The sequence below is a fragment of the Desmodus rotundus genome, chromosome 7 (assembly GCF_022682495.2).
Source record: "Desmodus rotundus isolate HL8 chromosome 7, HLdesRot8A.1, whole genome shotgun sequence".
NCBI lineage: Eukaryota > Metazoa > Chordata > Mammalia > Chiroptera > Phyllostomidae > Desmodus > Desmodus rotundus.
The window spans coordinates 82636218-82708306 of record NC_071393.1 but is presented as its reverse complement, the minus strand read 5'-3'; the positions used below and the strand labels follow the sequence as shown (position 1 = coordinate 82708306).

Sequence of the window (72089 nt, the reverse complement as noted above, 5' to 3'; positions counted from 1 at the left end):
AGAAAGGTCATGTGGAATATACTCTGTTGTATAATGAATGACATCTTAGAAGCTTGAAAGTATCTTGTGCGTGAAAAAGTATCTGATTACATTTACTTGCTGTGGGTGACAGTTTATTAACCTGGAGGCTCCTGTAAGTCAGCAACTTTGGTTTTTCAAAGCCAAGAGAATGTTGAGAATATCATGCTAAGTGAATAAGTTAGACAGAAACAGTGAAGATCCCAGAGTAGTCTCAACATGCCAATGGATAATACTGTAGCTCAGAGTTGTGGGGTGGCACGTGACTAAAGGTGATAAACCACTATTCTGCCTCTGGTCACTTTCTCTTAGGAAATCTTTGTAAGCTCTCAGCAGGGGAACTTCTTGAATACAAAGCCATGTGAGCTTTAATAATAATGTCTTATAAACTATCATTATTACTATTTTAAAGTTCACATTTACAGCTATGATAAGTACTTTGTAAGCATTAGCTAATGTAATTCATTTAAAGCAATTTTATGAGATAAATTATTCCCATTTGCAGGTGAAAAGATTTAAAGGTCAAATTATGCCTATGAAATCTCCCAGCAAGATATGGAGCAGGAATTTAAATCTTGTCAGATAGGATTCTGGGAAGATGGCAGACTGGGAAGCCCTAGAAATCCGCCAATGGAATTTCTGTTTGTATCATTGTAGGTGCTCAATAAATATTTCTTAAGAAAATTTGGCAACAATTAAAAAGCCAGTTCTGCAATTTTGCATATTTTTTTGTTTGATCAAATTACCTCTAAAGTGTCTTCTAAAGCTTAAACAAATCTAGTCTTTTGAGGAATAGCTGGATCTAATTTTTCAAACAAAATCAGTTCTTTGGGTTTTGATTTGTCTAGAAAATCTGAGTCTTCTCACTGGTAACAAGGAGGAAGAAATTTAAGTTGAAGATTCAATATTAAAATCATTTCTTTTGGCCATAAGAATCATTAAACTCCAGAAATATTTTTTAAAGTTATGCAACTTTTAAACTGTTTAAATTGACCAAGTGAATCCCTGATAATAGCATGATTTTTTTTTCCTTCCAGGACATATTTCCACACTAAAAATGAACAAGATAACCTGAAACATACACATGAAAACCTTAAAGACAGATTTTATATATATGTGTGTTTGTGTGTTTATATATAGATATCTATCTATATCTATATATCTAATTATATGTATCTCCTTTGTATGAATGAATGACTTTATAGTAAAATTTCTAAAAGAGATAACCTATTGTAAACTAGAGTTATATTGTTCTTGCTGTCGAGGCCTCCCAAGAAGTGCTATTTTCTGTATAACTTAGTGTGACGTGAGGAGCAGTGATTGATTTTAGATGTACCTGGGAAAGGCAAAGCCCAGCTCATTGTCAAGCTTCCCAGGCGTCGCAGATTGACTCACACGTTACTAAAACCTCCCTCTGGCTCCAGATGAATTAATTAATTTATATGGTTTTCTTGCTTGAGCTACAATGATACAAACGGAAATTCCATTGGCGGATTTCTAGTGCTTCCCAGTCTGCCATCTTTCCAGAATCCTATCTGACAAGGTTTAAATTCCTGCTCCATATCTTGCTGGGAGATTTCATAGGCATAATTTGACCTTTAAATCTTCTCACCTGCAAATGGGAATACTAATTTATCTCATAAAATTGCTTTAAATGAATTACATTAGCTAATGCTTACAAAGTACTTATCATAGCTGTAAATGTGAACTTTAAAATAGTAATAATGATAGTTTATAAGACATTATTATTAAAGCTCACATGGCTTTGTATTCAAGAAGTTCCCCTGCTGAGAGCTTACAAAGATTTCCTAAGAGAAAGTGACCAGAGGCAGAATAGTGGTTTATCACCTTTAGTCACGTGCCACCCCACAACTCTGAGCTTCATGAAATTCTTTTTCCTAATATTTCCATCTGAATACTTCTTTTCTCCATGCGAAGATTCAAGTTAATGTTTAAATTCACCTCTTATGTAGGAAGTGTCTACTATGGTTCATTGATTTACAAAATTCCAACAGAGAGACAGGTCTGTCAAGCACAGTAATAAATGAATATGTTGAACAGGTAAAGGGAAGATCTAGTAATGAAATCATAGCTGACAGCTCACCTCTGCTACTAGTCACCTCTTGTGAACCAGGAAGCACTCGAGTCACATGTTCTGCTCAAGGAGAAATGCCTCATAAACAGGAATTAGGGGAGGAAAGCTGGGTAGTTGCTACAGAAAAACAAAACTAGGAAGTTCTAAGCAGCTTTTTATTCTTTGGACAAGATAATTACTGAGACTGAAATAGTAACACTGATTATTCCCATTAAAAAAGTGATAAGCACGAGAAATCACTCAAAATGGATTACAGTCTTAAACACAAGACCTAAAACTGGAAAACTTTTAGAATAAAACATAGGGGAAAAGCCGTATGACATTAATCTTGATAATGATTTCATAGATAGGACACCAAAAGCACAGGCAACAAAACAAACCAGTGGGACTACATCAAATGGAAAAGTTTCTGCACAGCAAAGGAAACAATTACCAAGGTGAAAAGCAGCCAGTGGATTGGATGAGTTTATTTGCAAACCATATATCTGATAACGGGTTAATTTCCAAAATATATAAGGAACTTCTACAAATCAACAGTTTAAAAAATAACCCAATTTTAAAGTGAGTAAAGAACTGGAACAAAAAACATCTCTCCAAAGAAGACATATAGATAGCTCATAGGTATATGAAAAGAAACTCAACATCATTAATCATCAAAGAAATACAAATCAAAACCATAATGGGTAATTACATCACATTTGTTAGGATGGCCATTATCAAGAAAACCCGGAACATAAGAAGTGTTGGCAAGGGTGTGGAGAGATTGGAACCCTTGTGCATTGTTAGTAGGACTGTAAAATGGTGCAGCCCTTATGAGAAATAGTGTGGAGTTTCCTCAAGAGATGAAAAATAGCCCTGGCTGCGTGGCCCAGTTGGTTGGGGCGTGGTTCTGGCCACTGAGGTGTTGCCAGTTGGGTTCTGGTCAGGGCACATGCCTGGGTTGCAACTTCGATGCCTGGTTGGGGTGTGCAAGAGAGCAACCGACTGATGTTTCTCTTTCATGTCCCTCTCTCTCCCCCCTCTCCCTCCCCTGTCTTGTCTCTCTAAAATCAATAAACACATCCTCAAGGGAGGATTTAAAAAAATTAAAAACAGAACTACCATCTGATCTAGCAATCCCACTTCAGGGTATATATCCGCAAGTGAAATCAAGATCTCAGAGAGAGATCTGCACCCCCATATTTATTGCAGCACTATTTCCAATAGCCAAGACACAGAAGGAAGCCAAATGTCTGTCCATGGATGAATGGATAAAAACAATGGTACATATTTAATGGACTATTATTTAATCTGAAAAAGGGAGGAAATCTTGCCATTTGCAAAAATATGAATGAACCTGGAAGACAGTATGCTAAGTGAAATAAGTCAGATGCAGAAACACAAATACTGCTTGATCTCACTTCCATGTGATTCTAAATAGTCAACTCATAGAAGCAGAGAACAGAATGGTGGCTGCCAGGGGCTGGGGTGCAGGGGGACATGGAGTGATGTTGGGCAAAGGGTACAGAATTTCAGCTATGCAAAAGTGAGTAAGTTTTTGAGGTTTCATGTACTGCATGGGGACTATAGTTAACGATAGTGTGTTATATACTTGAAATGTGCTAAGAGTATACAGATCTTAAGTCTTCTCACCACACACGCACACACAGAAGAAAATGGTATCTATGTGGAAATGATGGGTATATTCTTTAGCTTGATTGTGGTGATCATTTCACAACGGATATGTATGAAAGTATCAATTCGCACCTTAAACATATACAATGCTTATATGTCAATTTTACCGTCATAGAACTGTTTTTAAAAAAATAGTGATAAGCACATTGTCTCCTAAAATTTGTGTTAAAGATAGATACCAACACATGTACTCAACCCCAACAAACACAACCATGAAACGAGAACTGGTGGGATACTTTTTTTAATTTGTAGAGAAGGGAAGAAAGACGAGTAAGACCTGGCATCTGGCCTATGGCGTCCTTGACTGGAAACACCTAGAAATTCTTGCATTTACTAGTTATAAGAAGTTGATTTATCTGTACCAGTCTTTCCCAGACCTGGCTGCACAGTAGAGTCACTGAGGGAACTTTCAAAATATACTGAAGTCTGGGCCTGCTCCAGACCATCAATCAGAGTTTCTTGGTGATGAGGTTTGGGCATAGAGTCATTTGGGCTACCATTTGTTGTTTTATTTTTTTCTACAGTTGTATCACAGTATAACTGGCTACAATACACTGCATTTAATGTGTATGAGTTGATGAGGTTTGATCTAAGTATGCATTGGTGAAACCATCACCACAATCAAGACAACAAATATTTCTATAATCTCCCCAAATATTCTTATGTACCCTAGTATCCCATTCCTTCTCCACCCACACCCTCCCCAGCGGAGAACTGATCTGTTTTTGGTGACTATAGGTAAGATTATATTTTCTAGGATATCACAGAAATAGATCATACACTATATACTCTTTTTTTTTTATCTAGATTTTTTACTCAGATTCATGATGTTGAGATTAATCTGCATTGTTAGGGGCACCAATGGTTCATTCCCCTTTATTGCAGAGTAGTGTTTCTTATATGTTTTATCACATTTTGTTTATTAATCCACTTGGTAGATATCTGGGTTGTTTATTGTTTTGAACTATTACAAATAGAATGCTTTAAATAATCATGTACAAGTTTTTACACAGACATGTGCTTTCTTTTTTATTTTATTTTATTTATTTATTTTTAGAGAAAGGGGAAGGGAGGGAGAAAGAGAGGGAGAGAAAGATCTATGTGAGACAGAAACATCAATTGGCTATCTCTCATATTCCCCGACTGGGAATCAAACCTGCAACCTGGGCCTGTGCGCTGACCAGGAATCAGACTGGTGACCTTTCGCTTTGTAGGATGACACCCAGCCACCTGAGCCACACCAGTCAGGGTGCAGACATACGCTCCCATCTCTTGGATAAATACCTAGGAATGAAATGGATGGGTATAAATGGATGGGTAAGTGCACGCATAGCTTTATAAGGCTTTGTCAGTGTACCAAAGCAATTGTATTATTTCACATTCCCACCAGCAGTGTATGAGAGTTCTGGTTCCTCCATTCCATTGCCAACGCTTTTCTCAGTTTAGCCATTCTAGTAGGTATCTAATGTTTTTAATTTGCTTTTCTTTGATGACTAATGATTTTGAGCATATTTTCATGCACCTATTTGCTCTCTCTCCATATACACTCACACATATATCCCCCTTAGGTGAATATTTATTCAAATATTTTCTTCATTTTAATTGGGTATTTAGTTTTCTTTTTTTTAATTTTTACATTTTCCTTTTTTATTATTCTTGCTTATTCTGTTACAGTTGTACCAATTTGTCACCCTTTGCCCTCCTCCACCCAGCCTCACCCCGCTCCCACAGTCAATCCCCAGGCCATTGCCCAAGTCCATGGGTCATTCACACTTGGTCTTCGACTAATCCCTTCCTCTTCTTTCCACCGTTCTCCCTTCCCCCCTCCCCTCAGGGAGCTGTCAGCCTGTTCCATGTTTCCCCGTCTCTCGTTCTGTTTAGCATGTCAGTTTATTTTGTTCATTAGATTCATCTTATAAATGAGATCATATGGTATTTGTATTTCACTTAGCATAATAGTCTCTAGTTCCAACCATGCAGTCACAAAAAGTAGGAATTCCTTCTTTCTTCCTGCTGCATAATATTCCATTGGTAAATGTATCACAGTTTTTGATCTATTGATGGGCACTCGAGCTGTTTCTAACACTTGGCTGTTGAAATTGCACAGCTATGAATATAAGGGCACATAATTCTTTTGAATTGGTGATTTGGGATTCTTAGGGTATATTCCCAGGAGTGGAATCACTGGGTCAAAGGCAGTTCCATTTTTAGTTTTTTGAGGAAATTCCATACTGTTTTCCACAGTGGCTGCACCAGACTGCATTCCCACCAACAGTGTACTCAGGTTCCCTTTTCTCCACATCCTCATCAGCACTTGTTGTTTGTTGATTTATTTTGGATAGCCGTTCTGACTGGTGTGAAGTGGTATCTTACTGTGGTTTTAATTTATATCTCCCTGATGGCTAGTGATGTTGAGCCTTTTTCATACATGTATGTATATGGGCCCTCTGTTTGTCCTCCTTGGAAGTGTCTAGTCCTTTGCCCATTTTTTAATTGGGTTGTTTGTCTTCCTGGTGTTGAGTCATATGGGTTCTTTTTATGTTTTGGAGATTAAACCCTTGTCCGATGTATCATTGGAAAATATGTTCTCCCATACAGTTGTTTTCCTTTTCAATTGATGATGGTTTCTTTGGCAGAGCAGAAGCTTTTTAACTTGATGTAGTTCCATTTGTTTATTGTTTCCTTTATTTCCTTTGCCCTAGGAGATATATCAGCAAAAATATTGATATATGGGACATCTGAAATTTTACTGCCTATAATTTCCTCTAGGACTTTTATGGTGTCATGACTGATAGTTAAGTCTTTTATCCATTTTGAGTTTATTCTGATGTATAGTGTAAGTTGGTGGTCTAGTTTCATTTTTTTTTGCATGTAACTGTCTGGTTCTCCCATCACCATTTATTAAAGAGGCTATTTTTACTCCATTGTATGCTCCTGCCCCCTTTGTCAAATATTAATTGACCATAGAGACATGGGTTTATTTCTGGGCTCTCTAATCTGTTCCATTGATCTATGTGTCTCCTCTTATGCTGGTTCCAGACTTAATTATAGACTTTAATTATAGTGGTCGTGTAGTATAGTTCAATATCAGGTATTGTGATCCCTCCAACTTTGTTCTTTTTTCTCAAGATTGCTGAGGCTATTTGGGATCTTTTTTGTTCTGTATACATTTTTGAAATATTTGTTGTAGATCTGTGAAATATGCCATTGGTATTTTAATAAAAATTGTGTTGAATTTATAGATTGCCTTGGGTAGTATGGACATTTTAATGATCTCAATTCCTCCTATCCATGAACATGGTATATACTTCCATTTATTTGTCTCTTCCTCGATTTCTTTCTTGTGTTTTATTGTTTTCCAAGTACAGGTCTTTTACCTCCTTGGTTAAGTTTATTCCTAGGTACTTTATTTTTCTTATTGCCATAGAAAATGGGATGTTTTTCTTAGTTTCTCTTTCTGACAGTCCATTGTTGGTGTACAGAAATCCCATTGATTTCTGACTATTGCCTTTGTATCCTGTTGTTTTGCTAAATTCTCTTATTAGCTCGAGTAGTTTTTTTGTGGAAACAATAGGGTTTTCTATGTACACTATCATGCCATCTGCAAATAATGACAGTTTTACTTCCTCTTTTCCAATTTGGATGCCTTTTATTTCTTTTTATTGTCTGATCGCTGAGGCTAGAACTTCTTATTATTGAATTGTAAGTGTTCCTTAAATAGTGTGGATAAAAGTTCTTTGTTGAATATGTGCTTTACAAACATTTTCTCTCAGTCTGTGGTTAGATTTTTCTTAACAGTACCTTTCAATGAGCAGAAGTTTTTCATTTTGATGATGTCCAAATAACGATTTTTATTCTTTTAAAGATTCTGGTGTTGTGTGTGTGTGTGTGTGTGTGTGTGTGTTATTTAAGAAATCCTTGTCTAACAAAAAGTTACAGAGATTTCCTCCTGGAAATTTTTTGGTTTTAGCCTTTATTTCTAGGTCTATATATCTATTTCAAATTAAGTTTAACATATGTCATGGGGTAAAAATTGTGTTTCATTTGAGGGGAAGTTTCATTTTTGGAACATGGACACCTGCTTATTCCAGCCCCAGTTGTTTGTGGAAAAAAAATTAGTCCTTCCTCAGGGTATTGTCTTGGCATTTGTGGGAAATCAATCGGCTATGCATGAGTAGATCTAATTATAGACTCTATGTTTCATTGATCTAGGTCTCTATATACGTCACTATCACACTCAATGACTGAAGTTTACAAAGGTCTTGAAATCGGGTAAAGTCCTCAACTTATTTTTTAAAAATTATTTTGGCTATTCTAGCACCTTTAAATTTCCATATAAATTTGTAACAGGCATCCTAGTTTCTACCACCCCACCCCACTGTCATTTTTATTGGAATTGCATTATTTCTAACAGTCAATTTAGAAAGAAGTGAACATTGACTTCCCCAATCTATGAACATAGTATATCTACCCATTTATTTAGATTTCCCTTTAATATTTCACAGCAATATTTTGTAGTTTTCAATGTTTGTCTTGTACATCTTATGTCATATTTATCCCTAAGTATTTGATAGTTTTTGATGTTATGATAAATGGTATTTTCTATTTCAATTTCTAATTGTTTGTTGCTAGTATAGAGAAATACAGTTAATTTTTAAGTATTGACCTTGTAGCATTAATGTGGTGAGTGACGTTAATTAATTTACAAATGTCGAACCAATCTTACATATTTTGGATGAATCCTAATTAGAATTAATGTATCATTATTTTTATATCTTACTGAATTCAATTTGCTAAAATTATACTGAGGATTTTTGTATCTATGTTCATGAAGGATATTGGTCTGTAGTCTTTTTTTTCACCTATCCCTTCGACACCCTCCTCTTTGGCAACCATTGGATTGTTCTCTGAATCTATGGGCTTATGTCTGTTTTGTTTTGTTTGTTCATTTGTTGTGGTTTTTTTTTTTTTAGATTAAACATATAAGTGAAAGCATATGCTATTTGTCTTTCTTTCTCTGACTTACTTCATTTAGTATAATATCTTCCAGATCCACTCATGTTGTCACAAATGGTAAGATTTCATTCTTTTTTATGGCTGAGTAATATTCCATTGTATACATGTACCATATCTTTTTTTATCCATCCATCTGTTGATGAACATCTAGGTTGCTTACATTTCTTGGCTATTGTACAATAATGCTGCAGTGAACACAGGGGTACATATATGTTTTCAGATTAGTGTTTTTGTTTTCTTCAGATAAATACCCAGAAGTGGTATTGCTAAGTGAATGGCAGCTCTACTTTTAGTTTTTTGAAGAGTCTCCATACTGTTTTCCATAGTGGCCGCACTAACTTACAATCCCACCAAGAGGACTCCCTTTCCTTTACTTCCTCACCAGCACTCATTACTTGTTGATTTTTTGATGATGGCCATTCTGACACGTATGAGGTGGTATCTCGTCGTGGTTTGGATTTATAATTCCCTGATGATTAGTGATGCTGAGCATCTTTTCAGTGTTTGCTAACCATCTGTCTTCTTTGGCAAAATGTCTATTCAGGTCCTCTGCCCATATTTTAATTGGATGGTTTGGGGGTTTTTTTGGGGGGGGTTGTTAAACTGTATGATTTCCCATTGTATGATGTATCATTTGCAAATCTTTTCCCATTTGGTAGGTTCCCTTTTCATTTTGTTGATTGTTGCCTGCTCTGTGGTCTGTAGTTTTCTTTCGACACCTGTCTGCTTTTGGTAGCAGGGTTGATGGATTCATAATATGAGCTGGGAAGTATTATCCCCTCTTTAAGTTTTGAAAATATTTGTTTATATTGATATTACTTCTTTAGACGTTTGGTAAAATTCACCATTGAAGCTATTGTGAGCCTGAAATTTCTTTTTGAGTAACTTGTCTTTCAAGAAATTTCTCATGTGCTTAAGTTATCAATTTTATTGGCATAAAGTTGTTTATAATATTTACTTGCTATTCTTTTAATGTCTTGAAGACCTTTAGTAATATTTCTTCTCTTGCTCCTAATATTGGTAATTTGTATTTTCTCACTTTTTCCTTTAATCAGTTTCGCTACAGTTTCCCAATTCTATTAATCTTCTTAAAAAGCCAGTCTTTGGGCATCACTGATTTTCCTTATTGCTTTTTTGTTTTCTATTTATTAATTTCTGCTCAGATACTTTCATTTCCTTTCTTCTGCTCGCTTTTGGATTTAATTGGCTTTTTTCTGGCTCCTTAAGATAGAACACTCAGGTCATTTATTTTAAATGTTTATACCTTCTTATTATAAGTGCTACATATTCCCTTAAGACACTTAAAAAAAAAACTTTATCTGTATCCTACAACATTTGATATGTCACATTTGTGTTTTCCTTGAATTCAAAATACTTTCTTAATTCTCTGTGATTCCTTCTTTGCTCCATGGGTTATTTAGAAATGTGTTTAGTTTCTAATTATTTGAGGACCTTCAAGATATTTTTCAGTTACTGATTTCTAATTTACTTCTGGTGTGGTCAAAGAACATACTTTGTATGATTTGAAACCTTTAACTGTATTGAGACTTGTTTTATGGCCAAATGGTTTATTTGGCAAAGCTCCTGTGTGCGCGTGAAGATGGTACGTATTATGCAGTTGTCAGGTGGAGTGTCCTATGAATGCCAGTTAGGGGGAGTGGCTGATGGCACTGGTCAAGACTTCTGTATCCTTACTAATGTTCTGACTACTTGCTCTTTCAACTATTGAGGGAGAAGTGTTGAAATCTTCAACTATAATTATGGATTCAGCTATTTTTCCTTTCAGTTTGGTTATTATTGGAGCATAGGGTTTGTTTTTCATTTTAACTTTGCACACAGAGTTAAGGAATGTTGCTCTAAACCAATAACTCTAAAACTCTACCATGCATCAGAATTTTGGGGGGCTTATGAAAACCCGGATTACTGGGCCCCATTGCCAGGTTTTCTAATTCACTGGGTCTGGAAGGATTTGCATTCCTCACAGTTCCCAGGTGATGCTGATGCTGATGCTGCTTAGTGCAGAAACCACACTTTAAGATCACTGACTAGAAAGACAAATACCTTATGATTTCACTTATGTGTGAAGTCTAAAAAACAAAATAAACAAACAAAACAGAAACAAACTCATAGGTACAGGGAACAAATTGATGGATGCCAGATGGGAAGGAAGTGGGAACGACAGATGAAAAAGGAGAAGGGATTGAGATATACAAATTGCCAGTTATAAAAAAAGTCACAAGGATGTACAGTGCAGCATAAGGGATGTTGTCAATAATACTGTAATGACTGTGTGTGGTGTCGGATGGGTACTAGATGTATCAGAGTGATCACTGCATAAAGTACATAAACATCTAATCACCATGTTGTACACCTGAAACTAATATAATTTTAATTGGAAAATAAAAATTATTTGAAAAAGAATCACTGACTCAGCCAAAGTTTCTCAACCTTGGTTGCATACTAGAATTACCTGAGGAGCTTTAAAAACTATAGCACACAGGTTACAACCAGACCAATGAAATTTAGGATCTGCACGGGGGAAGGGGGAGTAGCGGGACCCAGGCATCTGTATCCTTTAAAGCTCTTCTATGTGATTCTAATAAATAATCAAGATTGAGAATCACTGCTCTATACTAAAGGAATTCTCTGGAGTGCCCAAGAAGGTCTTTGGGGCTCATTACCAATGCTTCCTCAGTGACCCCTGAGTTAAAAAATGCCACGCAGCAGCAGCAGCACACAGAGGCTGTTTGGATGACCTAGGGTGCTGGGTTGGGGACTGGGTTTTACTTCTTCCCCTTCTGCTGTCAACCTAGACGCTTCCTCTTTTGTAAAACGGAGCCAATATTTCCTGGTCACTTCCTACAATTACAAAGGTTCTGACAACAATAACATCTATCTTTTAACATTGGTAAAAAAAAATCCATTAACTAAATGTATTTGGAAATTAAAACAATCTTTAATGATACTTATTTTCCATAATTGGATTTTATAAGTAGTTTATTTAGATAAGAAATATATTGACTAAAAATTATCCAGGTACCCTTTATCCTACCTAATACTGGTAGGGAAATTCATGTGTAACACAGATATATTCCAAATAAACTTTAACAGCTCTTCCATTAGTGAACTCATTAATCATGAATCTTTTAATCTCCATTAACCCTCCTATTTTCCTTCACTTTATTTTGCACAGGGACTTTGACCAAGGAGAAACCATTCTGGCAGAAGCATTATGACAAACAGCGCTGACACTTTGGACTATAGCAATAACACAGCCTTCTGTTTTTCTTCTCTTTTTCCTTTCCATCCTCCCCCTGCCTCCTCCTTTAAAATTTTCTAAAAAAAAATTTCAGAGTAATTTAACCTAAACTACAGGTTATGTAATTTTTAGGCAGAACAGGTTATGTAATTTTTAACCACGTAAGGCAGGCAGAACAGGCATTGCTGTCCACATTTTTCAGCTGAGACAACTAAAGCAGACAAAGAAATTGCACAAGGAACTGGAGTATAACACAGGTTCTTTGTCTCCAGGTACAAAACTTTCTCGAACTGAGGGGAAGGGAAAATGTGCCTAAATGTAGAAAGAGAAAACAGATTTCAGACATCTTCAGGAGCCACCTTGGAGATTCACTAGGCAGAGGGCTACTATGGGCAGAACAGAATATTTAGAGTTAAAGTCATCTAAGCATTTTACAAAAGGAGAACCTGGCTTGCCCTAGGCAACTAGAAAGTGTGAAAAGAGTGTAGGATTGACAGGCAGGACATCGGAGTGCTGGCCCCATTGTGCCAGTAAGCTTTGGATCAATCCAGGTACCCAGCAACCTACAGACAATTTACATTTGGATGTCCCACAAGCATTCCAGACTCCTGCCCAAAAGTAGTTCCCATTCTACCACCACCCTCACCTGTTGTGATCAACTCAATCAATGGCTGGAAGACAATATCCTGGGACTCATCCCTCCTCTCCAGCTCCATGTCCTTCCTCTCAACTACAAAAATCCTGCTGCAAATCTTTCAGACCCACTGTCTCAGTTCAGGCCCTCACAATCCCTGGCCTGGGTTAGGTTACCGCAGTTGTGTAACAGATCTCCCGGCTTCCTTCTCCTTTGTTCTGTTTCAGAACTTCTGCCACCTCACCTGCCACCACAGAGAGCTTTGTAAAACTGAAATTGTCCGCCATGCTCTGCTTATCATTCATTTGCTCTCCACCACCAACTGGGCGACCTCTAAAGTCCCAAGCAAACCATCCAATCTATTTCTGATTTGGTCTCTGCCTTCTTCTCTCACTTCGTCTTTCACCACTCATAACTTCAGTCAAGCTCAAGTTTTGCAGTTCCTCCACTGTCACCTTTGGCTTTGACACTAATGGTTCACTCTTCCTGGAACTCTCCCCCTTCCCCTGCCCATTGTCTGGCTAAAATTAACTCACCCTTCTAGACTCAGCTTAGGTTGGAATTTTTCCTGGCATCCCTTTTACATATCCCTCTGATACTCTCAAGGCATCTCGTGCAGAGTCCCTATTCATTCATCCCCAGCCGTTTGCTCACACATCTGGCTGAGGGCAGCGGCTGCTGCAGCCCCATCAGTCTAAACTGAGTGTCCCTCACTAAACTGACCTGTGGGGTGGCAGGGAGAGCAACCTATTCAGTGTTTGGTATTGGATATTCATCCAAAAAATATATGAGGACTCACTTTATGCCATATGTTGTAGGTGTAAGAGGTATAGCAGTGAAGAACGCAAAGTTACTCCTTGCTATCAAGTGGGAGGTGACATAATAAATAAATAAATGAGAAGATAAATAAGAGAATATGAAAGTACTACGTAGAGAATTAAAATAAGTCATATGATATGAAAGTGGGCAGCAGGCTATGTTAGAATGGGGATGTCAGGAAGTTCCCTCTGGGGAAGTGACAGCAGCTGACAAGTGAATGCCAATGCGCCAGGTATTCAGAGAAGAGCTTTGCAGCAGGGAGGACTACAGTATGAAGGACAAAGGGCCCAAGGCATCCCAGGGGCAAGGTGGGGAAGTGGTGAAGATGGGGTCAGAGAAGAAGACAAGGACCCTATTTTGTACACTTTGTAAGCCAGACCAGAACTTTAATTTCGTCCCAAGTGTGACGGGGAGTGACATGAGCAGATTTATACTTTTAAAAAGATCTCTCTAGGCTGTCAGGAGTGACAAGAGAGGCCAGTGTGGAGGAGAATGTGCTCGGACTTGGAATATCTATGCGATAGTGGGCAGGACCAGCTGGCGAGCCGACAGAGTCAGTCTCGGAGCACCGGGGTAGTTACTGGGGACAGAGCAGTGCTCGGCGACTTCTCAGAGGAGGATCTAGAAAGAGTCCCCGGCCTCCCGGGACTCGGGAACGAAGACGCGGCAGGCACCTGGAAAGAGACACACCCAGCCCCGCCGGCGGGCCGGGACGGACAGGGCCGCGCCCGCGGGGCGTGCGGACGCGGGGCTCCACGTGCTCCGCGCGGGGGTTTCCGCGTCCTCCGGGCGTGGCCGGAAAAGGAAGTCGGCGCGGCAGCGGCCTCCCCGGCAACAGCGGCGGCACCGGCCACCCGCCCCGTCCGGCTGGGCCACGGAGGCAGCGCTGCGGCCGGACCCGGAATCTCCCCCCGCCGAGCAGCGCCGCGCCGCCGGGCGCCCAGCAGTGCGATGGGGCCGCGGCGACCGCTGGCCCCCGCCGCGGCCGCCCTGCTCTGGGGCTTCCTGCTCCCGCTGGTAAGGGGGATGAGCGGGCGCTCGGTCCTCCCCGGGGCGGGGCGGAGGCTGGGGCTCCCTTCCCCGGCCGCTCCCTCCCCTCCCGCCCGACCTCCGCGCCCGCGTCGACGCGGCCCGCTGGCGCTGTTCCTCCTCATTCCCCTCCCCTTCCCCCGCGCTCGCTCTCCTTCGAGCCTCCTCCGCCTTCCCCGCGCCGGTCCTGCGGCGCCCCCGCGGTACCTACCCCGAGAGGGCTCTCTGCGGAGCCCCTCAGGCAGCGTTGACCTTGGAGCAGCTCCTCTATAGTTTTCTGAACATTTCTAAATGACCTCTGAGATTTATCCTCTAGCCTTGTTTATAGCTTCTTAACCTCTTTCCTCCTCGGGAAGAAAGGGAAAAAAAAGGTACAGGGTCCCAGGAAGGTCAGCCGTCGTTCAAGTACTGCCCTTTAGTTTAATTGCTCTAATAGAGATTTTTCCCCTTCCTCTGTAGTTCCTGCTGCTCCTTAGAGCTCCTTTGATTCCATTCTAGGGGGGTTTCGTAATAGTAATAATTTCAAATAACTTTCAAAAGAACACAAAAGTAATGCCTTTAGTGGTTTCTAGTAGTTCCTGCCTACTTTAAAGAGGAAAGGAGTAACAGAACGCGTTCACAAGTTTGTTTTCATAATTACAGAAAATTCATCCTCACACCACTGGAGCTTCCGTGGGCGTTCGGGAGCCCGTGTCCAGTGTCCAGTGGTTCCGTTTTTGTTTCTTGTAAATTTCACTGGGGAGTTTCAGGTTGGAAACTTTTAGGAGCTTTATTTACACAAAATTTGTGGGATATATGCCTGTTTAGTTCTTACCATTAGGATGTGTAACTTCTCTGAAAGTATTTTTGCACATTCTCCAGTTTAAAGGATTATTATCAGTGAGTATATTCAGTATGAAAGTGCCTGTAACATTTGTTAAGAAACCAAGATCAAAGCCTAAAGTGGATAAGTGCCTTTGGTGTATTCATAATTTGCTAGGCAACATTAGGAACTTGAATGAGGTAATGAACTTAAAAATTGCTTGTGGGGGAGTACAATATAAAGAAAATACAGTAGCGGTGTTACACTGAGTCTTTGAGGTGTTACATAACCAGCTCTGTCCAAAAGATTACAATTCAGATATTATGTAAATACACATAAAACTATACCTACATTTAAGTTGTCTGAATGTTTTTGCACTCTTTTTCATTTGAGCTTAAGGTAATTGTAGGAATGGATCTTCTATACTACATTCCTATTAATCCTTTCTCAACACAAATTGATAATTCATTTAACAATACATTAGTTGCTTGTAAACTCACATTGAAATTCTTATAAAAGCTCTGAACCCTCTCAATAGAAAAATGTAAGCAGAATTTTCATATACTTTCAAGGGCTTAACAAATCTAAAGGTTGTCCTTGTTCTAAGTTGTAGCTAGCCTGTCACTCCCGCATTCTAGATTTTACTTTCTATATTATTGCACATGTGTGTGTTTTGTGATATCTTACTGTGTTAATCTTGGGTTCTGTACTCCTCAGTCCCAGGGTTGTGGGGACTGTAGAAGGAAGAAACTTAATATGTCTTCAAGGTTCTTCTGGCTGGTCTAATAATCAAAGAAGCATATTAGCAAGAGGAAATAACCAAATTTAATAGATACATATGTGTGGGAACCCACGTGCATGAGAAGTTCAGAGACAGAAAAGGAAAATGGGCATATAGGACATTCCCAGCTAGGGATCAGGTATGGTTACTTGGGGCTTCAAAGAGTCATTGCAGGATGGTAAGAACTGGTGTTTAGCGAATAGAAGGTTTTCCTACCCTACAGACAGGTCAAAAGAGGTTATCTGTGATATCTTCCATTATGGACAAAGCCCCTAATTCAAGTTCTTCCAGGTAGCCAAGGGTGGAGTGGAAGTTTATCCTGGCCCACCAGTAAAATTGCCCTTAGCTCAAAACAATACTGGTACCACACAGGCACATCTTGGGACGACTAGCTCTGAACCCCCACAGGACTTAGTTCTTCCCTTCCTCCCTTACTCGGTGATATGTTTATTGATTTCAGGGTGAGGAAGGTAAGGCAGGGAGACAGAGGGGGAGGGGAAGAGAGAGAGAGAGACGTCAATGAGAGAGAGACATTTGTCAGTTGCCTCTCCTACATGCCCTGACCAGGGATTGAACCTGCAACCTGGATATGTGCCCTGACCAGGAATCAAACCCACAACATTTGGTGTATGGGACAACGCTTCAACCAACTGAGCCACCTGGCGGGTACATTCTTTCACTCCACAAATATTTAGTGTCTTATCTGTTATATGTCAGACACTATGCTGGTGACTGACTAAACTGACAAGATCTTTTTCAAATTGTGAAGATCTTTTTCAGTGCTAACTAGTATTACTGATTTTCTATTTCTTGTTGCTTTCTCAGTGGTTTTCCTCTTGTCTCTTCCTTCCTTTAATTTCCTGAAATGATCTATTTCTCAAACCTTTACTTTTCTGGAGAATTCAAATAAATCTGGTGTCCTTTTCCGCAGCAGGAGCTCTCTCCCTTCAGCTTACTTACTGGATGCCTACTTCCTCGCCTACAACACTGTCTGGTGGTAGTGGGTTTGTTGTTTTGTTTTTTTACCATTTTCTCCCCGAAGCCCCTGCTTATTCCTCTTCCCGAAAAATACAGCTCTAGGTGTCTCTCTGAGTTCATTTGAATTAATTATGTCAGCTTAATCGTTTCATTTCTCCTTTTTGGGCTCTTGCAGCTGGCACTGCCAGGCATCTTTCCCCTTAGTCAGTCACGTAAGAACAGGGCCAGCGTCCTCATCCAGAGGCAGTGCTCAGTCTCCAGGAAACTGCCACATTCTTGCCGAACAGGCAGAGACTTCAGTGTTGGAAAGGCCCTTCGTGCCCTGTGGCCTACCCTCCTGGTCTTGTCTCCCTCACATCAGTAACCTCCCTGTGTATATCGAAATCAAGCTACTGCACTCCTGGCCATTTTAGTGAATTCTAAACCCATTAAACATTCAGTCTAGATTTAAAAAGAGTGCCTGGCAGGCAGTTAATTCTCTGTCACACTCATCTTTCCCCAGCGCAACCCCCACCTCCTCGCCCCAGCTGTTAGACCTTTATTTCACAGTGTTTTTGGACACAGTCACAGAGTTCTGTTTCGAAGAGAATGAATGAAATTTAGTCTGAATCTGTTTCCTAAAATTGCTTCAAAGTTCTCTGAAGGATCCTGAGTCTTTTTCATAATGTTTTTACAAAAGTTCCGTACATTTTTTCATAACTTGAAAGAATTTGAAGTGTTATATAGCCACATCTTGAACTTATTACAATGAAATGATAGTCAGGATCCCCAGCAGAAAAATCTCTTGCTGAAATTTGCATTCCTTTGGTAGATTACACCAACTCAAAGAATCTTCTTGAATTCCTTCTCTTCTGCCCTCCTTTCCCAACCTCTTGGGGAAACCAGGTTCGTGCTGCTGCCCAGGCTTTCTGAGCTGCTGTGCTCTGGACTGAATTGTGCCCTCCTCCCCAATTCATGTTAAAGCTCAGGACTGCAAGTGATCCTATTTGGAGATGGGGCCTTTTGGAGATAATTAGATTAAGATGAGGTCAGAGGGTAGGTTCCTCGTGATGGGATTGGTGACCTGATAAGAAAAGACGAAAGCTTGCTATTTGCTCCTCTTCCCTCCCTTCTTCCCCCAACCACGTGAAGACACAGTGAGCAGGTCGTGATCTGTAGGCCAGAAGGAAAGCTCTCAACAGAAACCAACCCTGCGGGCACCTATTTATGTTGGACCTGTCGTCTCTAGAACTTTGAGAAAATGAATTTCTGTTTAAGCTACCCACTCTTTGGTATTTTGTGATGGCAGCCCAGGCTAAGACAGATTTTGGTATCAGGAGTGGGCTGCTGGTGTAATAAATACCTAAACATGTGGAAGCAGCTTTGTAACTGGGGAATGGGTGGAGGCTAGAAGATGTTTGAGTTAGAAATATAGACATGAAGGGTAATTCTGGTGAGGTGTGAAGCAGAAATGAGGAACATGTCACTGGAAACTGTAGGAAAGACAATCCTTGTTATAAAACGGCAAAGAACTTGGCTGAGCTGTGTTCTCATGTTTTGTGGAAAGAATTTGATCAGTGAAATTGGATATTAGCTGAGGAGATTTCTAAGCAAAGTGTTTGTGGAGCAGCTTGGTTCCTCCTGACTGCAGAAGGAGCTAGAGGAATTGAAGAAGGAATTGTTAAGCAAAAACAAACCAGAAATTGAAAATTTGAAAATTCTCAGCTTTTCCTTATTGCAAAATATGAGAAAGCTTCTTCTGAAAAGAACACTAAGGGTGTGGCTGGGCAAGCATTTGATTACAAGTTTGTGGGATTGTATGAGCAGAAACACTGCCAGTTTGAACTGAAGGGGACAGAGATGGGGCAAAATGAAGAACGGTTGTTGGACGAGTTGGATTTGACAGGATGGGATATGGAGCTGTGTGGCTGTGAACATGCATTATTCTTCAAGAACAGGGAGAAATGACCCCAAAGGTGATTCAGAGGTCATCCGGGCCACTGCCTCAGTTTCAACAAGCCTTAGGCACCTGCTGGGAGCCTTTGGGGATGGGATTCCACAGAACCTAAGGGGTAGGGGCCACCCCACAGACTCTTAGAGCCATGGGGGTGATGCTGCCACCCCATTGGGCCCCGAAGGTGGGACACTGAGCCAAAAAAGGGTTATTCTTGAACCTTAAGATCTAAAGGAATTGGTATTGCTAGGTTTTAGACTTGCCTGTGTCCCATCACCCATTTCCTCCTTCCGGTTTCTCCCTTTGTGATGGGAATGTCTATCCAGTGCCTGATCACCACTGTATTTTGAAAGCACATAACTTGTCTGGTTTCCCAGGTTCACAGCCAGAGAAGAGTTTTGCCTCAAAATAAATTATAGCTTGAGTCTCACCCATACCTGATTTAGATGGTATTTAGATCAGACTTTGGAATTAGAGTTGATACTGGATGGAATGAGTTAGGACTTTGGGCGCTGTTGGGGTAGAATGAATGTATTTTGTGTGTGAGAAGGATATGAATTTGGGGGCCCAGAGGCAGAATGGTGTGGACTGCTTTGTGTGTTCCCAAATTCTTATGTCGAAGCCTTAACCCCCAATGTGGTGGTATTTGGAGATAGGGCCTTTGGAATGAGGTCACCTGGGTGGGGCCCTTATCTTGAGATTGTTGCCCTGCTCCCTCCCTCTCTCCCCACCCTGTGAGGGCACAATGAAGGCCACCCTCTACAAGCCAAGAAGAGAGCTCTTTCCAGAAATCAACCAGGCTAGCCCCTTGATCTCGGATTTTTAGGCTCCAGGCTGTGAGCCAATAAATTTCTGTTGATTAAGCCACCCAGTTAATAGTATTATTATGGTAGCATAAGAATTAGACATGCTGGTTTTGTCATGTCCCTCCTTTAATTTTGAGATTCTTTGCAATTTTTCTTTTACCTTCTTTCTTCTGAGCTGTCTTTGTGGTATCTGCATCTCATCATGAGCTTTATAAGTTACTGATAGGTGTGTATCTTCCCAAAATGCAACTTCTACATATATATATCTTCTTTGAAACCCAAAATAATTCTGAGAACGTTCAGAAAGATTATGATGTCCTATATCATAGAGGAAGTCGAGAATGAGAACTGGAACCCAGGGATTCTAGAAGTTTCTTGATATTTTTTCAGTAAATCAATAATTATTTTTGTGTGTGTGTGAATGAAAAATAGACAAGACTGGATAAATTTGTGAATTTATTCATAAGGAAAGGTTTTAAAGATAGGAGAAGTCATGTTTATTTTTTATATATATATTTTTAAATCCTCATGTGAGGATATGTTTACTGATTTTTTTCTTTTTGAGAGGGGAAGGGAGAGAGAGAGATGTTTCTCTCTCACCTTGATGGGAGAGAGAAACATCAATCGGTTGCCTCCCGTATGCTCCCTGGGAATTGAACCCACAACCTAGGTATGTGCCTTGACCAGGGATCGAATCCACAACCTTTTGGTGTATGGGACGATGCTCCAATCAGCCGAGCCACCCAGCCAGGGTGTGTTTATTATACATTTGATAAATTTTTTGTTTAAAAAAACCACCTGAAATTGGGTCTGTTTACAAAAATCTAGACCATAAAGTCTCCAGGTATAAGACTTTAACCCAAGATAGCTAATTTTTTTAAAAAATTGGATTACCTTAGGCCAGAATTTGCCAAATTTTATCATGCTATGTGATCTTCTTTTTTTTTTCCAGATTATTTCTTTTTTTTTTTAAATTTATTGATTATGCTATTACACTTGTCCCATTTCCCCCCTCCACTCCACTCCATTCTGCCCACCCCCTCCCTCCCGCATTCCCCCCCTATAGTTCATGTCCATGGGTCATACTTACAAGTTCTTTGGCTTCTACATTTCCTACACTATTCTTACCCTCCCCCTGTCTATTTTCCACCTATCATCTATGCTACTTATTCTCTTGACAACCCTCCATGTGATCTCCATCTCTATGGTTCTGTTCCTGTTCTAGTTGTTTGCCTGGTTGGCTCTTGTTTTTGTTTTAGGTGTGGTCATTAATAACTGAGTTTGCTGTCATTTTTACTGATCATATTTTTTATCTTTTTCTTAGGTAACTCCCTTTAACATTTCATATAATAAGGGCTTGGTAATGATGAACTTCTTGAACTTGACCTTATCTGAGAAGCACTTTATCTTCCCTTCCATTCTAAATGATGGCTTTGCTGGATACAGTAATCTTGGATGTAGGTCCTTGCGTTTAATCTTAGGTAATGTAATTATGATGTGCCTTGGTGTGTTCCTCCTTGGGTCCAGCTTCTTTGGGACTCTCTGAGCTTCCTGGAAGTCTATTTCCTTCGCCAGATGAGGGAAGTTCTCCTTTGTTATTTGTTCAAATAAGTTTTCAATTTTTTGTTCTTCCTCTTCTCCTTCTGGCACCCCTGTAATTCGGATGTTGGAACGTTTCAAGATGTCCTGGAGGTTCCTACGCCTCTCCTCCTTTTTCCGAATTCTTGTTTCTTCATTCTTTTCTGGTTGAATGTTTGTTTCTTCCTTCTGGTCCACACCGTTGATTTGAGTCCCAGTTTCCTTCACATCACTATTGGTTCCCTGTACATTTTCCTTTGTTTCTCTTAGGATAGGCTTCATTTTTTCATCTGGTTTTCGAACAGATTCAACCAATTCTGTGAGCATCTTGATAACCAGTGTTTTGAACTGTGCATCTGATAGGTTGGCTATCTCTTCCTCACTTAGTTGTATTTTTTCTGGAGCTTTGAAGTGTTCTGTCATTTGGGCCTTTTTTTTTTTTTTTTGTCCTGGCAGGTCTGTTACTTTAAGGGGCGGAGCCTTAGGTGTTCCCCAGGGCGGGGTAACGCTGGTAGCTGTGCTGTGACACTGTACGTGGGGGAGGGGCCGAGAGGGAGCAATGGCGCCCGCTTCACTCTCCTCCGGATTTCAACCTTTCACTCCGCTACCCACAATCAAACTGGGCCCCTCTGGTCCTGGTTCCCGAGTGGGTGGGCTTGTGCACACTCTAGGCCCCTATGGGTCTCCCCAACAACCTCTCCTGTGAAGCTGGGAGTCTCTCCTGCTGCCGCCCCAACCCCCAGGGGCGCTTTCAATCAGAGGTCTCAGGCTTTATTTACCGGAGTTGGAGCCCTGGGTTGCTCGGTCTGCTTCGCTCCCCTCCGTTTGTCTGGTTTATCTGTGTGCGAATGTGGGGCCGCAGGGTGCTACCCACCGCTCTGCCTGCCCCATTCTCCGCCACTCTGAGTCTGGCCCTCTCGGTTTATCTGTGCACAGGGCCGCAGGGTCTGCTAGTGCTCGGACTGCCTGTGCTGCTGGTCCCACACTCCGCCAGTCTAGGTCCCGCCACGGCCACACGAGTCCTCTCCACCCCGGTGCCCATCTCTGCCCCTCCTACCGGTCTGGATGAATGTTTATTTTTTATTTCCTTGGTGTTGGACTTCCTTGCAGTTCAATTTTCTGTCAGTTCTGGTTGTGCGAGGAGGCGCAGTGTGTCTACCTATGCCACCATCTTGGTTCTCCCATGCTATGTGATCTTAAATCAACTATGGTTTGTACATTTATATTACCTGCTTGCCCTTGTAAGCATTCAAGTTTGTGAATTCTAGTGTAAATCATAAATTCTCTAAAGCCAAGATACATCATTAAGTAGTAAGGTTACTTAGGGAAAACCAGGAAGAAGGCTGGATCTATGTAGCAAGTAGAATATAAGTCCCGTGGAAGGGAAACCCTACCCAACTCATTATCTGCAGTCTCCCCTAGCACCTTGTAGACTGCAGAGTGTTGAATGAATGTGTGGGTACCTTGTCTCGTCCGCACAACCTAGTACATCTTAGCCTGTACATTACGTGTCCCCAGGTTCTCCAAGTGCAAGGGATGATCCTGGCTCTACTTTTCCCCTGGGCCACACATCCTGAAAATCTCTGTTTGATACCCTAGCTCCCACTGAACCACTAATTAATAAGGTTACACTTAATCTCCGTGGGTCTGGGTCTAGTCACTTTTAGTGTATTATTTCCATAGACCTTGAATACTGGAAGTAGGAGTAGAAACAATGTAGATTGTCTCTACTACGTAAGTTATTAGGGAGGAAAGAGGCATAGAATATATATAATAATGAGTGGTCAGAAAGTTATTAGGCCTAACTGACATGAACACGTGTCATTTAGACAGACACCCCACCTCCGCCTTCCCTTTAGAGGCCCTTTACTTTTACTATATTACTGTTGACTTAAAACGCACACCTACGTAAAGAGAAAGATGTTTGTAAAGGAAAGGACACCGCCTACATTGCCCTGATGTAAGGGTGATGTAGGCCACAGTGGCTTCTCAGCATTTACCATTCAGTGATTACATTGCAACTTTGTGTCTTCTGGTTTAGGAACATAGGATTTTTTTTAATTACTAGTTTTCATTATAAGTAAAGTCTATTTGTTAACCAAATTTGCCCCAAAGCCCCAGCCCTCGAATCTGGTGTCTAAAAATAGAACACATAGTTTAATTTGTGGATTTTATGAAGACTGCAGGGTGTTAATTTGAGAGAGTTACAGTCACATTGACATACTGCCCCTTGAAACTCATGGATTAAGTGTATCTAATAGATGACTATACAAATGACATAAACTGGTTCAGTGGACAGACTGAAGGGGGTGGTGTTGGGAAGGCTGGCACCCAGTAATATACTCGAAGGAACTTAGGAGTAAAATGGGGAAACTGCTGGCCTAAACATGAACATTGGCTGTACCAGCAGACTGCAGGTACAGTGTGACTCTCACCTCTTGAGAAAATATCTAGGAGGACCCCAGTCATGTCTGGAAGACTAACGAGTTTCACTGCTATCCATGATGAAGTCTATAACCATGTATTCTGTGGACCAATATCAGAGCATCACCTGGAGGCTTATTAGAAATGCATAATCACAAGCTCCTCCTACTGGATCAGAATCTGCATTTCAACAAGAACATTAAAGTTCAAGAAGCACTGGCCTATAATAAAGTGTAAGAAATTGCTGCACAGATTACTGAGCATAAACTCCAGGAAAGAAAGAAAGAACCTGCTTGACTAATTCCCTTTTTTTAAGGGAATTAAATATATGCATGATAAAGGTTAACACTTCATTATCAGAGCTTAATCTTGATCAGATGAAAATGGTCCAAGATATAAAGTCCTGGCAGACCCAAAAGATGGCCTGAATACAGGGTAGGGGGTGGTATGTTAGGTAAATTTTTAGCCACAGAGTGGTTATTTTCAAAAGAAATATGTGAAGATTTAAATTTGCAAAATGGATCTAGTGCTGGAAGATACCTTTTGAAGGAGAAAGAAGGGTATACGATACATAAACTGAACCTCAGAGCCAAGGTCAAAAAAGAATCCTCAAACTGTGCCATTAGCTTGGACAGGAGTAAAACAGGCCTGTTCCCAGTAAGTTAATATTGGCCTGATGAGTCAGCATCAGGAGGCTGTGGGAACACAGGCCAGGAATTCAAATGCTGGTGGTTGGAACTACCAAGTGACGGGAGTGTGAAGCATGAACAGAGCCACAAGAGGCAGGGATTTGAAGGTCAGAGCAAGACTGACTGTAAGTACACTTACAGAATAAAAGTCTTTACACACGTCCCTCTTTAGGGCCTGATTGGTCTGGGAAAATGAGATGGTATATCGGCAAGAATGTGAGTATAGAATACACCATTACCATTCTTTTTTAGACTTTTGTTAATCATTTGACTACTATGAAGGAGAAAAATGGTCAAAGGAACAGGCAGCCATAACATTAAGGCGCACTTAAACGTCAGTACTCTTTGATTTGAAAAAATGATGGAATATGATTGAAGTCAATTGATCTGAATAAAGTAAATTAGGAATTGTTCACTAACAACAGGCATCCCGTGAAGTTTTATGTAAAGTTTTATGAGTTTTTGTCTCATTTGAGACAAAAAAAGGAAGTACTACTTTATACTATGGGCTAATTAACTTACTTGCCTGTGAGGCTCAAGTAAAATGCAGAAAATAATGGCACAGGTGTGAGATTGATGGTTTGATGGCCCTGGAGAACACCTAATTCCACCACCAGTAGTTGTAAGAACTGGCGTGAAGAGGGAGGATTTGGGGCAAGCAGTAAGGAGCAGTTGAAATAGGGAAAGTCATTCCATGAAGTTCTAGGGTCCTAGAAGTAGGGTTGTTTGGAAGAGTACAAGGAAAGGACTCAGAGTTGAGGATATTTAGGATGTGGAAGGAACTAATTGGGCTCTGGAAGAATTTGAGTGGTGGTGGGAGACCCACGCCACTCCCGTGAAGGAGGGAATTGACAGCTGAGACAGAGATAATGTGTGAGCAACATTAAAACTGGAGGGTGATGTTTGGGCACTAAGAGCTTTGCAGGGATCTGGTTGCATGAAGGAACTGAAGTGACAGCAGAGGTGAAAGGCTGCTTGTCTGGGTTCTGGAGAGCTCAGTTCTCGTCCTGGCCTCTGAGACCACTCCATTTTAATCATTTTGGAACTGTTGGAACTAGAAAGTAAAGGGACTTTATTATGTTAGTTCTAAATTCTGTTAAGCTCTCGATACTGAGCTTTTTACTAAGAATATTGTTATTAGTGATTAAAAATACAAACTTTTTTTAAAAGTTGGGTAAAATCTTAGAAGACCAGACCCCAGTTGCTTACAGAGGATGATTCAGATGTTTTGGGCATGTCTCTAACCTGCAAGGTGTAAAGGAAGGTGCCCTGCCCTTCCACCATAGGGTGTTTGTCAGATGATCTAACACTAGCAGGGGTGGACCACAAGAGTCACTTAATTTTACACTTGTAATGCTTGAAGGGACACTGAATTTCAAGCCATTTTTGTTGTGCTTCCCGACTTAATTGGCCCACAGCAGTGTGGTTGGCACTGCTCTGTTCTCTCACAGCCATGCTGCTCCAGGTGCGGTTCAAAGACGGGCAGCGTCAGCATCGACGGGGCACTAGATAGAAATGTAGAATCTGCTACTCCTGTTGACCTACTCAGTCAAAGTCTGCTTTTTAATGTGATCCCTGAGTGATTTGTATGCACAGCAAATCTTGAGAAGCACTGCTCCTGTAGTTCTGGTTCTCAAACTTTAACAAGCAGAATCTCCAGAAGGGCTTGTCAGAAAGAAACTGCCTGGGGTTTCTGGTTCACTAGGTCTGGAATAAGGGCCCGGAATTTGCATTGTTAACGCCCTCATCACCACTAAGCTTTTACTACAGACTCTGACTTTAATCACATTTTGTTTGTGATTATATTTCCGTTTTTTAAATTTATTTTTAAATTGTAGTTGACATACAATATTATATGACTTTCAAGAGTACAATATAGTGATTAGACATATTATATCTTACAAAGTAATTACCCCGATAGTTCTAGAAAGAGAGAAAGAGAGAAACATCAGTTTGCTGTTCCACCCATTTATACATTCATTGGTTGCTTCGTGTGTGTGCCCTGACTGGGATTGAACCTGTAACCTTGGCCTATTGGCATGACACTCTAACCAACTGAGCCACCCACCTGGTCAGGGCCTGTGACTATTTTTATAACTGGCAATTTGCACTTCTTAATCCTCTCATATTCAGATTTGTCTTTAATCTTCCTGGTAAGACTATAATTTCTTGTTTAGTGTTTCTTGAGGGGGGACAGCTTTACGAGATACAATTCACATACCATACAGTTCGCCCATTTAAAGTGTACAATTCAGTGGCTTTTACTGTACTCACAGTTATGTGCAATCACTGCCATAGTCAATTTTCAAACATTCACATCACCTCAAAAAGAAACCAAGTAGGTGGAGCACAGTGGAATTTCAGGGTAGTGAACCTATCACGTATTTCATAGGATAGAGTAATGATGGATACCTGTCCTTACACATTTGTCAAAACCTCCAGAGTGTACAACACAAGAGTGAACTCGAATGTAAACTGTGGACTTCGGGTGGCAATGATGTGTCAGGGTAGGTTCATTGATTGTGACCAGTGTACCGCTCTGGTGCACGTGTTGATGATGGAGGAGGCTATGCATGTGTATGGTAAGGGGGCATGTGGAAATTCTATGCTTCCTGCTCAGTTTTGCTAAAGCTGATCTAAAGAATAGTCAATTTTTTAAAGAAGAAAGAAACCCCATGCCCTTTAGCTCTCACCTCCAGCCCCACATCCCATCAAACCTAAGCAACCACTAATGACCTTGTATTTCTTCTGCATAGTACAAGTATTTATCAAGGTGCTAGGTGTATTATTAATAATAGTTACCATTTTTAAGAGCTTAATGTGTGCAAACAACTACATTATCTAACTTAATCTTCATGACAACTCTATGAGGTTGACATTTACTGTCATCTCAAAACCAAGGATCTTGAAGCTTAAGACAGGTTAAATGACTTGTAACATGGCCAGTAAATGGTGAACTGCCATTCTATCCCAGGTCTTTCATTCCAAAACTCATAACATATATTATTAATAAACTAAATTTTTGAAGCTATACAATCGCTATGAGAAATTTTATTGAGATATTTTTTAATGTAGTAGTAATGCTTAAGTTGTTTAGCTTTGTTAACTTGCTTTTATGAAATTTGCTGCATGTTCCAAATTCAGTCTAACTACTGTACAATATGTATGGTTATCCTTTCCCCTTTGATAATCATCTCCCTTTAAAATTTGTGTTTTGCCTTAGTGATTCTCATATCAATGGATTTTACTTCTATTTTGTCAGTAATGAATTCTCTACTATTGCAGGAAATACTTTAATCCCTTTATTGCAATAGATCTTACCCATATTTGGACATCTTTCTTCCTTGGACATTTAAGATTTTTTTAATCTCTTCATTTTTGTAATACAAGTAATGCTGAATATTACACAGTTGTGTGAAAGGGGATAGTGTTTCTGTATCAGTCTAATTTATAAAATTTAAATTTTAGAAAAGCCACAGAGCACTACATAATACAATCTCAAATATCTCGTGTGTAAAATAAATAATACATATTTGATATATATATCCTAAGTATTTATAGATTGTATCTGGAAAGAGAAAAAGGAAACCCCTAAAGGTGTAGCTGTGATAGCCAGGATAAGTGGGGAGGGACCATATACCTTTCTGTCCTGTTTTTGTTTTGTTTTAAGTTTCTCATTTCAGTCTTTTCACACTCTAACCTGTGCCTTTGTTTTCCTTCACTCTTTGTTTTTTTGGTTTTTCAAAAATACCAAAAATGTTTTTTTCTGGTGTGTCTCTGTCCATATCCTTCTTCAAGCTCCTATAAGTGTACAGATACATATAAGGAGCTTTGGGGGCATGTCAGTCATTACTTATAAGTATGTATGTATTTATGTATAATCCTCACCTGAAGATGTGTTTATTGAAAGGAAGGGGGAGGGAGAGAGAGAGAGAGAGAATTGATCAGTTACCTCCTGTACGTGCCCTGCCTGGGAATTGAACCTTCCACCTGTTGGTGTACCAGACAACGCTCCAACCAACTGAGCCACCTGGCCAGGGCTGGGTGTCATTACTTTTATAAAAATAGAATTACACTAGAAATAATCTCCTTGGAACTTGTTTTTCTCACTATGGACTTCTGTTTCTACAGATGTGTGTAGCTGTTTGTTTTTAATAGCTGTGTACTGTGCATACCATAATGTAATGGGCTCCTTATTGGTGGAAGTGTTGGTTTTATTTTTTGCTATAACATGACACTGCAGTGAATATCCCTATACATTTATCTTTGTGCATGTGTATATACATCTGTAAGATATGAATCAAGGATTCTGTGTATTAAAATTTTTGAATTGTCTTTGTAAAGGTTATGCTACTTTAATAGCAATGTGCACAATAACTTAAATCCTTGTCTAAATGTTATTCCTCTCCAAAAGGAGCTTAGTAGATTGACTGGTTCCAGACCTGTGGCAGGTAAAGGATAAAGTCAGCCTAGGACATCTTGTGCCAGAAAACACATGGAATCCTCAAAGACTGATGGGGTCCTGTCAAAAGGATACAAAGAGCCTGCTGGAAGATTTTCTACTGGCCAAATTTAGGACAATTTAAAAATCAAATGCATAATTATAATTATACGATATTGGATTTTTAAAAATGAATGAGTCTTTGTGATACTAAACAAAAGATGGTAGAGGGAGAGAGCAAAACTTTTTAAAAGAAGCATACTAGCTAATAAATGTAGAAGGAATAAAAGTATTAAAAAAACATTTACCATTTTGTAATCACCTATGTAGTATATAAAATAAAATTCAAGCATGGATCCTTGTGGAAGCCGAAACACAAGGTGAGAAATTGTTGAACTGTTCATATGGTGCCACAGATTACTTAACATTCACAAATGGGACTTCCAGCCAAGATGGAGGCGTAGGTAGATACACTGCCTCTCTGCACAACCAAAAGAAGGACAACAACAAATTTCAAAACAAAAAATAACCAGAACTGCCAGAAAATCGAACTGTATGGAAGTCCAACAACCAAGGAGTTAAAGAAGAAAAATTCATTCAGACTGTTAGGAGGGGCAGAGATGGGCAGCCAGGGCAGAGAGGACACGTGGCAAGATGGCAGCTGGCACACCTGGTGGACCAGGTGGTCTCACATTTGTGTGCAGATAAACCGGAAGGAACAATTGAGGACGAGACAGACTGTGCAGCCCAGGGTTCTAGCACGGGAAAAGAAAGCCTCAATACCTCTGGCTGTAAAAACCTGTGGGGGTTGGGGCACCACAAGAAACTCCCAGCTTCACAGGAGAGTTCGTTGGAAAGACCCAAAGGGTCCTAGAACTTCCACAAACCCACCCACCCAGAGTGGCATTGTTCCCTCTCCAACTCCTCGCCCACATACAGCGCCACAACCCATCCAAGTGGGTTGCCCCGCCCTGGGGAATACCTAAGGCTCCGCCCCTTACTATATAACAGGTATATGGAGACAAAAAAATATGGCCCAAATGGAAGAACAGATTAAAGCTCCAAAAATAGAACTAAGTGATGACGATCCATAGCCATCCTACCAGATGCAGAGTTCAAAACACTGGTAATCAGGATGCACACAAAAATGGCTGAATATGGTCACAAAATAGAGGAAGTGAAAGCTATGCAAAGTGAAATAAAGAAAAATATACAGGGAACCAACAGTGAAGGGAAGGAAACTGGGACCCAAATCAATGATTTGGAGCAGAAGGAAGAAAAAAACATCCACTGGAACAGAAGAGAAATAATTTTAAAAAATGGGGAGAGGCTTAGGGACCTCTGGGAAAACTTTAAATGTTCCAACATCCAAATCAGAGGGGTGCCAGAAGAAGAGGAAGAGCAAGAAATTGAAAACTTATTTGAAAAAATAATGGAGAACTTCTCCAATCTGGCAAAGAAAACAAGACTTCCAGAAAGTCCAGGAAGCTCAGAGAGTCCCAAAAAAGTTAGACCCAAGGAAGCACACACCACAACACATCATAATTACATTACCCAATACTAAAGATACGGAGAAATCTTAAAAGCACCTTATCTAGGAAAAAAAAGATGATCAAAACTATGAACAGTAAAATGACAACAAACTCACAACCATCAACAACTGAACCTGAAACACACACACACACACACACCAAAGTAAGTGGAAAAACTAGAAAAAGAGCAGAATCACAGAAATGGAGATCTCATGGAGGGCTATCAGTGGGGAAGGGGAGTGAGAGAATGGGGGAAAACGTACAGGGAATAAAAACATAATTGATAGGTACAAAATAGACGGGGGGGGGAGGGGGAGTTAAGAATAGTATAGGAAATGGAGAAGCCAAAGAACTTATGTGTACAACACATAGACACAACCTAAGTGGGAGAATGCTGGAGGGAGGAGTCATACAGGGCACAGGAATAAAGGGGGGAAAATGGGACAACTGTAATAGCATAATCAATAAAATATACTTTAAAACATTCACAAAGAGGAAAAGTATATGCCTTTACATTAGAGAATCCTGCAGTTAATATGTAACCAAATGATCAAATTTGGGATCACTAATAGGGGGGACATACTAACATGTGCTATTTTATTGGATGCAGTAAGAATACTTCACTTATGAAGTTTTCTTTTCAAAAATGTTTAAACCTACTGAACCCTCATAATTACCCACAGGATCACCACCCTCTGTAGTTAGAATTGTGATGATTCTACTGTATGACCTTAGGTCGGCTGTATTAGTGATTTCTCTGAGTCTCAGAGTCCTCATTTGTAAAATTGATATTGAATCAGAGAAATGCATAAAAGTAACCTAAATGTACTTTCTTTAATTTAACTTAAAAATAACTTAGTGTGTAGCAAGAATTTGACATACTGATTCATCTCTGCTATCAGAATCCATTCGTGGCTGCTAGGTATGTAGCTGAATGAAAACTACGATTCTCCCCCCCCAGCAAATAATATCTATCTAATTATTCTGTGTAATTTGATGTCATTTAAAGAGAGTTCCCTACACTTGCTTAGATCTGTAAGCTAATGAAGCTCCTGCTATGCCAGAAAGCCTTCTAAATCCCACATGTTCAAGGGAGTTTTTATTTTTATTTATTTATTTATTATTGTTATTCAATTACAGTTGTATGCCTTTTCTCCCCATCCCTCCATCCTACCCCAGGTGAACCCACCTCCCTCCCCCCTCTCCATCCTCCCCCTTGGTTTGGGACAAATACCATATGATCTCACCTTTAACTGGAACATAAGCAATAGAAGAAAAAAGCAAACAAAATATAACCAGAGACATTGAAGTTAAGAACAATCTAACAATAGCCAGGGCGGGGGTGGGGGGTGGGGGCGGGGACAGTGGGTAGAGGGGATTACAGGAACTACTATAAAGGACACATGGTCAAGGGAGTTTTTAGACAGGAGAGCATGGATTAGCGTATTTTTGTAGTGATTAAAAATTAGATTGTCCTTATTTCACAGATATAGAACAAACATTGCAGAAATTCATATGGAACCATAAACGACCTCGAATAGCTGCAGCAATTTTGAGAAAGAAAAACAAAGCAGGAGGGATCACAATACCTGATATCAAACTGTATTACAAGGCCACTGTAATCAAAACAGCCTGGTACTGGCATAAAAACAGGCACATAGACCAATGGAACAGAATAGAGAGCCCAGAAATAAACTCAAGTCTATACGATCAATTAATATTTGACAAAGGAGGCAGGAGCATAAAATGGAGCAAAAACAGCCTCTTCAACAGATGGTGTTGGGAGATCTGGACAGCTACGTGCAAAAAAATGAAACTCGATCACCAACTTACGCCATACACGAAAATAAACTCAAGATGGATAAAAGACTTAAATATAAGCCGTAACACCATAAAAGTCCTTGAGGAAAACATTGGCAGGAAAATCTCAGACATTCCACGCAGCAACATCCTCACAGACACATCCCCTAAAGCAAGGGACATAAAGGAAAGAATAAACAAATGGGACCTCATCAAAATAAAAAGCTTCTGTATGGCTAAAGAAAACAGCACCAAATTACAAAGAGTACCAACAGTATGGGAAAACATATTTGCCAACGATACCTCAGACAAGGGCCTGATCTCCAAAATATATAAAGAACTCACTCGACTCCACTCCAGGAAGACAAACAACCCAATTAAAAAATGGGCAAAGGACTTGAACAGACACTTCTCCAAGGAAGACATTACAGAGGGCCCAGAGACATATGAAGGGATGCTCAGCATCACTAGCCATCAGAGAGATGCAAATTAAAACCACAATGAGGTATCATCTCACACCAGTCAGAATGGCCAACATAAACAAATCCACAAACAAATGTTGGAGAGGATGCGGAGAAAAGGGAACCCTTGTGCACTGTTGGTGGGAATGCAGACTGGTGAGGCCACTGTGGAAAACAATATGGAATTTCCTCAGAAAACTAAAAATGGAACTGCCCTTTGACCCAGTAATTCCGCTGCTGGGATTATACCCTAAGAACACTGAAACACCAATCCAAAAGAATCTGTGCACCCCAATGTTCATAGCAGCACAATTTACAATAGCCAAGTACTGGAAGCAACCGAAGTGCCCATCAGCAAACGAGTGGATCCAAAAACTATGGTATATTTACACAATGGAATTCTACGCAGCAGAGAGAAAGAAGGAGCTTATACCCTTTGCAACAGCATGGATGAAACTGGAGAGCATTATGCTAAGTGAAATAAGCCAGGAAGTGAGGGACAAATACCATATGATCTCACCTTTAACTGGAACATAAGCAATAGAAGAAAAAAGCAAACAAAATATAACCAGAGACATTGAAGTTAAGAACAATCTAACAATAGCCAGGGCGGGGGTGGGGGGTGGGGGCGGGGATAGTGGGAAGAGGGTATTACAGGAACTACTATAAAGCACACATGGACAAAACCAAGGGGGAGGGTGGAGAGGGGGGAGGGAGGTGGGTTCACCTGGGGTGGGGTAGAGGGATGGGGAGAAAAGGCATACAACTGTATTTGCATAACAATAAAAAAAATAAATGAGTGGGAAAAAAAAAATTAGATTGTCTTATATGGAATCACCAATTTTATAGATCAAAATGGTCAAATATCAGCAGTTTGATGGGGCTCAACCTAATCCATGCTTTAGTGGTAGAGGCTTAGTCCATCATCTTCATTTGCCAAGCAGTGTTTTTCTCGCTTTTGTTTTAGAGAAAGATTTGCTCAGAGGAGGTGGGAGGAAGGGTTTGGATTGATCCAGGTTTGAAAGGAATCATGAAGTGGAGTGGTATTCTACGTAATTATCTTAGGATGTTTCATCATTTCATATTCTCCACTCCCAGCCCCATGTACAATAGTTGCTCTTTTCAGGTCCTTCTTACCTCTTGTCTCTCTTTTTCTCCAGGTAGTAGGAAATGAGGCAAAAGGAAAGAACCTGCTTTTAGCTCTTCTTTTTCCTCGCTTTAAACTCTGGATTAGTCTTTTAGAATAGGCAGTTACAGAATCTTCAAAACTTGAGAGTTCTCTGATTATTTTCCAAAGGGAGCACTTAAAAATAATAATATACTGCCCTGGCTGGAGTGGCTCAGTGGATTGGGCGCTGGCCTGCAAACCATGGGGTCACCAATTTGATTCCCAGTTGGGGCACATACTTGGGTTGTGGGCCAGGTCCCCAGTGGGGGATGCGCAAGAGGCAGCCACACATTGATGTTTCCCTCTGTCTCTGTCTCTCTTCCTTCCCGTTTCTCTAAAGATAAAAATAAATTTAAAAATCTTTAAAACAAAGAATTGCTTCTCTTTAAAAAAATAATGTACTTTTTTTTTAACCCTAGTTACTCATAGAATATGGAAGGTAGAACAGATTAAGGGATTTCGAGTGTATTTTCTTTTATAGAACATAAGCAATGAAGTAACAGCTCCTAAGGGGTTGGGAAGGAGTTTCAGGCTGTAAAGGGAGTACTGAAGTTACCACATCATAGCAAGAATCCTCCCTGGGATATGGCTCTTATTACAAGGGCCATAACTGTGTCTCCATGAGAAAGGGACTTCCTCAAAAAATGTGTTCTCAGCAAATGTGTCGAGTTTCAGTATTTCCTCAAAAAGAAAAAATAAATTCATTTGAAGACCTTCCCTCTGTTCAAACCTGTATATAAACGGCTTTATTAAAATCATTAGTTGTTGGCAAGCCAGGTCATCACCAGTGTAAAAATTATTGTTTGTGTCCTAGACAGCTGCTCAGGAAGCAGTCCTGCACGCGTCTGGAAATGGCACATCCTCCGCATCTAAGGACTACTGCATGCTCTATAACCCTCACTGGACAGCTCTTCCAAGTACCCTGGAAAATGCAGTGGGTATTGTAAATCACAGTTGCTGTTTACTTATAAACATAAAAATACTTTGAAAGGTGAAGATGAGTGTGCATTATATCTTAGTGTATGAACTAGTTGTAATACATGATTAATAAATAATAATTTTTTTATTACTTTACCTTAAGTGTTTTTCTCTCTGGGAAAACAAGTTAGGGAATTTTAAAATACCTCAAAGCCTGATCATCATGAAGTATTTTTAATTTAAAAGAACATTGTATTAAATCAGTAGATAACTTTGTCACTAAATGCATTTAGGGTGAAATACGATATTTACCATGTTAAAGATATTTCTTCTTTTCAGACTGCCATTACTTTGATGAATCTGACTTCCACACCGCTGTGCAACATTTCTGATATTCCTCCTGATGGAATAAAGAACAAAGCCGTTGTGGTTCAGTGGGGAACCTGCCATTTTCTTGAAAAAGCCAGAATTGCACAAACAGGAGGTGCTAAAGCATTGTTGGTTGCCAATAACAGTGTCCTAGTAAGTTGTGAAACTATACTAACTTGTTTTGAGCTCATGATATCAAATTTCACAGGTTGAACTGTATCTTCTTTTTGTGTGGTTTAGGGGCTGAGTTTTGAATAATCTCATCGGTAGGATTATATTCAAATAAACGTTCCGGTTATGATATGCATTTAATAGGAAAATTTTGTTGTTTCTTTTCTATTCCTGAAGTAGACAAGACTTTGTTAGGAACAAATACGTTTGTGTGTGTGTGTGTTATATGTTTACGATATACCCGTATAGAAAAGTTTGAGAACTCTTGCTATAATACTAAGAACACATGAAACTGTTTTATAACTTTAAAAAGATGTAATATTATATCTAATGGAATAATTTAGATTTTATTCTGTAAATATATGAGTAGTTCATATGTTTTCATAATATGCTTTTTTCTTTTAGTTTCCTCCCTCAGGGAACAAATCTGAATTTCATGATGTGACAGTACTGATTGCATTTTTTAACCACAAAGACTTCAAAGATATGAAGCAGGTAAATTAGCAATTACATATTAGATCAAGTTCATAAAAAGTGTAACTCCTTACTTTTGACTACTGATACTCAATTTAAACTATTGTACATGCTCTACTTGCTAACAAGAAGCTGTAAAGTCCATCAGGTCTTTCCTTGGGAAGTATTCATCTGCCACTGAGCGAGCGCAAGGCGTTTCAGAGCCCTGACTTTACAAAGGCTTTGTACTTGCTTTGACTTCTTTAAAAAGTCAAAAAAAAAGTCAAAGCAAGAAATCAATTTCTGATTGCATGGGACACTGCACTTTCAAGATTTCATAAACCAAAGCATAGCCTCATGATTTTGACAGGAGAATATATCATGTTGTCAAAACTACTTCTGGTATTCTTGACTGTCTGATGTATAGTGTCCATTCAGAGGGACACTGGAGTGTTGCGGCCATACACTGTAGTGGAAAGAAAACTCATTCCAGGGTTTTAACTCTTATTTTTTGCCTTTCAGACTCTTGGAGATAACATTACTGTGCAAATATATTCTCCTTCATCCTGGCCTAACTTTGACTATACTATGGTGGTTATTTTTGCAATTGCTGTGTTCACTGTGGCATTAGGAGGATATTGGAGTGGACTGATTGAATTGTAAGTTTAATTTAAATTCAGTGTTTTGTGATAAATGGTTAAAAATTATTGTTTGAAATCATTTTAATCATGCAACAATATTTAAAATACCTGGCCTGAGAATATAGTGCCATTAAGATCAGATTGCATATGGTATTTGTCCCTCACCACCTGGCTTATTTCACTCAGCATAATGCTCTCCAGTTCCATCCATGCTGTTGTAAAGGGTATAAGCTCCTTTCTCTCTGCTGCGTAGAATTCCATTGTGTAAATGTACCATAGTTTTTGGATCCACTCGTTTGCTGATGGGCATATGATCTCACCTTTAACTGGAACATAACAAAAGAAAAAAGCAAATAAAATATAACCAGAGACATTGAAGTTAAGAACAATCTAACAATAGCCAGAGGGGAGTGGGGAGGGGACAGTGGGGAGAGGGGATTACAGGAACTACTATAAAGGACACATGGACAAAATCAGGTCAGAGGGAGGTGGGTTCGGCTGGGGTGGGGTAGAGGGATGGGGAGAAAAGGCAGGCAACTGTAATTGAATAACAATAAAAATTTAAAAAAAAATCAGATTGCAGTTTGTCCTCATACGGGTCATTTAACTTTGCACTGGGAAGGGAGTCATTGGTTCCTCTGGCTCTTTGACTGGAAGAAAATAAGCAAGAGAGGGTGGGGCATCTTTCAGCCCCTCCTGGGCTGAGTCATTACAGTGTGACTTCATCTTTCTGTTCAGTGCTTTAGGAATTCTAAGGATATTAATCATGCTTACATTTTAATTTAAGTGTAGAAATTTCAAATGTACATGAAATTTGGATTTCCCTACTTAATAAAAACCTAAACCCAGTCTTCTTATAGTTACGTACCTTTGGCTCTAGATTAAAGCAGGCAATATAGTAGAGAAAGATCAGTTTATAATTCTGAATTTAAAAAATATGCATAGAGCATATTATTTCATCCATAAAGGACAATATATTTACCTTGTGAATTGATCGCTAGATTTCATTAAAAAGGGTTTATTTGCAAATAAATGAAGCTAATAAGCTTATTTGTAGTTTCTTAAAATACTCAAATTTGATCGACTTACATCAAGAGAAGAAATCTTAGGGTTTAACAAGTACAGATTCCTGCAGTATTGAGCTTTAAATATTTTACATATTTGGAAAACATATTTCAACATATATGAGTCACATGTTTTCATGTAAGCATTGTTTTTTCTTCATTAATATTCTTCTATATAAAGCATAGTATATTAGATCTTCAGTTGTTTTCTGGATTATTTGTTGAAACTTTATGAATAATTTCCAAAAAGCTACTGATTCATTAAAAATCTTTTCCCGTTTAATGTGGTCTCACCCTATACTACCATTATGATCTAAATTGTTTCTTTATAGTAGTGCTTCTCAAACTGCGATACGCATACAAACTGTCTTAAGATGTCATTAAAATAAAAGTTCAGATTTAGGGGGCTTGGGATGGGGACCAACATTCTGCATTTCTAATAAGCTCCCAGGTGATTTTGCTGACTCATGGACCACACTTTGAGATAGCAAGGCAAGCTTTATATACGCATCAGGGCAGGTGTCTCAGGAAAACTGGAGATGGGAAAGGAGTACTTGTAAGTTATTTTATTCATAAGACATCATGATAGGCAGACAAAGAATTTGTTGCCTTTGGTAGCCAGGTTGGGAGAGGAGATATCCTTTACCTGTAAGATTGTGGATTTTAAAATTGAGGTGGCTAAGTCTAAGAGTAAGGTAAAGGTAGAAAAAAGTAAGTGTGTGTGTTTCTGGGGTAGGGGTGTGACAATATAAAGAAAGAGAATATGAATCAGTTATAAAACAAAAACACTTCCATGAAAAGTAGGATTATTAAGAACATAAGGATCATCATTTCATAAGTAAAGAGTAAGATTGAAAGAGAAAGGGAAAGAGAATAAGGCTTAGGGCAGGGAAATTTTGCCAGAACAGGACCCCACAACTTAGAACCTGCCAAATGCAAGGTGCCCCTTATGCAGAAGGGAAAGATGACTTGGTTCCACATGATGACTTTTCAGAAGAGACTTAAAGTCTTATTATTATAGTGAGATCACTGGTCCTCAGACTTTATAAACTCAAGATGACATGGAAGAAAGCTTAGCTTTCCCCCTATTGCATGTGGCGCTTGAGCAATTTAGGAGTATAAAAAAGTATTTTAATGTGGTATAAATCTAGTATATGTTTTCTCTTCAAGAAATTGCATGGTGTTTCTTTTACACTGAATACGAATATATAGATCTTTCATTATGGCTTACATGTGTACTCTGATAAAAATGTCTTTAAACATATGTTTGCAATGACAGGTGCCATAGGTTGGCACATTTACCCATCTGGGTATCACTTTCATTAAAACTTATGTTAATAACCTTGTAGCTCTACAGTTTCAAGGAGGTACGGTGTGTGTTTCCCCAAACTCTCTCCCTTCTATAATCCCAGGTAGCCTTCCTAAAGTCACAGGTGCTTAATAAGGTGGCTGTCCCAGTTGACAGTATTCCAGTAAGAAAATGGCATGTTGGTAAATAAGCAGTTTGGCAAATGTGTGATTTGATAGAAAATACATTTTTTAATGTAAAGTTTGTGTTGAGCCAAGACCTGATGAGAAGGGTCAGGGCGTGCACACAGGGAACAGAGTTTAGTAGACCAGAGTTGACGGAATTGGAGCTGGAGAAGTATGTAGTGGCTTCCGCATCCCTGGGAGGAGATAGTAGGGACAGAACAGAGACTGCTCAATCAGAGGCCCTTGTGGCTCTTTAACCTCAGTTTCTCCCTTTTATTAACTGTGTGACCTAGCAAGGATTATTGGAGGATTTAAAAACAGTATTTTGCTGTCTTAAACCAAGGTAGGACAAAGCTATGTCTTGAAATTCCTGTGAGTTCATAATACACTGATGAGCATATGGTAAACGCTGGGTTGATGGAAAGAAGAATTTAGTGTTTCCATTTAAAAGAAGCTAATTTTAGAAGTACTGTGTGTAAATTCATAATATTAAGAGTATCAGAAGAATTAGTTACCATTTATTCCATCACTGTAGTTTCCAAATTAGATAATATAAACATCCACAAACATTAATTTATTTATATGTCATCCATTTCAACAATTTTGCCTTCAGAAAAAAAAGGCTGTTTCAAAAGATAATAGCTAATAACGTTATCTCTGGAGGGTAGAATAATAGAGAGTTTTTACTTCTGGATTAAATATTCTTTTTGGTGTGCGGTTGTTTTTTTTTTTTTTTTTTTTTTAGTGTTTTACTTTATAATCAATGACAAATTTAAGTTGGTATTAAAAATTGATTTTAAAAACAATTGCACTGGGAAGAGATTTGCTGAAGTTTCTGTGTGTGTTGGTTTAGGGAAAGCATGAAGGCCATGGCAGACACTGAAGACAGTGACGTGAGGAGAAAGAAGGAAGACTACTTAACTTTTAGTCCTCTAACAGTTGTAGTATTTGTGGTCATCTGCTGTGTTATGATGGTCTTGCTTTATTTCTTCTACAAATGGTTGGGTAAGAAATCATGTTTTGTATTTGGTATTTTTCTCATACAATCTTTCACTTACTTTGCCAGATTTCTTTTTCCTTAAGGCATTCTACCTGGAAAACTTCAGTGAATAGTTAAAAAGTGTTATTAACTTTTTAAATTGTTAGAAGTGTTAGGTTCCCATTACTCTGAAATAAAAAAATATTCAGATTAACAATATATTGTCTTGAGCCCTGGCCACATGGCTCAGTTGGTTAGAGCGTCACCCTGAACACCAAAGTTTGTGGGTTTGATTCCTGGTTGGGTTGCGTGCAGGAGGCTACTGATGATGTTTCTCTCTCACGTGAATGTTTCTCTGTCTCTCTCCCCCCTTTTTCTCTCTCTAAAATTAATAAACATGCTCTCGTGAGGATTAAAATAAGTAAAATAAATATATTTGTATGTATGTATGTGTGCGTGTATGTATAGTCTTGAGATAAGAACACTTCTTCCTGGATGACTTGAAAGAACTGCTGTGGTTCCCAAGTTTCCCTCTCCGCAGATAAAGCGTGAAAGCCTCATATCTAAAGAGCAGGCTAAGGACTTCTTGGGGGCTGTACTTAGTTACATGAAGTAGACAGCTATTCAGATTGCTGATTTATGGCCTTTGCTTACCCCCAAAGTGTAGTTTATTCTGTTTTCAGTTTGCAAATCAAGATGTCGTATTACTTGAATTTTGTTTCATTTGTATAAACAGTTAGAATCATATTATCAATACACCTAAAGACACACAGGTACATGCCTGTGATCTAGAGAATAACTGATACTTCTTCCTTTAAGTAGGTAGGGGTAGGAGCTATAATGGCTTGTCCATCCCCTGGACACAGTCTTCTGAATTATCTGATAGGATGGAAATTTGCCATTCCGGCCAATGTACAGCACAAAGAGGAGGTGGTAAGACCGGGAGAAAGGGGAGTATACCTGATGAAAACTAGCAAAAACCCTTTGTAAAAGCCACCAAAGGCTACAACGCTTACTTGGAGAACCTTGGCATAATTTTCTGGACTAGAAAACTGAGGTCCTAAGGTTAGTTTTAGCTTATTCAATTTTTGCTGTCCTGTGGCAGCAATTTAAAAATAGGACCTATGACATACATTTCCAGTTAGAAAAAAATCATGTTTTGAATATCACTCATATTTCAATCTGTTGCTGGGAAGCGAGTTCTAGAGTGTTGTTACTTGTATTATGTTGTCACTTAGAGGCTAATTTTTCTGTTTTACTAGCCTTCAACTGTTTTTGTCTGACCTTCAGTCAATATCAAATGGTCGTTGATGGAAAAAAAGAGACTCTTGTACCCTATCCTAAAGCATGTTTTAATTTTTGGTGTGATATTCCCTTAAACTGATAGCTATTTTAAAAGTTGATCCTGTTTATAAATGTAATTTTTGATGTAGGAGAAAAATTATTAAACCTCAAGGTTATCCCAGATATGGCATTTAATTATAACTCTTCAGAATATCTATCTATCTTATCTGTTATTTAATTCATTTATTTATTGCAGGGGGGAGGGAGAGAGAAACTTCAATTTGTTGCCCCATTTATTTATGCGTTCACTGGTTGCTTCTTATAAGTGCCCTGACCAGAGCTTGAAACTGCAACCTCAGCATGTGGGATGATGCTCTGACCAACTGAGCTACCTGGCCAGGGCCATAACTCTGAGAATATCTTATGTGATATTGCAGGATTTACTTCATCTCCAAATGGTTTTTTATAGCTAAATATGCTGTCTTTTCTTAATGTATTAAATAATGGGATTAAATATTGGGCATCTCAGCAATTTAGCATTTAATTGCTAGGATTCCACTTACCATTTAATGATTGTCACGGTCAAGGAAGTAACTAGAGACAGTTATGTTAACCATATCCTTCTCCAAGCCCAGTCATTTTCTTAGCTATAGTGTGATACTAAATGAGATAACCTGAAATCTGTTAGGGCCTCAAGAGCCTGATTTCCACCAGTATTTTAAAACTTGGGTTGGAGACCTTTGGTGGATGACTTACCATACTTAAGTTGGCAATCTTTGACTCTCTATCTTACTATTCATATTAACCATATATAACCAGTAATTAAAATAACATCAACCTGACTGATGTGGTTCAGTTGGTTGGGTATCATTCTGCAAAGCAAAAGGTTGCCAATTCAATTCCCAGTCCAGGGCACAAGCCTAGGTTACAGGTTTGGTCCCCAGTTGGGGTGTGTGCAAGAGGCAGCTGATCAAAGTCTCACATCAATATTTCTCTCCCTCTCTTTCTCCCTCCCTTCTCCTCTCTCTAAAAAATTTATTTTAAAAACAACATCAAATAACAGTTTTATATAAAGCATATTATGTGCCAGATACCATTCTGGGCATTTTATATATATTCAATATTTACTTACCTAAATTCTCACAGCAACCTTGACATTGGTATTATTCCATTTCACATTTTAAAGGTGAGACTCAAAGGACTAAAGAAGTAATTTGGCCAAGATCACCAATTGTAAAGTGGCCATAGATTACTTTCTGATTTGCTGTCTCTAGATTACTTTCTCTTTCTCACTTGCAATTTATAGTTTTCTGCAGTTGAGTGAATTTGAAAAATTCAGGTAAAATTTCTATTTTCATTGTGAAATTTTGGTAAAGTTCAGAAAAATGAGTATTTTAATTTTATTTTAGAATACAGTAATCTCCCCCATTTTAACAACAAAGAGATCAAATGTTTTTAATTTTAAGGAATATTCAAATAAGTATAGGTACTATAAAAAAAACACTTGTCAATTTTAACTGCCTTAGTATTATATCATGACAAAGAGGTTTGTTTAAATGGATTTGGTTTTACCGTAGGTTAAGTTATAGATAAATTCTACATTTGGAAAATATAGATAGCATGGCTAATGTCTAAGATGTCAGTTCTCATCCCTAAGGTGCATTTTAAAAAAATGTTTATGAGAAACAAGATGGCGGCGTAGGTAGACACACTGCGCCTCCTCGCACAACCAGAACTGACAGAAAATCGAACGGCAAGGAAGTTCGACATCAAGGAGATAAAAAATAAACATTCATCCAGACCGGTAGGAGGGGCGGAGATGGGCAGCCGGGGTGGAGAAGACTCGCGTTGCCATGGCGGGACCCAGACTGGCGGAGTGTGGGATGAATGGGACAGGCAGTCTGACCACTAGCAGACCCTGCAGCCTCACATTTGCGCACAGATAAACCGAGAGGGCCGGACTCAGAGTGGCGGAGAACGGGGCAGGCAGAGCAGCGGGTAGCACCCTGCGGCCCCACATTCGCACACAGATAAACCAGACAAATGGAGGGGAGCGAAGCAGACCGCACAATCCAGGGCTCCAGCTCGGGGAAATAAAGCCTCAAACCTCTGATTGAAAACGCCCGTGGGGGTTGGGGCAGCAGCAGGAGAGACTCCCAGCCTTACGGGAGATGTTGTTGGAGAGACCCACAGGGGCCTAGAGTGTGCACAAGCCCACCCACTCGGGAACCAGCACCAGAGGGGCCCAGGTTGTTTGTGAGTAGCAGAGGGAGTGACTGAAATCTGGCAGAGAGTGGAGGGGGTGCCATTGCTCCCTCTCGGCCCCTCCCCCACGTACAGCGTCACAGCACAGCAACCAGCGTTACCCGCCCCCTGGAACACCTAAAGCTCCGCCCCTTTGAGTAACAGAAGCACCAAGATTTAAAAAAATGGCCCAAATGACAGAACACTTCAAAGCTCCAGAAATAATTCAACTAAGCAGCGAACAGATAGCCAGCCTATCGGATGCACAGTTCAAAACACTGGTAATCAAGAAGCTCACAGAATTGGTTGAATTTGGTCAACAACTAGATGAAAAAATGAAGGCTATGCTAAGAGAGACAAAGGAAAATGTACAGGGAACCAATAGTGATGCGAAGAAAACTGGGACTCAAATCAATGGTGTGGACCAGAAGGAAGAAAGAAACATCCAACCAGAAAAGAATGAAGAAACAAGAATTCGGAAAAATGAGGAGAGGCTTAGGAACCTCCAGGACATCTTGAAACGTTCCAACATCCAAATTATAGGGGTGCCAGAAGGAGAAGAGGAAGAACAAAAAATTGAAAACTTATTTGAACAAATAATGAAGGAGAACTTCCCCAGTCTGGCAAAGGAAATAGACTTCCAGGAAGTCCAGGAAGCTCACACAGTCCCACAGAAGCTGGACCCAAGGAGGAACACACCAAGGCACATCATAATTACATTAGCCAAGATTAAAGAGAAGGAGAGAATCTTAGAAGCAGCAAGAGAAAAGGACACAGTTACCTACGAAGGGGTTCCCATAAGACTGTCAGCTAATTTCTCAAAAGAGACCTTACAGGCAAGAAGGGACTGGCAAGAAGTATTCCAAGTCATGAAAGGCAAGGACCTACATCCAAGATTGCTCTATCCAGCAAAGCTATCATTTAGAATGGAAGGGAAGATAAAGTGCTTCTCAGATAAGGCCAAGCTAAAGGAGTTCATCATCACCAAGCCCTTATTATATGAAATGTTAAAGGGACTTATCTAAGAAAAAGAAGATAAAAAATACGAACAGTAAGAATGACAGCAAACTCACAATTATTAACAACCATACCTAAAACAAAAACAAAAGCAAACTAGGCAAACTAGAACAGGAACGGAACTACAGAAATGGAGCTCACATGGAGGGTTATCAACACCGGAGTGGGAGGGGGAAAGGGGGGAAAAGGTACAGAGAATAAATAGCATAAATGATAGGTGGAAAATAGGGGGAGGGTAAGAATAGTGTAGGAAATGTAGAAGCCAAAGAACTTATAAGTATGACCCATGGACATGAACTATAGGGGGGAATGTGGGAGGGAGGGGGGGGGGGCAGGATGGAGTGGAGTGAAGGGGGGGAAATGGGACAACTGTAGTAGCATAATCAATAAATATATTTTTTAAAATGTTTATGATTATTAATCCTTTCATTTCTTACATTAATATTAAATATTCATAACTGTCTGCAACTCACTTCATAGAAATCTTTTAACAAACATGTGAGTTTGAATCATTGAATTATAGAAAATACAGAGCCAGCTTCAGCCCCTTAAGCAATCCTACCAATGTATAATGGAAGTAAAACAAGACAAAATACTCTTGAAACTCAAGATCTAAACATTTTCAGTTTAGTAACCAATTCAGATTATGACATAGTCAGTGAATTGGAAGTATCATGATCCAGTGAGAAAGCTAAAGAATTAATAGTGCTTGTGTAAATATTTTCTTGTTACATTTTTCTGTTTCATGTAATTTAGTGTCTTGGTTTCTTTCTAGTTTATGTTATGATAGCAATTTTCTGCATCGCGTCAGCAATGAGCCTATACAACTGTCTTGCTGCACTAATTCATAAAATACCATATGGACAATGCACGTATGTATCTCTTATGAGGAATCCCTGTGATATTGGTATTTGTAATTTAAAACAATACAAGAAAAAGTAGGAGTCTTATTTTAAACCTGTGCAGTTCATTATACATGTGGCTATTTAAATTTAAGTTAAATTAAACTAAAATTCAGTTCCTCAGATTCATTAGCCACATGTAGCTGGTGCCTCCTGTATAAAAATGTGGAACATTTCTAGCATCTCAGAAAGTTCTGTTAAACTGACAAGCATTTTATGAATTTATTTTATTATGTTCTACTTAAAATGAAGACTTAAATTGGTATTTCAGTAGTTTTGTTGTTACTGTGGTTAACATTTGTCTTTTCTCATATTAAGTGAATATTTTATTTCATCTGCAGCATAGACTAACTATTTCATCTGTTTTTTGTGTGTTTTGTTTGTTTGTTTTTATAGGATTGTGTGTCGTGACAAGAGCATTGAAGTGAGACTAATCTTTCTCTCTGCACTGTGCATAGCAATAGCTGCTGTTTGGGCCGTGTTTAGGAATGAAGATAGGTATAAGTACTTGGCGTATTTGCTTTTAGATCATGGATGGATTATTTTATGTCTTTCCCTGATAGTTACTCATTATGATTATTATGGAAGTTCTTTGCTTTGTATCCTAGGGCACCATCATCTTAAAAAAAGTTAACTTGTTAAATAAGCAGATCTGTGCTAATGGATTTGAGGTCATAAGTAGAGGAGGGAATATGAATCATGTTTTAAACATCTATGCTGAAATAGATTCAGCATTTAATTAAGTACAGTACAGTATACTTAGTTATGGTATAGACACACAGTGGAATACACTGTAGCTATAAAGAATGAAGAAGATCTCTATGAATTGATATGCAGTGGTTTTGAGAATATACTTTTAAGTGAAAAAAACAAAATGCAAAAGAATATGAATATACTAGAGTATGATACCTCTCATTTAATAAAGAAGGAGATATAAGAAAATATGCAGACATTCATCCATTTGCAGGAAGGGTAACCAGAAAATATATATTTAAGTTCATGTAATGATTTATTAGTGAAATTATTAAAGGCCAAAGGATTTAATGGACTAAAATTTGAAGCAAAGTTCATACCCCCTCAGGCAGTTTCAGGTGGGATAAATCAAGGGATCGTTCTGCGTATCAGCGTATCAGTTTCTGGTGGAGTTCGCTGCAGAGCTCTTGTTTCCTTTCTGTGCTGGCTGTCTGGGTGTACACCAGTATCCTTTGTTATAAGCTACCTTTCTAGAAAGAAACATGTAAAAATTTGAAGATTAAAGAAAAATATGCCCTTATATCATATATTCGTATGTCTGAGGTAGTCTTTCAACTTTTTCTTAATATAGTAGTATTCATTATTCTACTAGGATAGTAAATTATTAAATATGGTTAATATGAGAGGGTTTTTTATTATTATAATTGATGCTTCATTATTGAAGCAACAATAGTCAAATAGTCAAATAGTGAAATCATAATAATTGAACAGTATTACTTTAAGTGATCTACTCTTTTAAAGTTCCATCTAAAAATAATTGGATAAAACAATGCAGTAACTTCTCTTGATTTTAGGTGGGCTTGGATTTTACAGGATATCTTGGGAATTGCTTTCTGTCTGAATTTAATTAAAACACTGAAGTTACCTAACTTCAAGGTAAGATACACTACTCTGCTAGCTAAAATAATTTTTCTTTATGAAACAGCTTTTTTAAGGAATAATTTATATATAATAAAATACACCCATTTTAACTGTGAGGTTTATTGAAATTTTACTAATGTGGAACTTTGTAACTACCCTCTCAGTCCAGTAAAAGAGTGTTTCTCATGTCTTCAAAAGCTGTATCAGGCCCTTTTGCAGTCAGTCCTAAACCCCAGCCCCAGGTAACCACTGCCAGCTAAAGTGTTTTTAATCATTTGTATAATGCGCCTAATTCATAAAATTCTTAACAGGGCTAAATACCAGGGAATGCCATTTGTTTGATTGATTCTTAAAGCAAATGGGATAAAGAACATAAAAGTTTTAATGTGATTTGTAGAATAAAACTACCAATAGTAATAACCATTAATGCTTTAAACAATAGTGTTCAAATGTATGCTCCCATGTTTGTTTATAACTTGAAAAACAATCTCTTAACTTAGATACGGGAAGTTTGACCTTTAAATTTGTTTCTTTCAACAGTCATGTGTGATACTTCTAGGCCTTCTCCTCCTCTATGATGTATTTTTTGTTTTCATAACACCATTCATCACAAAGGTATGATATTTTTGAAATCCATAAGAGACATGCTAAAACATGAGACTCTTAAACCTGCTGTTAGGTGATTGGTTTGGCGGGTGTTTATCCCTGAGTGAGTTCTAATTCTCTAATTCTCAAGAAAATTGTCATTGAAATTGGCCTTGTGATAGGGGATATTTTCAAGCCTTTAAGCCATTCTGCGAAATAAAAAATGTCTCCTGACTGATATGAATGCAAGAATGTCTATAACTTTGCTTCCTGCCCTTTTTGAAGTAAATTTTCTTATTGTGAAACAATAAATGTTTATTGTAGGTACTATAGACAGCAAAAATGATGAAAATGTATCATTGCTACTTTCATTTCTGGATTCCTCCTGTGAGAGGAAGAGTGAGCGCCACCCTGGAAATCCGAAGCCCTAAAGTTGTAGCTCTGTAACCTTTCCCCCTGGACAAGTCAGTAGCTTCCTAATCCATTGTGTGGAGTATTACTAGCATTTCATCCTCCCTTTTCCATCAGTAAAATTCTTTTGGTTGCAACGGACAGAACCCAACTTATCCTTTCTATACTGAAAAGGTCCCATCTCTCTCCTGGCTGTGGAGAGGCCAGCGCGGGGCTGGCCTCAGGAGAAACTAGACGCAGGGCCACATATGATCCCTTTCTGCCTCGGTTCATTTGTTCGTTGTCTCAGACTGGTTTTTTCCATGAGGTTAGCGTCATAGCACCTGGCAGCTCCTAGGTCACGATTGCAGCTCTGCTGCTAGCTCCTCAACGAAATGAAGGTGCAGTCTCAGAATAAGGGGGAGGTGTTGGGTGAGTGTGGTAGTGTTTCATAGCGTATGCAGTTTTTCTGCCTTGTCCCTATTCCTGCCTCATAAATCTATTAATTATCGTTTATTTTTCCCACTTTCCCCATTTTAAGTCTTACTTTGAGTCTTACTTTGTAACTTTCTATCATCTCTTTATCTTTTGTCACTCTCACATATTGAATATTTGATATAATCACTACTTTTTTTCCCCCCATTAGTTCTTTATCCATTCTTTAGCCATGGCCATCTGTGAAATCACTGTAAAACTGTTTACTTCTGATACTTGCTGCAATATGATAGCATAAGCATGTGCCCCACTGGGGAGCTAAAATTGCAAGTAGTAACAGATGCAGTTAACTGCCCCAAATCACAGCTACCCAGTCGTTTTTCCTGTGCCTTGATGATGAGCCATTTGATTCATTGACTTCATTTGAAATAGAACCCTATAAAAGCATAGAGGTAGTGTTACATTATCACAAAATATTAGGTTATAAAAAAAATTGTTAACTTATTAAAGCATTTTTTAAAGTTCTAAGTAATGTCTTAGCTTGTATCAGTTTATATTGGTTCAATAAAATATTTCTGTAAGTCACTCCATCAGAGATCTCTCGACAGTAAACCATGCTCTCTCCAAAGCACCTGTCATAGGTCAACAGACTGTCATGGCGTGTGACCCACAGGGGCTTCAGCTATAAACTATAACTAAGTTGTTGTTTTAAAATAATTTGTCCATTCTGTTTTAACACTAGATTCACTTTTTAAGTGCCAAACGTGTCTGCCAGCAAATAATTTCTAATCCCTACCCATAAAAAGTTTTAAAATCTTAAAGGTATAGGATAATAATAAAGATATCTTTGAGCCCTCTTTCTTCCTTCTACGCTTAGGGAATTAAGCATCTTCTTTTTTTCCATCTTAGTTCCCACGGACTAAGAATGTGACTTCTAGCAATCTGATCAGGTAGAAAAAGTTGAAGTGCTCTTTGTTCCATTCACTGTTACAGGTTTACTTTAACACATTCTTCTCAGTCTGGTTTGTTTATATTGAGGGTATAGACCTTACTTTTAGTAGGTAACTCAAAATGAAAATCAGATATTTAATTTCTGATTGTTGTGGTTCTCACTGAAAATGTCAGGATTTAAATATTAGACATTCTAGTCCTGGCTGGCATGGCTCAGTTGGTTGGGTGTCGACGTGCAAACCAAAAAGTTGCTGGTTCAGCTCCCTGTTGGGGCGCTTGTAGAAGGCAATCAGTCGATGTTTCTCTCTCACATCAATGTTTCTCTCCCTTTCTCCCTCCCTTCCCTCTCTCTAAAAGAAAATTTTAAAAAGCATTGGACATTCTAAACATGTTCTTGACCATGGTATTAGTACTGTTGGAGTTGGTAGAGCAGTGGCTATGAGTTCAGGCAGTAAGAGCCTGTCTTCATTTTTATTTCACCCACTATGGTTTTTGGTGAAGTATTTTGCAAATAATAGTTACTCAGATGTCTTTGAATGTATGAGAGAATATCAGTGACAGTCTTTAGTTAAATGTTTTAAATAACAGTTAGAAAGCAAACCAAACTATCTGAAAATTGAATCAAGTGATGGGAGTTCTCTGAAAAGAAGTGTATTCAATATTTATTTTCCTAAATTCCTGTAACTTAACCCTTCAGTAACCTGAAACTTAACATGAAAAGATTTCTGCAGCCAGTGATTTTATCCTTTCTACTTAGCTCAGGTGTCAGTGAAGTTCTCTTAAAAACAGTCCCGTGATTTCCCCTTTGCACCCCACCCACATGTAAAATATTACAGTTAGTAAATCAAATTTTCCTAAAATTCAGCATTTATTTATCTTCCCACTGCCTGTTCTGGTGCTATATTTATCACGATGTGAAGCTTGCTACCTCGAAGTGTTTCCCTCTCCACAGCAGACTTGGCTGTCAGGAAAGAACTTTTTAGCGAGCTCCTCACAGCCTGCATAAAAAAGCCTGAGCCAGGCACAAGGGAGGAAATTCAGCTAAGGTTAATATTTTGATTGGGACAGAACAGCAGGCAGGGCTGACATTGGACAGGAGTTGGGCTATAGAAGCTTCTCAAGTTCCTTAGGGCTGGGTCTCCTCAGGTTTGACTTCATTGTTTGTTATTGTGGTGAGTAGCCAGAGGTCAGATGTATATTTATTCAAATAAAGTTACCCGTATGTATTACAAATCTAAATATAAAAAACCTAGTATATCTTGTGTCCCTGTTCATTGTTATTGCTGACAGTGACTAAGGACACACAGTATATGGCACCACTAAAAGGGCAAACACTTATAGCCCATTAGAAATGCCAGACACCCTCAGTACGAATCAGTGCTCAAAGCTTCCCTTGAATAAGCTGTGTATGGTTTGTCCATCGGTTTCTGAAAACTGCGGAGTTCTCGTGAAGTGGAACAGTGCGCTGGGTGGATTTTGTTTTCGATGACTCCAGTTCTTGCTATCTACACAGACTGTTTTAGGAAAAAAGCAGTTTATGGCACATTTTTTATCAGCTTATAGTAGGCCATAAGCCATGGGGCCAAACCATCTTAAATATGGGCAGATCATTCCCTTTAAATGATTGGACAATTCCTTTCCTCTTCCTCCTCTATTTTAGAACGGCGAGAGTATCATGGTTGAACTTGCCGCTGGACCTTTTGGAAATAACGAAAAGGTAGCGATGGCCATTGAGCAGAAATGGCTGCCACTGTGTGTATGTGTGTCCGGTTAACTATTTGCCCTCCTGTGTAAGTCGTTGGTCATGTAGTGCATGTTAAGGTATTGTAAAACTTTATTTCTCACAAAATACAGCCCTTTTCTTAGCTACTCTAAATTATTAAACACCTATTGACTTGGGTTTCATCCTAGAATGATGGAAACTTGGTGGAAGCCACTGCTCAGCCCTCAGCTCCCCATGAGAAAGTAAGGATTGTATTTCATTGGCTAAGTAAGGATATGTTCATTGGACTTTAAATTATACCCTCTGAGACAAGATTCTTCTTTGGGGAAAAAATCCAGATTGCACTCCCCCCAGGAAAACCTGTTTCAAGGCCTGAGTCCTATTTTTGCTAAAAAGGGAAAAGTTAGATGTGGGGATACTGGAATTAATAGTTACCCCTTACATGTGTTTTATTTTTCCAAAACTCTGTATTTATTTTTTTCAAGCTTTCTGTGTATTCAGGGTCTATATGTGCTTAGTTTATGTTCTCTTACTTCAAGTTCTTCTAAATGTCAATTTTAAAATGTTAAAACAATTATTCTAATATTAATCCTTCCCTTTCTAAAAGATACAGGTAATGATTCCTATGATGTTTATTGGTGTCCCCCCTTTTTTTAAATATTTACAGTTACCAGTAGTCATCAAAGTACCAAAGCTGGCCTATTTTTCAGTAATGAGTGTATGCCTCATGCCCGTTTCCATATTGGGTTTTGGAGACATTATTGTACCAGGTAAGCAATTGTTTGTAACAATTTCAGTAAAAATATACTGATCATTTAAATTTGTCAAATGTGTAGTATCTGTTAAAAGTTACCTACTCTGTATGAAGTATTTCTGGCTATCACTAGAGCTGGGATTAGTGACAAAGAAAGGAAAAGGTTTTTTGAGTATTAGAAGACAAAGCCCCATTTGTTACAACCAACGTGTATCTTGCATGCTCAAATGTGCCTTAGAGGAAGCAATTAGGATCAGTTTGTCCTTCCTTAAGAAAGTATAATATGTATCAAAACCCCTTTTAAAAGTTGAATTTAATAATAATAAACTTATTACGGTTTCTTGCTACTTGTACTTTAAAAGAACAGTTGTGTTTTAGGGGGAGTGGTTTAGGGGGAGCATCATGAACACTACTGGACAGAGCACTGCCATACAAAACAATATGCAGCGCGTGGCGGAGTCAACCACCTTCTCCTAATGTGTCTTCTCTGACAGTTGCTGCAGTTCTGCATTATTTTCCTCACTGGGCTATCTGTAGATTAGACGTAATCCTAGCCCATTCATAATATAGTTGAGAAGTAATTAATATTTCTCAATCAGCTGACACTTTGTCCTTCCTCACTTACTGTCTCGCTGGGTATGTCACCTCCCTGTGCATGGGTAAAGAGTACTAGCTCCTCTGAAGAAACAACTTTTCATTTACATAGTAAAGCCAGGTAGAGAGAAAATTTAACAGTGGTTGCCTTTTGAGTCACTGTGGCAAACTCCAGCGTAGCAATAGTCTTATTTCAGTGAGTCTCCTCCATTCACATAACTGATAAAGTAGAGAGAGCATTCTATGGAGGAACCTTAAGGTTTCTTAAACACCTTTATTTAAATTTATCCACAATTTTACCAGTTTCACCCCAAGTGCGATATAAAATCTTGTATATAGCACTTAGCACTGAATTGGGGGGGGGGCGGGATATATAATTATTGCGTTCTTGAAGTAAATGTCAAAAGGTCTCAAATATTTTTCCAAAGAGCTAAATTTTGGACAATACATGATATAATTCTAAAAGGTAAATTATAATTTGGGGAGAGGGAGTAGCATTTTTTAAACATGTAGAAATGTGATTAAACAGCAAATATAGTAAAAATAACAAGGAATTATCAAGGGACTTATTTGATTAATTATGTAAGGACCAAACTACTGATAAAAATAATACATTAATTATTTCAAACAACTAATAAAAATAGTAAAGTTATTTTATGATACTTAAATAGTTAAATATCATTCTAACTGATTCATAACAGTAAATAGTAAATAGTATATTTAATTAGTAAATATAATCTGAAACTTCTTTGTAGAGGTCAACAAAGTTTTTAAAAGAAATAGGTAATAAAATGGGTTATTTTTGCATACTTGCATTTTTACAAATGAGAGCTTAAATTTAATTTTTATTTGAACTCTTTATATTAAAACTCCAAATCATTTTATTCTACTAGGAAGGGAGACTTTGATCACAATTTGAAATTGCCTTCCTGATATTGTATTAATACATTTTTCTAAATGCACATTTAAAAATTTTTCTTAACACCATACATTAAGTGGATCGAACAGACACAGAACATTACACCCAGTAGCAGCAGAACACATATACTTACATTTCAAGTATACACAGAACATTTTCTGGGATATATGTCAGACCACTCAACAAATGTTACCCATTTTAAGAAGAATTGAAACCATGACAAAGATATTTTCTGATCCTAATGGTATGAAACTGGGAATCAATAAAAGGAAAAAAACTGGAATATTTGTAAATTATGGAAATTAAACAGTATACTCCTAAACAGGCAGTGGATCAAAGGGAAATTAAAAAGTATCTTGAGACAATCAGAGAACCACAGCCTTCCAAAACCTATGGGTCCTATAAAAACAGTTCTAGGAGGGAAGTTTATTGTGATAAGCCCTTACATCAAGAAAGTAGATCACAGATGAGTGACCCAACGTTACACATAAAGAAACTAGAAAAAGAAGAACAAACTAAAAAGTTAATAGAAGGCAGGAAATAATAAAGATTAGAGCAGAAATAAATAAAAGAGAACATGAAAAGAATAGAAAAATTAGCAAAAGTAAGAGTTGGTTCTTTAAAAACATGAAATTGACAAACCATTAGCTAAATTAACCAAGAAAAAAGAGACAGAATCCAAATCAATGAAATTATAAATGAAAGAGGAGATATCAACTGATACTACAAAAATATTAAAAAATTTCTTCATAACATGAAATAATAAGCAGCTAATAAAAATCGTGTTGTTAAAGACCATTTAATGTCCAGAGAAAATGTTTAAAATATAGCATTAAGTTAAAAAATTAGCATATAAAATTTCATCCACAATTGGAGGTACTTTAATGTTCTCATGATGCAAAAAGTGAAGGTTAAATACAATACAACATGTACTGTTGCCATCGGTAGTTGCTGTTGTGGTTTTAAGAAAATAACAGGGAATGTTTTTTCTGTTAAGGCCTGTTGATTGCATACTGTAGAAGATTTGACGAGCAGACTGGTTCTTCTTCTTCTATATACTATGTCTCCTCCACAATTGGTAAATTTTTCATTTTTTCTTACTGTGTTGGATTGTATAACCTGTAGGAAAGGGAAGACGTCTAAAAATAAGGAACTCTGTATTCTAATTCCCTACCATTAACTAAGAAGACAACTTTTTTCAATCAAAAAAAGGAATAATTATACTTTACTAACTACATCACAAAGTTTTTGAAGTTTAAAAAGGAAATTATATGTGAAAGAAAAACATTAGGTTCTCTATATAAAATGCTTGTTAGAGTACCTGGCACACAAGTAGTCAATAAATTGTGTAATGCTAGATTTTTAAAAAATACTGCATGGATAAACTATATAAATGAGTTTATGGTACAATAACATCTCACCATGGACAGTAGAGGTAGTTGTTATTTATCCTTCCGTTTCTATTATTGAGAACAGACAAGAGCAGGAAGGAAGCCAATAAATGCTACTTCTGAACATATCGAATAGATAACTCAAAGTCCATACACCAAATTTCTTTTAGGTAAATAACCTGCACAAGAGCTATTTAGATACTGTTCTACCTAAGTTTTCAATTCCACAGTAGAATTAAATGTACTAAATTAAAAGTGTAGGTTAACACTAGAGAAGTGTTGCTAAAAATAGGTACCCTGACAATAGGAAAGAATAGCTCAGTGAATGAAGAGATGAAAAAAGAAAAGCAATCTGAAGCCATTCAGTATTTCCTTTGTAAGGGCAGTAAGAGTCTAGCAGCAGTTAGTGTGGGTCATTAAAAGAATACTCAATGAAAAGGCATGTTATGGGGCTGTCTGTCAGTTCTGCTGTGCCGCTTTGGACAACTCACTTAATTTTCCTAATTCTCCATTGCCTCATCTGCAAAATGAGGAGGTAGATTAAATTGTTCATAATGAGACCATGAGTCATTAAGAAAAGATCAAGTGATGTTTGTTATGCTTTTGTTGAATAAGTCCGTGAAATAGATAATCAATATTAGGAAGATTTTCCAATGCAGTCATAAGCACCTACAGGTACAAATTTTTTGTTACTTAAAATGTGGAACAACTCAAAATCCTTAATGGTGACAGATACATGAGACTTTCTTGAATTATCTTTACCCATAGGTGATGACTAGGATTATTATAATTGAAATACTAACCAGTTTCCAAATTTTTCAAAAGCTCCATGGAATGTCTTTCCTAATTACTGTCTAGGAACATAATGAAATTACGAAAGGAGTCATAGGGGAGAACTGTCCTCAAACACTGGGAAACCAGTACTCCAGCGTGTTTTATTTAAAAACCAGGTCTTCAACATATTTTTGTACTTGCGGGCCCTTAAATATCAATAAGCCAACAAAATGGTTTTCTTGCTCTTGATTAAATAACCGTGCGGCCTGAGGAGATAACATTCCTTTGGGAGCGTTCAGGAATGACTGATCCTTGGTGCTCTTTTTTGCAGCCTACGCTGTGGGCATGATCCTCACGTTTGTTGTTCTGGTGCTGATGAAAAAGGGGCAACCTGCTCTCCTCTATTTAGTGCCCTGCACGCTCATTACCGCCTCAGTTGTTGCTTGGAGACGTAAAGAAATGAAAAAGTTCTGGAAAGGTAACAGCTATCAGGTGTGTGCTTATATTTCAGCTACCAACTTAATCTCATGAAATAATTCACTAACTTTGGCTAGAAACTGCCTGTGTATCTCTCAAAGCTTTTATGTGCCAAAAACTTATCTTGGATCTCTCAGGATGTCCTTTACGTTTTTTCCACTACTGCCCCCTTCCTGTGCACCTGCTGCGTCATCAGTTCTCTTCCCCACTGCAATCTGATGCCAGAATCCTGGTGACTCAAGATAAAACTACCAGGAAGGAGTGGGAGGGCATCAGGGAAAAGCAAAATGCATTTCAACATGAGTTTTCAAAATCTACGCAAAAGTAGACTCCATGGAATATAAAATTCTGTGTTTAACTACTGAATTTTGAGACTGACATGAGCTATTTATAGTGAGGGTCCTAAGGTTTTGCTAATGAAAAATATAACTTCTTCAGCATCTAAATGGGCTTAAATGAAATAAATAGGGCACTTGTTTCAGATTTAAATGGATCAAGATTGACCTTTCTGTAAAATTGCAAAACACAGAAAATCTTAATACCAGACTCAATTATGTTTGAGTTGTTTCTTCATTAAAGTTAAATCCCTTCCTTTTTTTTCTGAAAGCACTTGGTATTCCAGTAAAGTTTGTTTGCAATGAAATGAAAGAGGGTTGGGAAACCCTAGCCTTTGAGGTCAGGGTCGTGGCATTGATCCCTTCATGAGGCAGTTGGCTCTGCTTTGCCCTGTTACAACAAACGGCCATCCTCCATCCACCCTCATGCGTGTCAGTGGTCACATGAACCAAACAGAGGTACTTTGGGCGGATGGCTGTGATTGTTAGTAGATAAACAGTTCAAAGTTCATACCCATCTTGTGGTTGCTCTGTAGTATCATCTTTATTTAACAAGAGGTGATTAACACATTAAGTTAAGACTGCTATAATTGGGAAAAACACTGGTCTAGAATTCGTTGGGGTAAATCTTGTAATTTCTCTAAGATTTGGGTAAAAATAACAATATCTGCCCTGCTTACCTCACAGTGCCATTATCTCAACGTGTGTTTATACACATGGAATTAGTTTACGTTCACGAGGTTCATGACTGAACTAGTGAGACAGCCGGCAACGTTTCCATTCAGAGGACTCCCATGCAGAGTTTTGTAATAGATTTTAAAAAACGAAGTGTGTCCTACATCACATACTCTACTTCTATACCAGCCTTGGAAGGCCACATCCCAGAGTGTTCTTTGTCATCATTTAAAAAATAGTTTTACGTGTCTTCATTTAGCAGATGTTTATAGAACAGTTCTATGACCCAGGTACTATTTTAGGAGCTGGTGATAAACTATGAGCAAGTTAGAAACAGGTCTAGTCTCGTGGCCTCTTAAAAGTTAAGTGTGTAGCAGGGGTGCAGATAGAGTCAGCAGCAGCTAAGTGTGACAAGTGTACTGGTTGTGGTGGGTCACCATGAAAGCCAGAGCCGGGACCCCAGTGCTTGTGGTTCGTGACAGTCAAGGTGATTTGGGGAAGGCTTTTGAAAGAATGTTAAGTTTCTGTTGAGACTTTCACTGAGCCATGTGTTCCACAGTGAGGGGACCATGTCTTCCCAGGACAGAGGGAAGAGAGCATGGCCCCTTCTGGGAGCCGAATGAGGTTTAGGATGACTGCAATGTTAGTAAGCCTAGGGGAGCTGTAGGCAGTGAAAACTGGAGAAGGAAGCAAGGGTAAGAGCCTGTAGGGTCTTGTCACCCATGGTACAGAGTTTGGATTCTATGTTAAAAACATTAGGGACCTTTTAAGGGTTTTAAGAAACTTAGAAAATAGATTAAAGGAGGAAACAAAACTTGAGGCAGCTCTCGCAATGAGAGGTGATGGTAGCTAGAATTAGGAAGGTAGTGAGATTGAGAGACGTGGACAAGGTCAAGAGAAATTAAGAGGCATATTTAATGGGACGTGCTAACAGATTCATTGTAGAGGGAGGAGAAGGAAGTGGAGTCCAAGATTTCTGGCTTGAGTAACTGAGTTGGTGGGTGGTGATATTAGTCACTGAGATAAAGGGATGCAACAAGGTTGAGGAGGAATAGGATAAATTCAGTGTTGGATAAGTTAAATGTTGGCTAGGAATTCAATTTGGAACATTTCAAAGTATCAAGAAAGAGAGAAATAATAGACCACCAGAAAGAGAGAAATAATAGGTAGTTGAATAAATGTCCCCTTACGTCGAGGGGACAGAACTAGCTAGAGATGGAAACTTGGGTGTGACATTAGCATACTGAGTGAGTGAGTGAGAGTGTAGGGGGAGAAGACAAGTCCCAGGAAGCATTGTGAGCAACAGGTTTCTATAATTAGAGCACCTGGCTGATTGACTGATTATAACCTAAGGGCAAGGAAGATGAGCAACATGGGGAAGTTTTTTTTAGGGTTAGCATTAAATCCTGGGATAAGAGTTTAAATTTGGGACTGTTGGAGCACACGTGATATCTTATAGAACTAAGTGTATTTTTAGTTAGTTTTATCACGGCATTTTATTTTTATTTATAAAATTTTTCCTTTCCCTTTAATACATGGTAGGGCAAAAATAGGTTTACAGTTGTATGCAAAACACAATTTATTCTTGTATTGTTTGTTAATTATTGCATTATTTTCCACTTGAACAACTGTAGATATACTTTTGCCCCACCCTGTACAGCTTTTAAAGTATTTTATTATAAAAATATGTGCTTTTATAGAAAAATTTGAACATGTAGAAAATAAAATTGTTCACTCATAAATCCCACCAGCTAGAGATAGCCACTCTTAAGATTTAAGTGAGTTTCCCTGTATGCCTTCCTAGATAAATGGGCCAGTGATTGCACGATACCGTACTCTAATTCTAACACTGGGTGTTACTGTTATTTCATGTTAAATTTCTTGTAAAAACCATTTTAATGGCTGTACAAATGCATGTACCATACTTTATTTTACCATTTCCTACTGGCACAGTAATTTCTCTTTGGCGGATTGTCCACAAAATAAAAATTGGGGGGAAATTGATGTGAAAAGATGTTCGTTAGAGTACTTCTGGTCATCATTGTTCTATATAAATGACTTGTAGGTTAGTGTTACTGGCAGTTAATGAACTAAAATTTTTACATAGACCCTAACCCTGTTTTTACTTTGATTATTTTTCTTTTTGTGTTTTAATTACAAAGTAATGCATGTTTGCATTTTTTGAACAAGCAATACAAAAGTGTCTAAAGTAAACATGGAATGCCCTTTTCTAACACTTCCGCCCCTGCACCCACTCTGAAGGGGAAGCTACTTTGAACAGTTTATGTAGAGCTTCCAGATCTTTTTATGCCAGCTAGTACTATAAATAGTTGAATGTTTAGAGATGTTGTATGCAAAGCTGTAATAACATTGTGTCTCTTTGGAAATATTCTACAGCTCCTTTTTTATCAGGTTTATTGTAGCACCTTTCCTCCTCTCTCCATGATACTTATTGATGAGAAAGGGGGTGGTAGGTAAGGAAAGAATTCAACCAACAGATGCATTTATATTCCCTTTGAACAAATGCTCTGCCCTCACCATCTTGAGTTTCATTCTTTTTTTTTTTTTTTTTAAGATTTTATTTATTTACTTTTTAGAGAGAGGAGAAGGAAAGGAGAAAGAAAGGGAGAGAAACTTCAGTGTGTAAGAGATACATCTATCTGTTGCCTCCCGCAAGCCCCCAACCAGGGGCCTGGCCCACAACCCAGGCATGTGAGACCTTTCGGTTTGCAGGCCAGCGCTCAGTGCATTGGACCCCTCCAGCCACGGCTGTTTCATTCTGAAAAATTATGATCTTGAAAAAAAGTATGATTCTGCTTCACAGCAGCTACCTAGAAAGGGGAAGCTCATTGCAGCTCAATACAAAGCAGTAGTAAATGCCCTGGAAGGACAGACTCCAGGGCTCTGATCACATGGCATAGTAGCTAAATAAGGCAAAATTGCAGGAAAATCGATCAAGAAGTGTCTGAAAACTTAGGACAACTTTGGTTATACACGTCTCACTTTTGTAGTGTGGTGTCTTAATTTTATTAGGTGAAGACATTCAGAATATAAAGTAACACAGTAATAAAAAGAGTGGAATCTGCCTCCAGTCTGACTGTGTTGTAACTCCAACTTTGTTAATTATTAGCTGTGTGACCTAAGGCAAATTACTTAGCTTCTTAGTGTCTCAGTTTCCTTCAATGTAAAATGGGATAAAAATCATCCTGCTTAAGAGAATTGTTGTAATATAAGTAAAATGCTTAGAGTAGTGCCTAGTGCAACATAAATATGATAAATGTATTTGCTATTATTTAAGAAGCGGGGGGGGAGTCGTTTTGGTTTATTTGGTGGTTTGGCTGTTATTTTTCAGATCATTTACTAGATTTACGTTTTCCTGGTTTGGGTATTAAAACTTTGGTTTAAAAGGATTTGAGAGCTATCACAAGCTCAAAGGGAAAAAAACCTGTTAAATGCTGTCACTTTCCCACTGTCCACTAGATTCTTTAAATATGAAGAATGAATATTTGCTGAAATTTTAATGAAGCTAGTAGAAGAATATTATAAACTGCTGCCAAGAGAGAATCTATTTTTCTAGAAAACTAGCATCTTTGAAAGTTAAAGAATGTAATGCCTTCACAAAATTATTTCCCGGTTAAGGTTTTTGAAAAAAGAAAATCTCTCATTGCTTTTGTCTTACTTCCAAAGTCAAAATTAATTTAGCTTGCATGTTGTCATTTGTGGAATAAGGTATATATAGACAATATACTATAGGTTTTGGCATTAGTTCTGGCAAATTACTCAATGTCTTTAAATTGTCTCCTTGTCCATAAAATGAGGTTGGATCTACAGGCAGGTAGGAGATCATGTAATCCATTGTGGCGAGTTAGCCCAAGACTTGGTGAGGCAGCTGGATATTGAAATCAGATAAGGTTAAGCAGATGCTTGGATATTAGAACAAGGAACCTCAACAAGCCTGGTAAAACAGGGAGGAGACTGGGTATGGACCCAGTATAGGACAGAGCTGAAGGTCAGCCCTGGAGACTACCCTCGGGCAGTTACTGGCTCATCTCTTAGGGTAACAGAGTAATAATAATCCTTTTCTTCCTGTCCCCCTGCTTTCATTATCTTTATAGCATTGCCAGTTTCTGTTTCCAGAATATCACTTACGTAACTCCCAACTCAAAAGCTGCATTCTCCAAGCAGATACCTAAGAGTGTTCCAGTTGAAATTAAGTTCACCTTTCCCCATAATTTTTTTAGACTTTGTACTTTAAACACATTAACATTGCCTTGTAGTGTAGGTATTTATGTATGCCTCCCTCATTAAGTTATTAGCGCCCACGTGTTAGGAACCCACAGTGCTGACAACAGTGTTTATACACTGTGAACTCTCACTTAGTGTTATTGAAATTCTTCATGTAAAACAGCCATAATATTCAGTCCTCAATCTACTGACCTTTAGTCACTTGTGTGTGTGTGTCTACACGCTTCCTGATTGTGCTTCAGCAGCCCTCATAAAATTACCAAAATTCTTCTAAGGTATTGAAATAGTGAGGCACTTTAAAAACATTAGACTAGATTTACACGTCTGCAATCTTTATATATAATCATTTTTTGGAAGTGCCAAAAGTTTTTGCTACTGTTTTGAAGTAATCAAATATAAAACATGTAATATAAAATAAAGTCAGAATCAAAGGTGGTGGCATGTGTATTTATGCTGTTAACCATTTGGTTCATTCTAATGTCTGATATTAGAGTGGGGTACAAGCGGCAGAAAGCAGGTCTTCCCACGGGGGACTTCCAGACACCCTGGGTGGCCCTGGCAGCCTTTTCATGTTATTTCAACAGTCAAATTGCACCTCGTTTGTTCCTGAAACTTAAGACACTACATGGAAATACAATACTTTAGCATTTTACGGAGTCACTTAGAAACTCATTCCATGAATTTCTCTGATCAAAAGAAGTAACGGTTCCATAGGACTTCACTGAAATAATACTAATTTGGAAATCCTTATTGTATATTCTCTATAGCTTGAAGCTATATAACTCTATATTTTCTATGAACTTTTTTTCTAGAATGCTTCCAGAATACAGCATTTGGTTTCATTTATTTAATTTTACTCAAAGTCTTAGTTCTAATTAGTGTAAATGAAGGTGTATTTTCTCTAGAAAGAAAAATCAAGCAGTGGCATAATTACTTTGGCACATAAAACAATTAATGGGAATCATTTTAGGGGGGTTTTGTTTCTTTCTTTATAATTCTACATTGGTGAAGTTAGATTATGCAGACACCTCCAATGGGCAGTTTTACTCTGGGTGGGAAGTAAGTTTTTAGTTTATTGATACTGTAAACAATGGGTTTGTCTCTGTTAAATGTCACTAGTGCTTCTAATTATTTTTAGAAGTCACAAGCTGTGACTGACAGGTCAGAGTAGAGACTCTTAGCACAACGCCGCTTTCATATCAACAACTCTCCAGTTACCCCACTGTAATGAGTGTTTCATCAGACTTTCTGGAGATTGGTTCAGTTACAGATAAGCAGAGCTATCAGTAAATCATAGGTTTCTATATTGTTTTTATTGAAAAGTCAGTTTTTAAAAAAGTGAATACACAGCAGAGATGTTTACTTCTCAGTAAGTTGATTTTTGAAAAAAAATTTTTTTCCCCCACTCTGGGACATGCTTATTGATTTTAGAGAAGGAAAAGGGAGTGAGAGAAACACTGATTGACTCAGACTATGCCCCAACTGGGGACCGAACCTGCAGCCTTTTAGTTATAGGATGATGCTCCAACAAACTGAGCCACACCGGCCAGGGCTGAAAGTGTTGTGTTTTGTTTTTTTAACTAATGTATTTCTGTGTTTAGGGATTTGATTAAAGTGCCAATGAAGTACCTGCACATTCAGAAAGAAGAAGCATGTTCTAGCTTAGAGTATACAGGCTACTGTTTCATTAGATGACAGTTGCCAGGGTAACAGTTCTTGGTGAAGAAAGAGGGTTCCCCGCCATCCATTTCACTGAGGCTGCTCTGAGGTGACCTTTCACCCAGAGCTGCTAAATTGCTAGAAGAAAGAGGGGCTAAGTATATCTTCCATGCTTCTCCTTTCCCTCCTTTATTCAAATTGTGATTAAAATCAACTCTTCAACAACTTCATCTTATGCTTCATGTAGTGAAATGCTTAATAAATACGCTGCCTGTCTCGATCTGGCTTTATTTTCCTCCTAGAAGTGCTATGGATACGTAACTTCCTTCCCCTAGGGGGTATGTTTGGCACATAGAGGGCCTCAAAACTGTTCGGGGCCTGCGACGGCTCAGAGTGTCAGCAGGTCCGATCGTTGACGCCAGCTCCAGTACTTGAGACAGTTGTCGGCTGAAAGACTCAGTTCCAGTTTCTTCTTGTCTAGCAAGTGCTGAGACCCCATTTGGAAATCACTACTCTCTGACTCCGCTTCCAAAAAAACACAAAAACTTTTAGAATGAGTTTACAAAAATAGGAACATTTATCTTGCTGGTCTTTTCTTCTAATTCTTGATAAAAATGAGGCAAAAGTCCATCACAATACTGAAATTTAATCACTTATCTAAAAATCTTTGACTATTCACAAAGACATTAAGTACATTTTTCTATTTTTAAGTAATTTTATCTGAAGAACAGGGAAAAACACTGAAAACATTGAAGCTCTATCTTCTTTCCCAAATATAGAAAGCTTTCCATGGGAATATGGGCAGAGCTGAAGTGATCATTTGAGAAAAGTTTAACTGGTAATTCCTCTGAAGTTGGTCTCGAGCATATGTGTTCTTGATTTTGTTTTCAGGTATCTTTTGACCATTAATTACCTTCAAGTTATTTGTTTTTAGTAGAAATTTTTGTCATACAGTGTTTCCAAAATTTCACATATTTTAAATTATCTTACGGTCCTGTCAAAGATATCATCCAGGCTACACTGTCCCCGAGCCAGCGGGTATTCTCACAGGGACATGTGGGGTCACTCTTAGTTTTGCCAGGAGTGGACACTGACTGGCTGGAATAGTGCCCGGGAATAAGCACCACGAGTATCTTCCTTTTGCGGTGGAGCTCCCACTGCCGTGAAGGGCAGCATTCATGCAGGGAAGTGGAAATAGTGGAAGACCCAGAGAAAACTCATCAGATTGGCCTGCGGTCCAGTGCGGAGGCTTTTTGAAAGGTTCAGTGTCACTTTGACCGTGTCCTCGAGAGCGTGGATGCTGAATCAGTACATGCTCCAGAAGGAGTGTCAGTTCCATAGAGCACTCTGTCATTTAAAAAAATTGAGAATCCTTTTGCCACACTAGTGAATACTGAGGGCAAGTTGAAAATTTGCATTTTCTAACACTTACTCTTCTGCATAGATGATGGACCGCCCAGACTATGCAACAAGTGAAGAAAACCCTGAGGCAGCCAGTGAGCAGATTCTCCCGCAATAACAATATGTGGACCTGCCATCCGTGTCGGCTTATTTTCTGCAGAGAGGGTTTGACGTTTTAAATTGACTTTGAATTGACAATCTGAAAGAATCTTCAATGACAGACTTGCAAATACACATTTTTAAGAGCTGGTACTGACAATTATATCATAAGTAATTAAAATGCATTTGCTTTTAACTATGTTAAAGTTGTGCCTTCACATTAAATAAAAGGATATGATCTGTATAACTTTCAAATGTATTATATACAGTATATATATTTTTTAAAAGTATTAATCTATCCCTGTATTTTTCTTACTGAAATCAATTTCTTTTCAACTCTAATGATAGATAAAAATATTTCTGTCAAAGTGAATTTCTGAACAGATTTTACTGAAAAGAATTATGCAAATTTTATCCTCTATAGAAATAAATATTTAAGATTATGCAAGAACGCAGTTCAACAATGAAATTTTGGACTTTTATCACTGCAAAGGTTAGAAAAATATAATTTGGGAATATGTATTTGTGCATATTTTTATAGCGTAAATTAAAAAAATTTCCAGTTTTTTTTAAACTTGAGAACCTAAATTGCTTCAAATTGCTATGTATTATATTAGAATATTTTTCCAGATAGAGAGAAACATAATATATATAACTAGTCATTAAAAGGACCCAAAAACCGGCATCTGCAATTTTCCAGTGGTCTGTTTTGTCCTTGAAGGTATAGCTTAAATTTCTGTATTAACATTCAGTTTCAATATAGAATCTCTGATCTCTGAAGTTTGGTTCTGTTGCTGTTTCGGCTTGGTATTTTGTACAAAATTATATACTGATACATATGACTCATTGTTTGAGTGTAACCCCTAACAGTGCTCTCGGCCACCATCTTGATTCCTACTCCTTTTCTTCAAAGGAAACCACTGTTAACCTTTTAATATTTGGTGGGTACCGGAACACCAATATACCAGGTGTGCTTCAGAGGAAAGCATTGGAAACAAAAGACAAGAGACTGGGCATTAGTGTCAATTAAATTACATTACCAGAGTGTGAGTAAATGGTCTTAAGCGCAAGACACTGGTGTCTCAGTTTTCTCATCTGCAAAATGAGTGGGTTAGACCAGCAATTTCAACCTTTTTCATCTCACGGCACACAGAACTAATTACTAAAATTCTGCAGCACACCAAAAAATATATTTGCTGCCGAGCTAGCAAAAAAATAGGTATAATTTTGATTCACTCACACTGGACAGCTATTGTGTTGGCTGTTGTCATTTTTTAATTTGACAATCTAGGGAAAAGAGGTCAGTGTCCCTGACTAAATGGTCAGTATGGGTGTTTTAAAAATTCTGGTGGCAGACCAGTGTGCCTCTTGCAGCATACTGGTTGAAAATCAATGGGTTAAACCAGTTAATCACTCTGATACCTTCCAACTTGAAAAAACATCTTTCTCATTCTTTGCTAAATCTCAGATGTGACCTTGAACATTCTCCTGGGAGTCAGGGGTCAAATTACCTTTTCATTTTCTTTTATTTTCTCTAAGAAATTTCCAAATGACAAGTTATTGCAAAGGCAACAGATTTCTGCATTCTCTATTTAAATAATATTCAGGATATGTGAACAACTCTGTTTTCATTCTCAGGCCAACTGATTAAAAGATAAAGCTATTTATTGCCTTTTAAAATGGATCAGAGCTTTGGTATTTGAACTAAATTTAGCATTTGAGGAGTTAGATGCTTTTCTTTAATTGTTAACTTTCGCTGAGTAAATTGTAGAGAAGAGCTCCCTTGACAGGCCTCTTTCCACTTGACACACTGTGGACTGATGGGTAAATGACAAGTAAGTATCTGACAAGTGAAGGTTAATGTTAATTTTGTCTCCTGAATATCAAGTTTGAATTTTTTCCCAAAGAATCTAATTTATTTGGCAGACTCTGATAGAGAGAACAGATTAAGTGCACTTTTAAAGATCCAACTATATTTTCATTTGTAATATCAGTAAAATGTTTGCCAAAATATAGCTTTTTTAGTAAAATGATCTGCATTCTCATCCTAGCTTTGTGATATTCAAAAGCCTCAACCACAGTTTATGAAGAATGTTGAAGAAAATTTTACAAATAGAAATCTGAAATTTTGATTCTCTACTTTATCAATTAGTTACCAAGGAAGCAAAACTTTGTTCTAGTTTACTATTAAAATCTTACTGATTAAATACAAATAAATAGTGAAATTCCTTAAGTTTCTCCATCCTCAGTGTCTATTTTACATTGTACTTAAATAATTCTTCTACCAACCCAGCTGAAAATGCTTAGAGAAATTACAGTAAAGTACAGAAATGTTTTTTTGGGAATCAAAATAAAAGAAAGAGGAGATGAAAATTTGGCTTTAAAAGGCTGTATCATTTCTTACTCTCTTGCCTTCCCACCACCAATAACTTTAAGGAGAAGTTGTTTTATCACTAAATATGTCTTAAGAACATATTTAAAAACAAAAATAAGATATATTATATTATTACTTATTAAACAATGATTACTTAGAAATTCTCTATGAACATTTTTGTATCTTACGAGACAGAAATCACTAAATATCTCAAGTTGTAATGCAGACGATATTTTCATTTCAGTTTGGTTCAGCAAAGCTAAGAGGTTTATGAGGAAATACCTTCCTATCCTAATACATTACATTTTGTTCCAGCTTGTATTTCTTTTTAGATTAGCAATACCTTATTAGTAAAATCCATGATTTATTTCTCTTTGGAAAAAAATTATAACCCATCTGCTGTTGGCTTTCATGAAATTTTAATGTCCATAGAGATTTTGGTGAAATGGTACAATTTATAGTAAAAACAAATGAGCTCTCTAGTTTTCTTTTGTTTTTTCAATTTTTGCCTTAGGTGTAAGCAAACAGTATATTTATATTTGACTAAAAAATGTTTCAACTAATTTATTTAAGCTTGATCTCTAAAATTTTAGCCTCATCTCAACCAAGGAGATTCAAAAACATAAAGATTGCATTTCAGAATGGGGCGAGTTTGAAAGGCTGTATATTTTCCCATTAACAAGGAAAAGAGTTGAATTTATTCAAGGTAATGACAAATAAGAAATACTACCATTAAAAAAATTTATTTTCAGTGATTTATCCTAGAATATAATTCCAAACAGGTCGGGGTGAGTAACGCAAATAAAGTCAAAATACTGATTATAAATCACATTGTGCTTCCTGAAAGAAAACTATTTTATAAATTCAAGAGCTCTGAATCAAGTTACTCACCCTTTCAGAATTTGAAATAAATTGTGTAGTGCCCCGGATTTGGATTACTGAGTTTTCAGAGTGGACGAAATACTGACAGTAAGACACAGGCCACGTTGTGTTGGAGACCATGTATGTGAACTTGCTTGTTTGAAGTTTCTGTACTTAAGGGCAGCTTTTGTATTTACAAAAATGATCCCCAGGGAAAAAATGATTTCTTAAATTAAAATTTTAGAGTAGTCTTGTATTAATGGCAGTTAAGGGGCAAAAAAATATATCAAATACTTAATGTAATCAGGTATTTCTTTAATTATGCATAAAAACTTGTAAGCAACATTGCTTTGGAATATGGATTTTTAAAATAAATATCCAAAGTTTATGTGGTTGGTTTGCAGGATTTCCCAGTAGAAAAAGTCAATTTAAATTTGGTGGTTTATACCTTCTGTTGTATTTTGTTTAAATGAGAACCTTTTTAAAAATACATATGATTGAATTTTTACTTCTTAGATAATTGATTTGAGTGTGGAATTCTTTCTTTAACTCTTTGATATGTAAGTTAGTATAAATTAATACTTTATAATACTATCAGGCTTTATTTTTGTTATGGAACATGATTTAAAATTTAAAATTTTTTGAAGTGTAATTTTAGCAGTACTTTAAAGATCTTCAATATGTGCCAATACTGACAAGAAAAAGTTTTTTAATGTATTAAATTCATTATGGTATGCAATAAATTCTATTTTGAAATAAAATTTGAACTTGTTTATTTTGAATGGTGAAAAATAATTGAAAATGAACTAAAAGTGTACTAGGTCATCATGTTCACATAAGGTACAAATGGTAATAATTACTTACAAAATTGTGTGGTTACTTAAGTCTAGCAAATTATCCCTAAAAACTAGATTCCATAAGTGTCATTTCCTGGAAATTTATGTTTATACACAATAACCCTTAATAAATATTTACTGAATTAAAGTATAGACAGTTTTTACTGAGAAATGAGCATACCTCTTGTGATGAACATTCCTGGCATTTTTAACTTCGCTGATGTTGTTCCTACAAATTACTAAGATCCTACTGCCATCGCACTTCTTTTTAATTCAGCATGGTTGGCCCAGATAGGTTTCTGTAGTGTGTTTGTCTTGCCCACGTGCTGAGGAAGTCCTGTTCCCCCTGCCTGCTGCAGAGGAAGCTTGTTTCATCCGACAGGCCTGTGTATCTAGAAGGATGCATAAGGAATTGGGAAGAGTGGCTGTCTGTGGGAAAAGAGGGTAGTATGGTGGCTAGGGCACAGAGTAAGAAGGAAACATTTTTCGCTGTATACTCTTGTACTGTTTGCATTTTCTATCATATGCTTCTATTATGATTCAAAATACAAATTATAAAAAGCTATTGAATTATTTTCCTCATAACAGATAAACATACTAACAGATGGTTAAATAGTAAATTGTATCACTTTCCCTTACAATCTCTTGAAGTGGTGTGGTTGAGGAAAGTGTGGAGAGTCTCAGCATTCTACATGCAAATAATCACTCAAACACCATTTTCAGTGTGCTACCCATTCATGCCCTCACTTGTGACTGTTATCCTCTAGGCCACCTACCCCGTTTTACTCTTTACAGAAAACAAACCTCTGGTTTTCTGCCAGGGTCAGGGAGGAATAGTGTCCCCAGCTACATGAAGTACAAGAGGAATCTGTGGCTCTTCATGAATGATAGAATTAGAAAATAACCATTTTAGGGTGATCCAAGATGGTGGCAGAGCTAGAAGCTACACTAACCTCCTCCTAGGACCAAAACTGGAATTAGAACTAAATTTAGAAAAATCCTGAATAACCAATTGAACACTATCTGTAGAGAAGCCTTACACAAGGACAGATGGAAGAAACCACATCACCGCAAGGAGACTGGTAGGAAGTGCGGAGGCACAAGAGGGCTGGCTGGCCTCCCACAGGCAGCAGATAAAAGTCATGGAGGGCTATTTCAGCAGCCAAGGGGGTTCCTCCTGAGAAGTGTGGGGTCAAAACCTCAAGCTGGGCTCTCCAACCTAGAGCATCAGAACCAGGAAAGGATCTCAGATAACATCCAGCTGTGAAAAGCGGCAGGGCTTCTGTTTGCCAGGGAGAAATGGCTTGAGATGCAGAGAGCCTCTTTCAGGGCCAACACAAAATTTCATTTGCAGCCACTTAACTCTGGCTCTGGTGGAGGGAGGGCAGGCGGACTGGAGCCATGTCAGGAGAGTTGAGGGTTGGTGGCTCTGGAAAGGGAGCTGAAGGGTCAGCTGCCAGGATCCCTGTGCTGAGTCATTCCCGATACTGGAGAGGTCTTCTTCCTCAGGCAGAGCACTCCCCTTCATACAACATCAGCCTGGGTGGGAGCAATAGCCACACCTACAGGAATCCTCGCCCCACCCTGTGGAGCTTAAGCCAGCCACTGAGGAGTACTTCGGCAGGCACTTTCAGTGATTAAGACTGAAAGAAAGCGTGAAGGGGGTTGGGGGGAGTGTCGGACCTTTTGGAGCTGGGAGAATTTAGCTGACCCTCCCCTACGCCCAGTGCTGGTGAAGCTGGCCTTGATGCATACCTTAGTTCTTTCTGCACACACCCAGGCACAGCAGAAGGAGCCACAAGCTGTGGATCACTGATCGCTCCAAGCGATAGGGGAAATCAAGAGTTAAAGATTTTAATTCATGCACGTGGAAAGCTGTTATTCTAGGAACTAGAAGGCATGATCTATGTGACAGGAGATAGACAATTCAACCTTTGTGCCCGGGGAACCATGCTAGCAATGGAGATGGTATCTGAGCCATTGTGTTTCAGGGAGGGAATACAGGTAAATTGTTGATCGACAGATGAAGAAGTGCTAGGAAAATCACTGCCCAACTGAAACTCTTATCCGATTAACCTATTTTTCCAAATCCCTTACATACCCTTTCTTTGCCTTGTAAAAAGGTTGGCTTGAGATTAGATGTTAAGACAGTTTTTGAGAGTACATAGCCCACCATCTTCTCAGATCACCAGAATCTGAATAAAGCACCCATAAAGATTCACTCCTTAATCTCTCCTTACTGGCTCAGGTAGTGACAGGCAGAACAAGTGCCAAATTTTCCGGTTTCACAAACAGGTTTCCCTGTGCCAGTCACAGGCAACGTCTGATGCAGACGTGTGTCTACATGACACATATGTGTCATGTCGCGTAGACACCAGTTGTTGCAGATCCACATGACACATGGAAACAAACACAAAGAGGCAATGAAAATGGGAAGACAAAGACACAGGCCCCACGTGAATGGACAAGAGAATTCTCTAGAAGAGCTAAATAAAATGGAGGCAAGCAATTGATATAGAGTTTCTGGGACTGAGATACAGAGTTTAGTTAGTATAAGGATGCTCAACAGCATGAAAAAAAAAAGACACAAACAATAAAAAAGGACCAGTTAGAAATAAAGAATGCAATATCTGAAATAATACACTGGAAGAAATAAACAGCAGGTTAGATGAAGCAGAGGACTGAATTCAGCAATTTGGAAGACAAGGTAGGATAAAAACACCCAAGCACAGCAGCAAAAAGAAAAAAAAATTAAAAACATGAGAGTGTGAGGGATGTTTGGGACAAAATGAAGTGCAACAACATCTGCATCATAGGGATACCAGAAGAAGAAGAGGATGAGCAAAAAATCAAGAACCTATTTGAAAAAATAATGACTGCAAACTTCCCCAATCTGGTGAAGGAAAAACACAAAAGTCCAGGAAGCACAGAGAGTCCTAAACAAGATGGATCCAAAGAGGCCCACTCCAAGATATATCATAAGTAAAATGACAAAGCTTAAAGGGAAGGACAGAACCTTAAAAGCCACAAAAGAAAAAGTTACATACAAGGAAGCTCCCATTAGATGATCATCTGATTTCTCAACAGAAATATTTCATGACAGAAGGGTTTGGCATGAAATATCCAAGGTGAGGAAAAGTATGATCTACAAAAGCTACTTTACCCAGCAAAGCTATATTTAACAGTGTGCTTTAAGAAGAAGAAGAAAAAGAAAAAGGAAGGTAAAAACAGAGGAAAATAGTTAAAAAACAAAAAGGCAATAAATGCGTATCTATAAATAATCACTTTAAGTGTAAATGGCTTAAATGCTCCAAAAAAAGACAGGGTAGCTGAATGGATAAGAAAACAAGACCCATATATATGATGTTTCCAAGAGACCCACCTCAGAATGAAAGATATACACAGACTAAAGAAAATATTATGAACAACTAACTATATGCCAACAAACTGGACAACCTGGGCAAAATGGATAAATTCCTAAAAACATACAATCTTCCCAAACCAAATCAGAAAGAATCAGAGAATCTGAATAGACAAGATTACAC

The 72089-nt window shown here is 38.4% G+C and overlaps 1 protein-coding gene across 3 annotated transcripts; it reads left to right on the top strand.

The window, feature by feature from the left end:
* The first annotated feature begins 13992 nt into the window (after positions 1 to 13992).
* SPPL2A (signal peptide peptidase like 2A) lies at positions 13993 to 68469 on the top strand. Of its 3 annotated transcripts, none has more exons than XM_071221975.1 (16): positions 13993 to 14532; positions 34752 to 34871; positions 35195 to 35377; positions 35801 to 35890; positions 36371 to 36507; positions 39880 to 40031; positions 45326 to 45422; positions 45849 to 45950; positions 47000 to 47081; positions 47607 to 47681; positions 51088 to 51144; positions 51339 to 51392; positions 51818 to 51920; positions 54415 to 54495; positions 55914 to 56060; positions 64418 to 68469. In XM_071221975.1, exons 1-16 carry the CDS (start codon positions 14008 to 14010, stop codon positions 64447 to 64449), a joined length of 2037 nt encoding a protein of 678 aa, XP_071078076.1. In that variant the 5' UTR covers positions 13993 to 14007; the 3' UTR covers positions 64450 to 68469. The 3 variants fall into 3 exon arrangements, with proteins under 3 accessions (XP_071078076.1, XP_053783932.1, XP_053783933.1); XM_053927957.2 differs by having other exon boundaries at positions 55914 to 56074; XM_053927958.2 differs by lacking the exon at positions 51339 to 51392 and having other exon boundaries at positions 55914 to 56074.
* The last annotated feature ends 3620 nt before the right edge of the window (positions 68470 to 72089 follow it).

What these genes read in the sequence shown, in the direction of transcription:
- SPPL2A (XM_053927957.2), top strand. Translation starts at nt 14,008, where the DNA reads ATGTGCTCGGACTTGGAATATCTATGCGATAGTGGGCAGGACCAGCTG. An exon ending in ACTTCAAAGATATGAAGCAG is followed by an intron (nt 35,891 to 36,370) that starts GTAAATTAGCAA and finishes TTTGCCTTTCAG; the next exon opens with ACTCTTGGAGATAACATTAC. An exon ending in ATACCATATGGACAATGCAC is followed by an intron (nt 45,423 to 45,848) that starts GTATGTATCTCT and finishes TTGTTTTTATAG; the next exon opens with GATTGTGTGTCGTGACAAGA.